The following is a 72,089-nucleotide window of genomic DNA, read 5'->3' on the forward strand; positions in this document are numbered from 1 at the left end:
TATATAATGAAAGTATAAAAAAATAAAAAGAAAAAAAAAGGTTGACATGAGCATGTGGCAACAAGTGCTCCCTCACCGCCTTTTGTTGTTCTAGGCGAGGTCTCACACCCTCTACAAACTACAAAGTTCAAACGGACCATCGAGACAGGAAATACCAAAATTGCCCCTACATTTGCCCCTAAATTTAGTTCATACGCGTGGCCTTTTGTTGTTCTACAAGCTCTATTCACCTGTTAAAATTCCCAAATTACCCCTCGATTTAATAACACGATTCTTTTCAGCCCTAAATCGTTCTTCCTCACCAACTTCGAAGGACTTTCCGCTTCCGGTGCTTTTCCGGCCACCGTTTCTTGCTCCTCCGAGGTTAGTAATCAATTAATTTTTCTTTTTAGGTTTTTGCCTTCTTTACTCGCTCCAATCTATTTCATCTTACATTTCTGAATGTGATTGTTTTTTTGTCTGGTTTTCTTTTTCTTTCGGTTCTGATTTCTGGCTTATTGAACTATGTGTGGATCGACTGTATGTTTCTGTATTCCTTGATTTGCAAGTTATTTTAGAGTTTTATCGTTGGATCTTTCCGTTTCTCTCTCTTTTTTTCCTTAGCGTTTTTTTAAAAGAACTTGATTCCTCTTCCGTCGGTGTGAGATCAGTTGATTCTGTTCATCGACTATAGATTCCTTGTTACTATGGAGGTCTTCTTACATATTATTCTGTTAATTGATTTATCAATTAATTTTTGGATTTTGTTTTCCTTTTTGAATTTGAATCCGCCCTTTATTTCAAAATTTCTAATCAGATTAGACAATGTTTGAGGGAAATTAGTGACAGTTCAAGCTTCTAAATTCTATTTTCAGTCGTCTTCTTAGCTCTACACGACTTAATTTCGATATCTCTTCTAAATTTTCCAGTGATTATGCATGTTTCTTTTCCATACTCCAAGTCCATCGACTTCAAGATCGTTATATTAAAATAGAATACATTTACTGCCACTTCTAATCACAGCACTTACACTTCTCCTTCACTTTTTCTCTCACCAACATAATCGCCATGAAACCTCAGACAATCACACTGTCGCAGTAAATCAAGTTCTAAAGTTTTTCGATACTAAAAAATGTAAAGATCCCCCTGAGCTCAAAATGTTCAGATGACCCTTTGTTTTTTCTTTTCTAAATAATCACCGCCTAGATATTTTTTAGTTTTCGTTTTGAAGAAAACCACAAGCATCAAGCAATGGATATGGGCATGTGGAAAACACTTGATTGAGATCATCACCGTCCAACCAACAAAGAGAGCAAACCGAAGGCATGAGATGGTTGGATGGAATCATACTTTGAATAACATCAGAAGTAGACTACCGTTTGGCATATTCCATAAGAGGATATTGATTCTCTTTGGACTTTTGGACTTCCATAAAGCTGCAGAAAGCTCCTTATGCAAAGGGAAAGAAGCAAGCAAGCCTTTTGATTGGGATTTCACAAAAAAAGCCAGAAGAATCTAGAGAAAAGATCGTGTATGGTCAATTGTGACAGGTTGTAGAACGCACAGTTTCTTTGTCGCAGTTTCTTTGTTTGAGAGTAGATATTTGAGGGTGTTCAGTAGCATCCTTCTGATGGAAGATAGGAAGCTAAGAAATTTTAGCTTTGTTAGTGGCTATTTCAAGACCCAAATATAACTATATAAGTTAGTCTCACCTTGCATTCTGATCTCTCCTTAGACTTTGTGCTCTTACATGTGATGATCAAAATAGAGTATTTACTTCTTCTAAGTGATATTTGGGTGGATAAAAATTGAAGTTCAAACTACACTGATCAGGTTTTAAAAAAAGTTTTCCATATTAATAAAATCTTAAATAATTCAAAAAGTTGGAAAAGTGATTGTTTTAGTGCATGTTAAATTTCGGTACTTAGTATGCATAAAGTGGCTGTTGTAAGTAGGTAGGTGCTTAAGTTCAATTGATGGGAAATCCACTCCTGAATGTGCTGATTACCAAGCGAGAATTTAGAATAGAGGAGATAATGGCACATGCTTTAGTAATCCTCGTGGCTCCTTCGCTCTCCATCATTTGCAATGGTTGGATCTCTGATCCTCTCTCTAACATCCTCTCCTTCCCTATTTCAAATCCGCAGTTAAATTTTCTCTACTTAGGACCACAACTATGGAGTTTGTTTCTTCAAATTTACCCTCTTGACTTGTTTGTTACTTGGTTTCTACAATTTTCATTTTGTAATTTCCTTGTGTCTAATTTCCTTGTATCTTTTTGCATCTGGAGTGGTTTATACCTAATTATATGGTTTGTGTTTTTAATTCTCTTCTCTTGATTTCAGATTGTTCTACGAACATTTTTCAATTGTGTCTGAAGTTATTTCCATATTTCCATATTTACACATGGGAGAAGACGATGAACAGGTACAATTTTGAGTAGTTTATTTGCTGATAAACAAATTTATGTTTTTTCTTTTGAAAATTGTTTTAAGAATTATAGTTGAATGACTTGAAAATTTAAAATCACCAGTTACAACTTGATCTAAAATAAATTCCATGATCTTTGAAGGGAAAACTAATTTTACATCAAATACAAAATTGAAAAAGAAAACAAGGGAAACAAAATTCTACAAATACTTGAAACATAATTTTCTAAAAGGGCCCTCCTTTTGTATATCTTTGGATTATTTCATTCATTAATGAAATCATTTTTTATCAAAAAAAGAAAATGAAAACAAAATTTTCTTATTGAAAGCAATTCTTCAAAACAATTTCCTAACTGGTATTCCATTTTTTATACAGGATAGACAGATCACAAATCTTCATATAAGATCGGAAATGATTAGTCTGGGCCATCCACAGATGGCAAACCAGCCTCATGTAATCAATCAGTCTCAAGTTATGAACCAGCCCCAGTCTCAAGTTATGAACCAGCCACAGGTGATTAATCAACCTCAATTTCTGAACCAAGGCCAGCTAATGAACCATTCTCAGATAATGTCTCAGTCACAGACCCTCAACCAGGCAAATCTTCTGCCGCAACCTCAGGCCATGCAGCAGTCCCAGATGATCATGAGTCACTCTCTGCCGCCTATGATGAGTAGCAACTATAAAGTATGGGCACATCCGCAAGCCCCTTTGGACCCTAACAAGAAGTACCGCAACTTTCCAAAGCCTAACTATGGAAATATGAAACAGTCAAGATCAGGGCGAGGCAATTGGAAGGGAAAAGGCGTTAGTGACAAAAGGATAAACAATAGGAGAATGGAAAAACCATTACCGGTTTCCATAAGTGGTCCAAATAATGCTGTAGGGTATCAACCTCCAAGTCTTCATGAGCTGCAGTCTCAAAATCGTTTAAGGGCTCGAAAGTTTTATTCTAAAAAGAAGTTTGGCAATAGATTTGCACCTTATGCACCTCGGAATACCACGTCTTTTATAATTCGTGCAAAGAAGTCTGGTGGGATTGCTTCACTTGTATCCCCTAGTCCCGTAACACCCGCTGTGCTTCCTACTCCAATGTTTTCCCCTTCAAGGGAGGCGTTGGGTGATATGGCGAAGGAGGAATGGGGTGTTGATGGTTATGGATCAATGAAAGGGTTGATAAGGCTTCGAGGGTCTGAGAATAAGGCAGAAGTGCAGGATGAGGAAGAAGAGGAAGTTGGCGGTGGTTCGAGTGACAGTGATGTAGAGGAACATCTGGAGGTAGAACGTAGATTGGACCATGACTTGAGCCGATTTGAAATGATATACCAGAACTATGGAGTAGAGTATAATAACTGTTTGGAAAATAGGGTCGATGATCAGGATAGCCATATAGCTCAGTTGGAGGAGGAGAACTTGACGCTGAAGGAGAGACTTTTTCTTATGGAGAGAGAGCTTGTTGACTTGAGGAGGAAGTTGCAACTTCTCGAGGGGCAAAACCCAGCTATTGACGATGTGAATGAGGAGGTAGTGGAGAACGTATCTGAGAATGAGAGTGATGGAGGGTTGGAGATGGAGTATGTATCTGAAATTAGACAAAACCAAGATGTTGATGTTGATTCCAAGGAGGAAGATGAAGAAGTCTTGGAGATTGAGGGTGGGGAAAAATGTGTCGGGGAAGATTTCAAGAGAGAAAAAGTGGTGGAAGAGAAATCCATAGTGAATGATGAAATGGTGAAGGAATCAGATGAACAGATTCCGGAAGACGGTGTGGCAAAAGATGAAGAGTCAAAGGGTGAACTTATTCTGGAGAAGGTAAATGAATGCGACAATATGGATGAGAACTTGGGTAATATTTTGCACGCCGATTTAGGGATTGGAGATGAAGCCATGGTCAATGATGAAGCAGAGCAGAATAGAGTTGTACCTGTAAAAATAGCTGTAGATGTAAAGGAAGGGTGTGAAGAAACAACGGAGGATTCTGTATCGGGAAATGACTGTTGTTAAGGATAGGCCTACTTGGAGAGAAGTTCTTGCATAAGTGATTAATTTTGTGTAAATGTAAGCCACTTCCTCGAAGAGGCATTTCCTTGGAATTCTATTGTCACTGTTGCAGCTTCTTGTTACATATTTCTGATTGATATTTTCTTTAGAATATCTCTCGTTGGAAACGGCTGATGTTTCTTAATCAAGTCTGCCTCTTGTCTAGCTTAACTCTCAAGGCTTTTGTGTTAGATTTATAAATCTATATTTTAGCCTTTTTATTGTCCGTTTATCAAAGAATCAGTGCGGTTTGGGGGTGTGCATACAATTTTCTTAACGTATTTATCATATATATTCTTTATCTGTTCTGTAATCATCTGAATCAAATGCTTGTTTTGAACGAATTATAGGGTGTCTTGTTTTTGGGTGGTTTACATAATTATTATGCGCTTATCTTCTCATAGTTTTGCTTGCTATTATTTGTGGTTTCCACTCTATTATTCATAAACTAAGGGGGTTGCAATTATTAGGTTAAGCAGTGTTCAATTATGGAAATCATATGCAGGTAGTGATTGAAGTAAAGCTAGTTTCTCCTATCATTTTAGCCTCCACTCCACTTAACTTCTAATGCTAGTTTCTACTATCATTTTGCTGACTTCCTTTGCTGCCATTGCTATGTTTGCGACGTATCTTTATTTCCTTGCAGTTAATGCAAGTCTGAGCTGGTGAGCATCAATAGTTTTCTTTTTGAAGGTGGCAGTATTTCCGTAAGCATAAGTAAATCAAGTTCTGTATCCTTTGTATGAGCTTCCTTTAGTGTGGATCCCAAGAAGAATGATGGATGATATGAACTGTTTGTGCCTTTCCGACTTCAATTATCTGATACTCACCTTTATCATTTGTATGAGCAGAGTCATGGTTCTTCTAGTAAAGATTTTGGACATAATTATTTCCTTGCATTGGCCTTCCTACGACCTCGAGAGTCTGAGGTTTTTTTTTTTTCTTTTTGATGTTGTTGTTGTTGCCATCTCAATTTGTTGATGTTGCTAAAATTGGTACTAACAGTTCTTGTGCCAGTGGCTGAACAGAGCACTTGGAAAGAATGGTTGAAAGGTATAAGATGCAAGAATTTGCTTGCATGATTCGTTGGCCATCTGGGAAATGGTCTGCAGCTGTAAGTTTACTTCTGATGTAGTTGCTTCGTTGGAAAGGCTCTAATGGAAGCACTTGTGACCTTTTTCTTAACGATCTTAGATTATAATTGGTAACCTATATTCTCCATAGCTTTTGATGTTTTTCGGTTGTTCTCATTTTGAACTTAGGCTTTGCCAGCTGCAGGTGAAAGGCGCGCTTAGGTGGTTTTCTCACCTGGTTTTGACGAGCCCTACAATGTTCTTCTGTAGTGCATGGATTTAAAATTTGGTCGGTGCCTCGATATGCCATGGATGTTAAGCCTTCCATCAGGTACCTGTTACTGTAAGTTGTAACGAACGGCAACTTTTCATTTGATTTTTTTCCCTTATGTAGCAACTAGCAAGTACATAAAACTCTGTAATTCTTTTTATGCTTCATTGATTTGTAATTATTATTTAATAAAAAAGTTGCATTCTCTCCCTTTTCCTTACAAGCGCATTATTTCTCCAATTTTTTGCTTTACTCCCACCCAATTGTGAAGAATGAACCAATATTGAGAGGGGAGGGGAAGGACTACCCTTTATTACTATCATCGGAGGAATGTATGAGATTCACAAATTGAAGATTTTCTCCTTAACTACTGAATATAACTTGAGAAAAATAAAGTCTTTATTGCTTCTGGGATTAACTTTTGAGAGCCATTCTGGGGGAAAGGAAAAAAATAGAGCAAGCTGAGTTATGTCCCACATTTTTGGTTGTCTTTATTGGTCAGAGGAGAGAATTCGAGTTGAAATCTTGTCCCAAAAATCAACCCAAAAATACTTTGTGCTAAAATTAATCCCTCAAATATATATATTAAAGAATAAATCAGAACATATCCAAGGGTTATCAAGAGGCAGAATACCGATTCAATTTTTTAACATAGTTAGTAATCAGCCTTTTCTACTATCTAGTTTGATGCTTGTGATTCTAATTTGGAGAGGCCGAAAACCAGAGAGGCCGGCAGGTTTTCTCATGTAATTTTTTTAAGAGGAATACTTGGATGCATCCTAAAATATGTCCATTTTTTATGTATTCTATTCTCATCATACATAAAAAAAGAATTAAACTTTACCACGTATCCAATTATGATCCGATAATTTTCTTCTCTTAAACCATCAAGCAAGTAATAGTAACATATGCCAAAGCATATCCTTATAATATAAGTATATGCATGCTCTGCATGTGCCACCATAGGCTTCATGGGCGCTGATCAGTGTCCACTAAGCATGCACCAAACCATAAACTAAAACAAGCAAAAAGTAAAAGAAACCTTTTGCATTTGGCAACTTGACATTAACAGATACGTATTCATCTCTCTAAACTCATTTCACATACCTCCAAATCTTTTAGCCTAAAATAAGTCTGTAATGGGCGATATGGCTTATTTTGTATTGATAATGCATGCGCTTAAATTTTTATGCCCAAACATCCTTTACCCACTGCCACCCAACTCTTAATGTTCATGCACAAATGAAACTAATTAATCTTATTCCACCATCCTTGATCTTCTAAAGTTGTCACCAACAATATTATATATATATCAATAACAATTTTCCTATTCTTTTCGATAATTTTGTCAATCCTTAGTGCAGTTTATCGGCCGCCATGCATCACCCACAACTAAAATTAATTAAAGTTAATGCCCTGTTTCTCAGGCTATAAATTAAGGCCTTCATCAGATTAGGAATCATACTTGGTTTCTGTAAATTAAAGTCGTGTGATTGTAGTAATAGGAGCCATGGAAATCTCGAGCTGCAGATTAAAGGGGCGTTTTTCTTTGCTTATGATCATGATCATTTTTTTCATGATGTGTGGTTCCACAAGGTCGCAATTAACTGTGGATTTCTATAAGACTTCATGTCCAAATGTTCTCAAAATCGTGAGGAGAGAAGTCATGATTGCTATTAAGAACGAGATGCGAATGGCTGCTTCCCTTCTTCGCCTTCACTTCCACGACTGCTTTGTTAATGTATTGAGTTTAAGCTTAGTTACATATATTCTTATAAACAATATGTGATTTTTTATATGTTTAATTAATTTTCAAACAAACAGGGTTGTGACGGATCCGTGCTGTTGGATGGAAGCGATGGGGAGAAATTTGCACTTCCCAACATCAATTCTCTTAGAGGGCTTGAAGTTGTGGATAGAATCAAAGCCGCATTGGAGAATTCATGCCCCGGAGTTGTATCATGTGCAGATTTATTAACCATAGCTGCCAGAGATTCTGTCCTCTTGGTAATCACCAACTTAAATAATTAAGAAAAAACACTTTATATCATTTTTTTTCTTTATGGGATTTTTATAATCATGGTTGAAAATTGATTTGTAGAGTGGAGGACCGTCATGGAAGGTGTTATTGGGGAGAAGAGATGGATTGGTAGCGAACAAAACAGGAGCCGATCAGGGACTTCCCTCTCCATTTGAAAGCCTTGATGATATAATCAACAAGTTCGTTGCTGTTGGCCTTAACATCACTGACGTCGTCGCTTTATCTGGTGTGTATATTTTTATGAAGAAAATTTGATTACTACGACCTGCACCTAGTCATTGCCCTATTTTTATATATTTAATCGAATCACGTTCACAATTTTCAAAATATGATATCTGTTGGAAACCCCTCACTTTTATCTAAAATTATTTTTTAAAAAAAGACCTTAAAAAAAAAAGACTTTAAACTTTATACTTTGTGTGAAAATATATTTGAACTTTAAAAAATTTCAAAAATATCCTTAAGCTTTAAAAATGGTTCAAGAATACCTTAATATTAGTTTTTTAGGGAAATCATTAATGTTTTGCTTCATACCCTTAAAACTTAAAAAAAAGTTAAAAAATATTCTTATTGTTAATATATAAATAGAAACCATTAAAATGTCGTTACAAAAATGTGTCTAAACTTTAAAAAATATTCTTACCGTTGACTTCTTCATTCCACTATCTCTCTCCCTTGCTGAAATTTATTTTACTCTCCTTGTTAACTATTTGACATTTGTTTATCTCATAAAAAAAAAGTTGTCTATTTAATCAAGATATGTTGTTTATAACAAAAAGAAAAAGAATAATAGAACCATTAGAGGGATCCAAGCACTTAAATGTTTTAACAAGGTTGTACATTAGTAGTTGAGTGTGTTATTTATCGATTTGGTAAGTTTTAAGGGGATGTTTTGATTTTGGAATTTTTGAGAATTTTGGTGAGATTTTATGCTTTAACTTGAAGTTTTGGTTTATATTTTGTTGTGAGAAAATTGATTTAAGAATTAGACAAATGGGAGGAAATGTGAGTATCTATCTAATTTGTTTTGATATTGGTGCTTTTCGAAGTCAAGAAAGCTTCAAACAAATTGATCAATATATTATCATTCATTTAATGAAAAGTTTCGGTTCCCTTTTCAAAAAAAAAAAAAAAAAGTGATCACTATATTAATGGTAGGAGCATCTTTACTAGGTGTATTAATGCAATATTTAAAAGTTCAGAGATATTTCTTAAATGAATGTTAAAGGTTTGTGTTCATATAATGATAACAAATTTTTTTTTAGTGTTTTTTTTTGTTTAAAGGTATTTTTGAAATTTTTGAAAATTTATAGATATTTTTGAAACAAAACATTATCAATTTCCATACAAAACTAATGGTACAGGAATATTTTTTACTATTTTTGAAAGTTAAAAGGGTATTTTTGACACATACAAAATTAAGATTTGTTTTTTTGGTATAATTTAGCCTATTCATTGACATGTTAGAGACAATTTCATTAATATTTTCATATATATTTATACAAAAAAATGAATAAATCAATATTTCTATTATATTGTTAAACAAATCAACGAAACATAAGGAAAAAGTAACATAATGTTATGTAGATAATTTTGGGAAAATTCTCTCACTTCTACTAGAGGAATAAACAGAAAAATAAGAGAGAAATTAAAAGGAAGCGATAAAACGAAGAACACAAGAATTAAAATTGAAAAACTCCAAATCGGGGAAAACCACGAGCAGAAAATTTTAATTTCTCTCTTATTACAATCACACATAAATCGTCCTCGATCTCAATTATAGAAGCACTCTCTCAATGCATGTACCATACCACTCACATAAGTAATCTAGTATACCTAGTTAAAGTACTTCAAATTATGATGATTTGAAAAAAAAAACAAACTTTTTATAGTACTTAGAGTTCATCATTTTCTTGAACCTTTTAAATGTGAGATAACCGTTCTTTTAATATTTTACTAAAATCCAAAATATATAATATAAATGATAAGAATTTTAACAAAATGTTCGTTTATATGATATATTTAATGCTTATTTTCTTAACTTTTAGTTTTGATTAATTTTTTTTCTAGAAATATTAATCGACATTTTATAAAGTTACTTATTGGTTAACTGGTTTATAACATATATGGATTGAGTCGTGGAATCAGTCGATGGCTAACCCAAACATGAAACAATATTGGTTGCAGGAGCTCATACAATTGGACTTGCAAGATGTGCGTTGTTCAACAATAGGCTGTTCAACTTCTCAGGAACTGGTTCTCCAGACCCAACCATGGAGTCCTCAATGGTATCTGATCTTCAAGCTTTGTGTCCTCTCACCGACGACGGCAACAAGACCACCGTTCTCGACAGAAACTCCACCGATTTATTCGACAATCATTACTACAAAAACTTGCTAAATCAAAAGGGCCTCTTGGGCTCCGACCAAATTCTTTTCTCAGGCGATGAAGCTCAAACCACCGCCACAAAAGACTTGGTCCAAGCTTATAGCTCTAACACCACGCATTTCTTCGCGGATTTTGTCAAAGCCATGATCAAGATGGGGAACATAAGCCCAATCACTGGCTCCGCTGGTCAGATCCGAAACAACTGCAGAATCCTTAATTCCTCCTAATCACAATTAATTCTCTACATTATTGTATCTTGCAAATCAATATATTATCGAATTAATCACCCACACCTACAACAAAGATTAATCCCTTTAATTTTACCTACTGCGCTGGTTAAGAACAATATATATTTGTATTAAAAATATATATAGTCTTAGTCTTAATTTACTCTTTCAAATTGTAACGCTCTATAATTTCATTTCAGTCTTTCTTACGTCTCCACTCTTAGCTTCTGTCGTTTTGGTTCGGACTGACCCATTGTCAATAATAAATCAAAATTGTTGGGAAAACTCTTGCACGTGGACTTTGAGTGCTCTCTTTCGATCTACTCCTCTAGTTCGGACGCATCGCTAGAACCAACCTACGTGAGTGTATTCGCATCAGTGTGATGCAGAATCGAGTACATTCCAATGTCCAAGTTAATATTGGGAGTATTTAGCTACACAGAGAGAGCCAGAGTATCTCACTCGGAGTTACTTGGCTTGATTGTCCTTGATGCTATCAAAATAAGGTTATTTATAAAATTCTTTTTCTAATACGCACTTGGGGTTACATGTAACGTTGCAGTGTCAAGATGAGTGTGCATTCGAGTTCACAGAATGTTAATTATGAGCTCGGCTTGATTATTTCTCTTATGGTGAAACTCTACCGACTCGGTTAAAGTCATATTTTGGATAGTTAGAGGGTAATTGGGGAAGAATACACCACACAACTATATACAATTTCAAAATTTTAGACATTTTTCAAAACAATATTAAAATAAACCTTTTTTTCAAAACAACTTCCCATTTTAGACATTTCTTACAGTCTCTCGAAATAAAATTGGTTTCCATTAACCTTAATGGTATTTACTCCACATAAAATCAACTAATACCTAGAATAAGAACAAAGTTGTTTAGAATTAAAAACAAAGGATTGAAGAAAAAAAGCCAATTTCAAATGTTTGATTTTAATTAGCGAAGCAGTTCCATGTATTCATCCAAATGTTTCATTTGATTTAATATTTTGGTATGTGGATGGATGTGTGATTCGATTTCTTTAATAGAACAGACAAATTTAGGTTAGGTATTAATGTATTCATCCTTCTGTAATTTAATTCAGCCATCTTTAATAAATTAATGAATCAAAAGTTTACACCAACCCGGTATTTGTGTTTTTTCTATTAAACTCATTTTTTATTTAACATTAATATGCGCATGTTTAGTTTGTCATTGTTAGGCCAAAATGAGAATAATCTAACTGACATAATCTTGTATTAGTAAAGTCAGTATTAGAGGTTTGATTTCTCCGCTCCATATATTATATATATATTTTTGTCACTTTTAATATAATAATATATGAAAAGAAGAATTTGGACTTTTCGAAGATTAATTATCGTTGAATTATATTTATTTAATTAATCAATGTTAATGATCTATATAGCTTTGAATAAGTTTGATTAGTATGATGGAAATTGTTAAGATAATTGTGGGACTAAATGTTAGACAATTGGGTGGATACCACATGTCATTATCAAATGAAGCAATTTTTATTTTTCTATGCAAATGATTCTTTTAGAGGGATAATTTAGGAAAGTCAAGTAATTAAGCCTAGAAGACAGCGGCCATTAATTTAATACTATTATTCTGTCAAGGACACGTAATTCATTTTTGGTAACTTTAAAATTTATTCTATTTTAATTTCTGTAATTTTAAATTGTCTTTGTTAAAGATAAAAATTAAAAGGATAAAACACGAAACAACTATAATAAAACATCATGAGTCATGAGCAAAGAAAACTATTCGTGATAGGAATATAAAGAATGAAAGATTCCTATTTCTCAAAAGCTTTACGTATAATAGAATGCATCAATACATTTTAAAATGTCTATTTTGATCCTAAACTTTTTAGATTATTTCAATTTGATTCCTATAAAATAATGATATTCATAATGATAATGTACATATTTATTTAGAGATTAGAGAGAACAAAAGAAAAAAAAAAAGATAAGTGCCAAAATGGCTAAGTTTGAAAATTTAATAATTAAAATAAATGTTTTAAAATTTATATATCAAAATAGAATAGATTTACGAGTATAAAGGTCTTAATAGACATGGTAAAAATTTAGGAACCAAAATGAATTTTCAAACTTTAATTATTAACCAACTTTTATTATATAAAACTTAACATGCATTTTTGAAAAATTATTTTCATTTTTACAAGTATAACACATAAATTTGAATTTTATTATTGTGCATGTTATATATTTGAATATGTTGTAGACTTTGATTATGTTATATTATGTTAGAACTTAATTTTTTTCCAGTTAAAATATTGTTACGGAGTAAATTTGATTCTAATAAAATAAATTAAAGATTTGAAAAAGAACAGAAAAGATAAATTCTGTAGTATCAGTGGCAACTCTTGAGGGGATGAGTAGAGTTTATTTAAATTAATGAAAACTTTTTACTAATGTAGATCCAATTAAGTAAATGAATATACTTTATATTAGCAAATAATTTAAACAAGATTTTTATACAAATACATTAACTTTAAAATAATGAATAAATTAATATAAACTAATTGAATAACAAATTATAACAATTAATTTTATGTAATGAAATATATTAACAAATTAATTGCACAATTAAATAGAAGATGGATAGATAAATTGAAATGGGTAATTTTTTTAATGGTTCGATCAAACTCGACCTACATCCACTTTTCCAAGCGTCTCATGGGATTTTGAATAAGGTTCTCACCAACTCTTTTCACGGATTAGAATCCAACCGCTACACCACTCTTTTTGCAAGTTCAAGAGAAAACATAATTGTTTCCATGGATAATGATCAAACCGCCACAACTGCTCTTTTTCAGAATCAAGAGCAACTCTTACAAAATGTTTGGAAAAATTAAAGAACGCATTTGGGAAACTCTCTAAAAGAATAGATTTATAAGTTGTAGCACACAACAAATCAATTCCCACAACATAAAATCTCTCTTAAAAAAGAAGATGAAAAGAAGAAAATTAAAGCTTGGAGAGAGTAACAATTGAGGCTTTGTGTGTTTTTTTTTCTTTTCTTTTGAGAAGATTGAACATTATGAAAATTTGTGTTATAAAAAGTTGGAGAAGAAGATGAGTTTAAAAAGAGGGGGAAGATGTTGGAAACCACATTCAATTCGAACCATTAGATCTTTGTATAATAAAATTCAAAGGTTTAGATTAAAAGTAAAAATAAATAATAGGTTTAAATACTATTTTAGTCTCTATATTTTTGGTTTTGGTCCATTTTGGTTCTTATACTTTCAAATTGTTCATTTTAGTTCCTATACTTTAAAAATGTTCATTTTAATCATTGTACTTTTAATTTTGGTTCCTTTATTTTCACTTTTAAAGGATTAAAGTAGTCACTTTTTTTGACATTTCAAAGATCAAAATGAACCAAAATTAAAAGTACAAGGACTAAAATGAACATTTTTAAAGTATATGAACCAAAATGAATAAAAATTGAAAGATTAGGAATCAAAATAATTATTTTAAAAGTAGAAAACCCAAAATAAATAAAAACCAAAAGTATAAAGATCAAAGTAGTATATAAAGTAATATTTAAACGTAAATAATAAATATATATAAAGATTTTTTTAACACATTTCAAGAGTCCAACGGTCACCTGCAGGAAAATGAGATCAGTTTTTTGTTTTTTAATTTTCAAAAGTAACCGTTAGGCACATATATAAATATTTATAATTTTTTAAAAATCCATTTTGTTTTCAAAATAAAACCAAAAGCCCACATGTGTCACTTGTCTATTACTCCACTTTCTCTCTTTAGTTACTCCAATTTGATTAATTTGGTCGCCATGTCACCACATTGGGTGGTATTTTTTCGTTAAACTTGTTTCTACTACACCTTCTCCGTTTGAACTCTAATTTGAGAATTCAAATTTTGTTGGAATCATTGTTCATAACTCCATGCAATGAACATTTCAAAATACTAAAATTGTCAGTAATATATCCCAAAATTTCAAGTAATTTTTGTTTAATCATTTGAGGTTTATTTTTGGTTTTTGAGGTTGGAATTTAATAAGTGAATTGAGATCATTTTAATGGAAACAAATGAGTGAGAATAAAATTTTTGGAATTTGATTTGGAGGTTTTGGAAGTTGAAATAGGAAAAGAATATAAAATATTCTTTGTTTTTGTTATTTTTGGAATTAGGGTTTAAAGGAGGAGGAAAAATATATAAATATGGGTCATTATCTCCTTGTATCGAGTTCAAAGAAAAAAGAAAGGAAACAAAATTTCTTCTTCTCCTTTGCGTTTGCATTGAAAGCATGATTATGTGTTGATGGGTTCAATTGCTATGACTTATTAGGGTTAGCTGTTGAGAGTATTATGGAGACCCATGTTTACGTGACGAAAAATATGATCTTATGTAAATGTTTCCTACGTTTGATTGATGGATGAATTTAGAGATTATTTTGAAATCTTTTAAGTATGAACTAAGACTATGCATGTATGCTTATGATCATGTTAGACTGACCGTGGCTATTAGCACTTTTATCGGACTACGTACATCGCATGTTGTGAGTTTCACACCTTATGCCTATGTTATAGTGTTCCCTTGGGATCACCATTTATGCTTATGACTGTGCCTTCTGGCGTCACTACTTATGAAAGTGTGTCTTTGGGTTCGCCCCTTATACTTATGCCTATGACTATGCCTAGGATGCATAACATGAACCTAGCCCCGATAGGAAGTCTAATAGTTCACTCAATGGGTCTAGTAATGGGTCGCTTACTGGGTATATTTGTATAGTCATTATTTTCCTTTCGTGTTTTTTAGGTAAAGATAAAGATAGACTAGCGAATGACAAGAGGGATCCATGACCCAACCATTTGGACATGTTATCGCTTCTGCCCTTAGGTCATTTGATAGGGTCTGATTTAGGAGTCTAACATTTTAAATTCCATGATTATTTCATTTATTAATTTGTTAATTTGTTTAATTGCTATTTATTCTAAATTTGGGTCAGGGGTACCCCGAACGTGTTTTCAGGACTTTATATTTGAGCTTTATTTAAGAAAATAAAAGTTTTATTTCTTTTATTTAGTTTTCCCTTGAGGAATTTATTGTTAAGCCTATGCAAGCACATAGTAGTGTCCTAGAAACATAATAGAAATTTTGGTCATTACAGTTGGTATCAGAGTCTAGGTTTTAGGTTCTGTAGACTGACTTACAGCGTGAGTCCAAAATGTTCCTTATGGCCCACAAACGGATCTTTCGTCATCGTCAGGTATGTCCTTAAAAGAAATTTCTCTAGGAATTTATGCATGAAACTTTACCTAAATTATAGTCATAATTGGCGAGAATTCTTGTAAGTGTTTTGTTAAGGCTTTCCATGTGGTTATCAAGATAAGGCACCACAAACTAGAAGAAAGGGCAGTCGAGGTAAGAATGTTATTAGAAAGTAGGACCCTGATGTATAGGACCTTGAGGTGCAAAGCCTAGAGATGTGGGACCCATCGACTCTTGACCCTTTTGGGTCAACCTGGAAAAGGGTTAGGATAAGAAGCAGGCCTCGAAATTCGGTCGTGCCCCCGCCAGGACTGCCACCCTATGAGATTCCGGTAGAGTACACTGCCATGGTTGCAGCGGGAATGTTGTCATGAAGGCTGTGGTAGGGCAACTAAGGGACATTGTGACCGAGCAAATAGTTCAGCATGCACAGTCGTAGCTGTTGGGAATGTCCTAGAACTCACAGTTCGTGTTAAACATTCTATTTATCAATAAAATATTATTGAGTAATTTATTCAATAAAGTTGTTGATTTTGCATTCTATTATGAAAATCCAATAAACATATCCATGGCTATAGTCTGAATACTTTAACTTTATGTAGTAACATAAACAGGATCAAGTTAATAGTATATAGCCTAAATGGTCTACTAAGTATACGTATCTCATTGTGGTAATATTAGTGGATGCAGTCCATTTTGTAGGCAATATAAATGATGTGATCCACAGATCATTCATGTAGAGACATATGATTAGGGGCATCCTATGCAATGAGTTTGCATATAGACTGGATCACGAAAATAGTCATTTTTCTTTATAACGACCGTTTACTGTTAAAATTGACTATTTCATTATTAAGTAACCTAGGATAACTCGATCTTAATTCTGAGCTAGCTATGAACTTCTGTTTGTTCGAGATTATCGTTTAATCTGCATGGGTGAGAGTAGTCCAACAACACTACTCAATAAGCCTTCTATTTTGAGGATAAGATCAGATGAATAGCTGGGGACAAGCTCTACAAGATGAATTCACTCCTACCCGATTTAGGGTTAGCAGATAGGTTGTTTTCTTAAGTACTGATTTCAGGTCTTGAACAATCGGGGCCCTACCTTCTCATGATAAAAGAAAGAACTTGATTCATAAGTATTATGAATCAAAATTGTTCATTAGAGGGTCAGTAGGAACTTAAGAAACAAGATGTATTCACAGGGGTAAAACGGTGATCTTGACCCAGTTGTAATTATGAACGATATGTGAAGGATTGACTTACTGATCATGGTTATATCAAGTGGACATAATATATCTACAGTGAGGGGAGTTCAACACGGGTTTTAGTGGAGTGACCCATAGGTTAACGAATGGTGTTTAATTCGGTATAATGAGTTTAGCCAATTAATCTCGGATCGTTGGAGCTCATGATTGTAGATCTGCAAGGTCCCCTTACTAGCTCGTAAATGGATTAGCTTTAGAGTAGTATGATAAGTTAATTTGAAATGTTCAAATTAGAATTAAACGGAATAGGAGAATTTATATTTAAATATGATTTAAATATATGAAGGTGGATTTGTGTAAAAATTAATTTAATATTTAATATTAAATTAATTATAATTATTTATTAATTTTATTATAAAATTAATTTATGAAATTAATTTTACAAAATTAATAATATTTTCAATTTTAAAAAAAATCAAATTGATTTTTGAAATCATTTGATGAAAAATTGGAAAATTTACACAAAATGGTAAGATGGATTTTTCCATTAACCCTTCAACTAGCTCACACAAAATTCATTTACATTTGCTTCAATAACTCCAAGCATGAGCTGCATCTCATGTATCCATCTTCTTTGCATGATAGTCTGCAATAAATAAAGAAGATTGGAGTGGAATTGAGTTATGCATTAAAAGAATTTTTACAGAAAATTCGGGCAGGAAAAACTGTTCTTCAAGTGGTTATAGCAGTGAGCTTCTCTCTAAGTTTCCTTTCATTCAAGCTGTTCTCGAGTCCCACAAATCATTCTAAAGCTCCAAGAGTATAGTAGGGAAGATCTTGAGGTGGTTCATAGCAAGTTTCAGAGAAGATAACAACTGAGAATCAAGATCTTGAAGAGTTCTACAAAGGTATGACTTCAAACCCTCTTGTAATAGTTGAACATGCTTTGGTTTCTACCAAAATTAATTAATTAGATTGTTTATTGATCCTTGTTGCTTCCGCTGCATGCTGATACATTCTTACAATAGCAGATGCCACCCCCACTAGCCCCATCACCTCAAGTTAAGAACTAAGTCATGGTACCGAATCAAGCTGTGGCAAGCCTTTCCTTGGAGGCCAAATATCTATAGAACTTCAGGAAGTATGATCCTTCCACATTTAATGGGTCCTTGAAAGACCCCATTAAAGCAGAGTTGTGGTTGTCTACCGTGGAAAGGGTTTTTTCAGTACATGAAGTGCTCTGAAGAGCAAAAATTGTAATGTGCGGCCTTTGTTCTCGTCCATAATACCAAGCGCTGGTGGCGCTTAGTTGAAACAATGATAGAAGCTAATGAAGACCAGGCAACGTGGGACCAATTTAAAGAGTAATTCTACAATAAGTACTTGCCCACGTGAGGTACAATAATCATGCCGAGTTTATGAACCTGAAGTAGGGGACCATGATAATGGAAGAGTATGAGGAGAAGTTTGATAAGCTATCTTGCTTCGCCCCTAACTTGGTATACACTGAAGAGAAGAGAGTTGAAAGATTTGTTAAGGGGCTTTGAGACGGGGTGCGAGGTATTGTGCAAGCATTTAAGCCTACCACCTATGCAGCAACGTTCCAAGCGGTGGCACGAATGGGCTGTCCCTCGGGGCTAGAGTTCCTGAAGTCCTTGACAATAAAACCCGCCACGGGGAAAAAGAGGAAAGTTGAGCAAAAAACACCAGAGCCCCTACAGAAGGTTCAGAACACGAACAGATTGTTGAGGCACATCAACCAGCATGCTGCTAATTCAAAAGAAGTCTAGAGAGAAAGGCTGGTGTGTAAGTTGTGTTGGAAGCGTCATTAGGGACGTTGTCTGATTGGTTCAGGGACTTGCTTCAAGTGTAAGCAGGCAGGGCATACGACCAGCTAATGCCCTAAAAGTGGTTCTAGAAGTGCAGGGCCAGCCCTCGAATTCACATCAGGGAAGTTCAAACCGACAACAACAGCAAGGTCGAGTTTACGCCACGACTCAGTATGAGGAAGAAAAGTCAAACTCAGTGGTGACATGTACATTCCCTATTCTGGGACATTATTCTTATGTATTGTTTAACTTTGTTCGATGCATTCATTCATATCATCTACGTTTGTGAAGTATGCTAGTATAGAGTTAGAGTTGATTCACTATGTATTGTAATTTTCTACTCCATCTGGAGATGTTATTCATGTGGCTCAGAGAGTAAAAGCATGTCAGCTTTTAAAAGCAGAACGTATGTTAGATGTGACCTTATTGGTCTTGGATATGACAAATTTTGATGTGATTTTGGGCATGGATTGGTTGGTTGCTTACCATGCTATCATAGATTGTTTCCGTAAAGAAGTTGTGTTTAGACCGGCTGCAGAAGCTAGCTTTAAGTTAAGAGGAGCTAAGACTGAGGCTTTACCTAAGGTAGTCTCAGCTTTGAAAGTTAGGAAGATGGTTAGTCAGGGTGCTTGGGGCCTTTTGGCTAGTGTGGTGGATGTTAGTGAAGGAACTTGTATTCAAGGAGATCCTTGAGCGGAAGCGGATCGTCCAAATTCCATTAATTATTGAAAATGAAATTTACAATAAACATACAAGATATGTATTAAAAAAAATTATAGCATGCTTGATAGAAGAAAAGAGTTCAAGATACATTATCTTTGAAGACCTTCTCTTTTCACGTAACTCCCTCGAACAGTCACGAACACAGCAACTCTTGAAGTCCTTCTTCAAGAACTTCTCGAACCAAACAAAGACATAACCACAACGAGCCTTTGGTATTCTTAGGGTGAGTACCCAAAAGTGGTGGGCTCTGACTATTTTGGTTAGGAAGGATTTTTGAGTTTGGAGGAAGAAGAAGATTGAAGCCCACAGAACGTCTCTGTAATTCAATCGTTCAATAACACACAAAGTAAACCATATGTTTGTTAGAGAGAAGAAACTAATTTTTCTTTTATTCCTTTTTGCAACAAAACCAATAACCACCCACTAAGATGGTTGGAGAGAAAAGAGAAAGTTATTATTCAAAATAATAAAATAATATAAATAAATATGATTACTAACTTATCATATTATATTTATATTAAACTATATGTTATATCAAATATAATATACAACCTATAGTTTTTAATATTGTATCATATACAATATAAACTATAGTTTCTTTTCTTCATTTTATGGAATTTAATATAAATCATATTTATATTAAATTTAACAACTAAGAATCACATTCATAGAAAATGCATTTGAATCTCATTCAAATATTTATTTCCTCTAATTAAACTAGAATGTATCAAATACATTATAACAATTATATCATATATAATTGAATCAATTTAATTCTATCATATATAATTAAATTCCTCTTATTAATTTGAACAATTCAAATTAACCCAAAAATTGATTCTCAACTAAATCCTTTTGAGCTACCAGGGAGACCTTATGGATCTGTAGCTTGAAGCTCCAACGGTACATGAATAATTAATTAAACTCTTTAATTACATTATCCACCATTCGTTAATTGTCTGGTACTCCACTAAAGACCGATAGCTGCACTTTTCGCACTACAGATATATTTTTGTGTCCATTGGATATAACCAATCAACAGTACGATGACCCTTCACAAATTGCTCCTAAGTACAACTAGGCTAAATTAACATTTTGCCTCTATAGTTATATCTAACTTCTCGAGTATCACTTATCCCTCAAATGAACAATAGATCATAGTCCTACTATGACTAAACCCCTCTCGGGCCAGGAGAGGGAGTGGCGCCACATTGTTCAAGACCCGGAATCAACCCTTAATGGAATAATTTATCTACTTATCCTTACTTCGGGGAAAGAGTGAATTCCATCTTGTGTAGCTTTGTTTCTAGCTCCCCAATCAGATGAATCCCCAAAATGGTAGGCTTGTTGAGTCGACGATCTGATCACTCTCACCCATATAAATCAAAGAACTGCCCTCATAGACAGAAGTTCACAACTTACTCAGGATTCAGGTCATGTTTCCTGATAACTTGTAAAATACAAGTTATCTTTGGTCTTAAGTTAGAATAATTAGGGTTTTTAATGATAAACTCTCCTCATTTTTAATAAAAACGCATGGATTTACTTAAGCAATAGCAATTTCATGTAAAAGAAGTTTATCACTAAAAATCGCGGTGCTAACGCACTACTTTGCAGGATTTCAACGCAAGAGCTGACAATAACGCATTAGACAAGTGCCACAGGAAACGCGCTAACACATGAGCCATGCGTCGGAGGGAATTCAATGCATAAAAGATTCATTGCTTCGGGCTTATTGTGTCACATCACCACTTGCAAGCATAGGCACCTGCAATAGGTGGCGTCTAAAAAGCTTCTAGAGGTCAGGCGGCCAACCAGGACATGGAGTTTAATGCTGACCAGGGCATGGACTTAAATGCAGCCCATTCTCCAAGTGGACGAGACCAACGCTTATAAATACTTAAAGACCCTCCAAAATTAAGAGTTCAAAGAATTAGAAGCTCCATACTCTTTGTAAATTTGTAGACTTAGTTTTAGTTTGTACAAGCCGTGCCAAGGTGTAAGACGATCGAAGGAGCAGAGAACCACCACCACCATTGGCTAGGGAGTGGAGAAAGTTATTCTTGATAAAGATACTCTATCCTTTGCTCTTTAGAGTGATTGTACACAACAAGATTGAGCCAAAGAACTACAAGAGATTGTATTCTTTGGCTTGACTCAGTTTCTCTCTTAATATCATTTCCATTTCATTTTGATTGAATACAGTTCTTTGTAAAGACTCATTGATCCTTTATAAATATCATATATTTGATCATCACTTTTGCTATTGTTTATCTTCTGTTTATGTTGAAAGCATTAGTACTTCATGCATAATTCTGTTCCAACGCCTAAACCAACTTGACAACTTGGTGAAAGCTTCTTTACTTAGTTGTTCGAAAGAATAGCTAAGTCGCATTAAGTAGAATGCCTAGTATAGCTAGAGATAGACTTACTGGTGTTTCTTGCATTCTAAGTTAGACATATGCACCATAGAGATAGGCTTTTATGTTATTCGCATTGAGAAGTGTTGAATGATGTCTAACGCATGAACAGAAAGATAAGCAACCCATCCCATTTCATCCACATTACATCAATTGTGTGCAATTCTTTAACCGGCACGTCCACTTACTTAAATTCCATTTTCACATGATCCTTTATTTTTCACCCAACTCTTTTGTATTGTCTTGCACAAGCATAGCATGTTAGTGTAAATAGTACATCTTTCACATTTATTTAGGAAAAACCTCCTACTGCAAGTACAACGCATAATATGTGTTAGTGAAACTGAATCCCTGTGATCGACCCTAGACTTGCCAGGAACCTAGATTAGATTTATACTTGGGTTTAATCTAGGAAAACTTGAACGTTATTATAAGGAGTTGTGTGCCTTCTGTGCATATACTAACGCCTCAACGCGTTGCATTCATTTAAATGCACAAGGCAGAACGCAACACTTAGACTTTATTCTTCCAATCTGTTTTACTTTATACACTCTTAAAGCATCTCATGATCGCAAGCGAACAAGTTTTTGGTGCCGTTGCTGGGGATTCAGCAACAAGAGCTAACAAGAAATTCCGTTTGTATTTGTTGTAGGGACACTTCAATTAAGGGAAGTATTACAAGCTACGCCTAGGCTTGTGAACGTGTATGAACAGGGAGAACACTCCTGAGTTCAGATACGACCCTGAGATTGAACTGACCTTCTGGCGTAGGAAGCGATCCAACTGTCGTCGAAGGTTGAGGCAACAGTTACTCAGACAATAAGAAAGGGAAAGAGCAATTGCGGAAGAACAACAAAATCAACAACTAGCTCAGCAACTGGCTCATGCTGCATAGAACCCAATCCTAATGGCAAACAATAGCACGCATCCTATGAGAGAATACGCGTCCCCTATGCTATATGATTTCTCTCCAGGAATCATATATCCGATGCTTGATGGAACCAGGTTTGAAATAAAATCTATTATGCTTCAAATGCTCCAGACTGCTGGGCAATTTGGGGGTAGCCGTGGCGAAGATCCTCATACCTATATGAAGCATTTCCTGGAAACGTGCAATTCCTTTGTAATCCCTGGAATCACACCAGAGGCAATTAGGTTCTCCTTGTTTCCCTATTCTTTGCGAGACGACGCAAAGCAATGGGTGAGTTTATGGGAAAAGTTGGTGGAAAAGTTTATGCAGAAATACTTCCTACCTACCACCACCACAAGGAGGCATCAGGAAATCATGAACTTTGAACAGGAAGACACTGAGACCTTGATCGCTGCATGGGAGCGTTTCAAGGGTTTGGTCAAGAACTGCCCGAACCACATACTACCTTTGACTATTCAGATGGAGATGTTTTATGGTAGACTAAACAGGGCGTCACAGATGGCAGCAGCAGCCAAAGGACTGATTGACAAATCCTATATTGAAGCTAAAGAAATATTAGACCACATTGCCAAACATAACATGGAGTGGGTAGATAACACATACGATGGAAGAAATGACAGGAGAAAAAGATCTCAAAACATTAACTCTGTTGATGCCAACGCGATAGCCACGCTCTCCGCTCAAGTGGCTACCATGACCAGCCTTCTACAGAACATAACGCACCAAACCAACAGAAGGTGAATCAAGTGGAGGCGTTTGGGCAACCCATGGTAACCTGTGTGGGATGCGGAGATTTTCACTCATATACTGAGTGTCCTCAAAACCCTCAGTCAATATGTTTCATCAAGAATAACCCATTTTCTAATACTTATAACCCTGGATGTAGAAACCATCCAAACTTTTCTTGGACAGGAGGAAATCAGCAAGAGCACTACCTAGGCGCGAGCCATCAGTAAAGGAATGGACTGCTGCCTGTCTTTCAACAAACGCATCAACAACATCAACAACCTTTCAATAGAGGTGGCCATGCATTGAGTTCTGGAACTCTGCTAGTAAACCTATTGAAGGAATACATAGCCCAGAACGACGCAATGCTGAAGAGCCTGGCGTCATCAATCAGAAACCTAGAAATTCAGGTGGGGCAGATTGCAAGCGAGTTGAAAAGCAGGCAGCCAGGCATTCTACCTAGCAATACAGAGACACCTAGGGATAATAACGAGAAAGAGCAATGTCACACAATGATGTTGTGGAGTGGAAGAGCCCTTGCAGAAAGAAAGATCAATCCAAGAAACAATAAACCTTCGAAAGAACGCATTACATGTTCGACGGATTAGGAAGAGAGAACGCTAGAAAATACAAGCCATTCGGAAACCAGCACGTCTAACGTGGGAAAGCTGGAGGTGCCTCTGAACGCACCATTCCCCAGGCGTCTGATGAAGAAGAATGATGAACATCAGTTCAAGCACTTTCTCGAGCTTCTAAAGCAGCTGCACATCAACATTCCACTCATAGAAGACTTGGAGCAGATGCTAACATACGTGAAGTTTTTGAAGGACATTTTGATGAAAAAGAGAAAAGTCAATGAGAAAGAAGTAATAGCACTAACGTAGGAATGCAACGCGCTAGTAAGCAACAAGCTGCCACAGAAGCAGAAGGACCAGGGAGCTTCACAGTTCCTTATTCAATTGGAGGATTAGATGTGGGTCATGCATTGTGCGACCTAGGAGTGAGCATCAATCTTATGCCCCTTTCAGTTTTTAAGAAATTGAGGATTGACGAGGCACAACCTACTTCTGTCACCCTTCAACTCGCTGACAGGACAATTAAGTACCCCGAAGGGAAGATTGAAGATGTTTTGGTGAAGGTTGCCAACTTATATTCCCAGCAGACTTCATTATTCTGGATTATGAAGCAGATAGGGAGGTTCCAATCATCTTTGGACGCCCTTTCTTGGCTACTGGGAAAGTTCTGATTGACGTGCATAAAGGTGAGCTAACCATGTGCGAGGATAATGAAGAGGTGAAATTTAATGTGATCAACGCATTAAAATTCCCAAACAGTGATGATTGTCAGCTAAACAATATTGAATTGAATGAAGAAGAGACTCGAGTTTGTGAAGTTCTCGCATTGGAGGGAACCCTGAAGGAATCCGAGCTGCCAAGTCTGAGTGAGCGGCAGATAAAACCAATGCGTCCTTCACTCGAACAACCACATGAAATCGAATTAAAATAGTTACTCGGAAATTTGAAATACGCTTTTCTTGGAATAATAATACATTGCCTGTTATCATTTCTGCTAATCTCACAAAGCCTAATGAAGAGTCACTCTTGCAGATGTTGAAGAAACATAAACGCGCAATAGGGTGGACACTTGCAGATATTCGTGGAATAAGTCCATCCTATTGTATGCACAAAATTAGGCTGGAGGAAGGGAAGACGGGGTCAATCGAGCCTTAAAGAAGGCTTAACCCCATTATGAAAGAAGTGGTCAAAAAGGAGATTCTAAAAGGCTGGACGCGGGAGTTATTTATCTGATATCCGACAACAGTTGGATTAGTCCAGTTCAAAGCGTTCCCAAGAAAGGGAAGACGAACATGATAGTAAACAACAACAATGAACTCATTCCTTCAAGAACTGTCACAGGCTGGCGAATTTGTATGGATTATCGGAAACTCAACGCAGCAACTAAAAAGGACCACTTTCCTCTTCCTTTCATCGATCAGATGCTTGATAGACTTACAGGTAAAGAGTTTTATTGTTTTCTTGATGGTTACTTTGGTTGCAACCAGATTTTAATAGATCCGGAAGATCAAGAGAAGACCACGTTCACTTGTCCCTTTGGCATTTTCGCATTCAGACGCATGCCCTTTGGGCTTTGCAACACACCAAGGACATTTCAATGCTGTATGATGGCCATTTCTTTGACTTCCTGGAAAAGACCATGGAAGTCTTCATGGACAACTTTTCAGTCTTTGGAGACTCATTCCAGTCATGCCTTGCTAACTTAGAAGCCATCCTCGCTCGGTGCGAGGAAACAAACTGAGTACTAAATTGGGAAAAATGTCACTTTATGGTGACAAAAGGAATTGTTTTGGGGCATAAATTATCCAAGGCTGGCTTAGAAGTGGATGGAGCCAAGATTGATGTAATAGCAAAACTTCCACCACTAGCGATTGTCAAAACGCCAAGAAGTTTTCTAGGACATGCCGGCTTCTATAGACGGTTCGTTAGAAGCTTTTCTCAGATTGCGCGACCTCTGAGCGCATTATTGGAGGTGAACCGGCCCTATGTTTTTAACAAAGACTGCACTAACACGTTTGAAACCTTGAAGTATGCGTTCACAACAGCCCTAGTGTTAATAGTACCGGACTCGACGCAGCGTTTCATTGTTATATGTGATGCGAGTAATGTCGCAATGGGAACTATGTTAGGGTAGAAGAAGGGAATCTTGATACATCCCATCTCCTACGCATCCAAAACATTAAACGACTCTCAGGAACACTATACAACTACTGAGAAAGAGATATTGGCTGTAGTATTCGGTATTGAAAAATTTCGTTCTTACTTAGTTGGTGCATCAGCTACCATACACACCAATCACTCAAACATTAAGTTCCTGATGAGCAAGAAGGACGCAAAGCCGAGATTTAAAAGATGGGTTCTATTACTACAAGAATTTGACATTGACATCTAAGACAGAAAGGTAACAGAAAATCAGATGGCTGACCACCTGTCCAGGCTTGAAAATCAAGAAATGCAAGTCTAGGAAAACGACATCAAGGACGCATTCCCTGATGAGAGTCTGTTTAGAATGCAAGGCAGGGAACCTTGGTATGCTGATATAGTTAATTACTTGACCACCAAGCAGTTCCCTAAAAACTTCAATTCCCAGCAGAAGAAATGGCTAGTCCATGATAGTAAGTTTTATTTATGGGACGAACCGTTTCTATACAAACAAGGCCCAGACTCTATACTGCGTCGATGCGTCCCAGAGGAGGAGACACAACGCATCCTGGCCCAGTGTCATAATTCTTCTTATGGTGGGAATTTTGGTGGGCAAAGGACCACAGCAAAAGTCCTTCAATGCGGTTACTTTTAGCCCACCCTTTTTAAGGACGCACGAGAGTTTGTTCAAAATTGTGACCCCTGCCAACGCATAGGGAATATTTCTTCAAGGGATGCAATGCCCTTAAATAATATTCTTAAAGTGGAGTTGTTTGATGTCTGGGGCATAGATTTTATGGGCCCGTTCCCTCTGTCTTGTGGTTAGCAATATATCCTGTTGGCTGTAGACTATGTATCTAAGTGGGTAGAGGCAGTAGCTTGTGCCAGAAACGACGTGTCTACTGTATCTAAATTTCTTATCAGGAATATTTTCACACGCTATGGAACACCGAGAGCTCTGATAAGCGATGAAGGTACGCATTTTATCATTCGCATCGTTTCAAAATTACTCGTAAAATATAATGTCAGGCACAAGATTGCTACCACCCACCACCCTCAGACGAATGGTCAGGCAGAAATTTCAAATCGAGAAATCAAATCAATTCTGGAAAAAGTCGTCAGCACAATGCGGAAAGATTGGGCGCAGAGGCTGGATGAAGCACTTTGGGCCTACAGGACTGCATACAAAATGCCTATAGGTATGTCTTCTAACTCACTTGTATTTGGTAAAGCATGTCATCTTCCTGTAGAGTTGGAGCATAAGGAATTTTGGGAGTAAAGAAGTTGAACATGAATCCGGATGCGGCGGGCATTCAACGCAAACTTCAGCTCAACAAGCTCGAAGAATGACGAATGAACGCATATGAAAACAACCAGATCTACAAGGGAAAGACAAATTGTTGGCACGACCAATGCATCAGCAAGAAGGTACTTGTTGTGGGTCAGAAAGTTTTATTGTTCAGCTCACGCTTGCGTCTGTTTCTAGGGAAATTGAAATCTAGATGGTCCGGGCCCTTCATAATTAAAATGATCTTTCCCTACGATACTGTGGAATTAATGCGAGAAGATGGCTCTGATGCGTTCAAAGTAAACGGCGAAAGGGTTAAGCCGTACTTTGAAGACGAAGTGGAAAGTCAAAAGTCATCTTTTGCACTATGCGAGAAAAGTTGAAGCTCGCGTCGAGGCATCTCTGTGGTTGTAACGCCACAACTTCCAGGGACGCCTCTCTCAACCTTATTCTTTTGCATTCTGTATTTTAAGTTATGTTTGAATTTGTTAGTTTAGTTATTTGAAGGTTTTAAGTTGATTGTTTTGCCTTTACAAAATTTGGAAATTTGATTGGTTTTCTTTTAGAAAAGTTGTGTATGATTAAAACTGAAACATTGGACGCGTTAGACATAAGTCTAACGCAGGGGGCAGTTGAAGGGACACGTCTCGAAAACACAAAACACTCGAGTGTTTTGGCTAAACGAGGCGACCCTTCCACTTTACATTAATTGCGTGCCTGACGTCAGCCACGATCATCCTCACCCTCTACAAAAACCTCACTTGAACCAAACCGTTTCTTCTTCTCCTTCACTGCACCTAGGAACCTCAATTTCTTCAGAAACTCTAGAACCTCAAATTCACTAAACCTCTTGTTTCCTCTCTCGCTCAGCATCTTCGATGAACAATGTCGTCCAGCTCAGATTCTCAGAACCAAAGCTACAGCCTAGGCAACGATTAGTCGGTAAGTTCCTTCTTCCCTTCTTCATTTACGAGTTCACCACCACCTAGCCCTAGGAAATCAACCTCCATCCCTACCAATTCGAAAGCCTCTTACGGCGGCGCTACCTCTGGTCAGCGTCTGGCCGGCCCTACACCTCTTTCCACCTCCATGAAAGCTTTGGCCAAGAGCTCCAAGAAACCTATAAACCCTCCGGCCAAAACTTCTCTGCCTAGGGCTAAAACCCCACAAAAACCGAAGTCTGCCCCTAAACCAAGGGTAAAGACACCAACCAAGACCAGGAAGCGTCCGTCATCTATGGCCACGTCGAAACCATATACCAAGCCTACCCTACCACCATTTATCCCGAACATAACCTTGGTGGGTGCAACGCATGAACCCCTTCCAACCTATGCCCATACCGCACCATCTTCAGCGGTGCGTCCACCTCCCCCTCTATCCATTGAACCCTTAGCCTCAATTTACCCGGTGGAATCAGACATGTTTAACCAGCCATCACCTTCACCCATTCTAATATCCTCTCTGGGGATGCCTCACACCCTTTTAGGCACCCTGTCATTCACTCCACCTATCCTAGCCTTTGACAGTCCTGCGTTAGAGCATAACCTTGAAGACATGGAAGAATTAGAAAGACGTGATGAAGAGGATGTATTTGGAGCTATTCTAGCATCGCTCAACCAAGAGCAAGAAGCAACTCAAGTGATGCGTTTAGATCCATCAAACGCATCACTCGAGTTGGATGAAAAAGAAAGATATACAGCGATGCTAGAAGAAGAGATGGAAAATGAAGAAAGGGAAGAAAATGAAGGAAGAGAAGAAAAAAGTAGAGAAAGGAGAGTTGGCCCAATGCGTCGCAGCCACGCCCATCTGACATTGATGAAGGGCCTACATTATCAAAGAGAGTATCAAGAAAGATAAGGTTGATATTGGAGGAAGAAAAAGAAGAAGAAGAAGAAGAAGAAGAAGAAGTTGCACCCGGACCTGAGGGTGCAATGCGTAAAAAAAGGCACAACGCATTAGAAAATGAATTGGAAGAATATGCACTGGCGAGACAAGAGCGAAGGAAAACCAATCTCCAAAAGGAGTTGGAAAATGAGTTAAGAGAGTTGGCTAAAGAGGTAAGAGAACACGCGACAAGGAAACGCGAGGTAACGGAGGCGTTACCTAAGAGAACCAGGGGAAGGAAGCGTCAGTTTAGTGACATATTAGTAGAGAAAGGCTTCTTGCCACCCATTGCTAGTCTATATCACAGAAACCATCATCGCACTAGGGTGGAATCATCTCTGCGTTGGGCACAATCGCATCTGGCCCAGCCTTGTCCGCGCGTTCTACAACAGCGAATTCGACATAGAAAAGAACACTGCCTTTGTGGAAGGGGTGTTAGTGCGCTTCTCGATAGACAAGATCAATGAAGTGTTCAACTTAAATAGTAATCCTGACGTAGAAGGAAACCGTATCTTAGAGCAACTAATGCCTGGTCAATTGGAAGATGCGTTGAAGACAGTGGCCAAACCTTGAAGTAAGTGGCAGACATCAAGGAATGGATCAAATATGTTTGTTTCCAGAAATCTGAACCCAGACGCTAACATGTGGTATTATTTAATCAAACGCAGCATCATGCCTACAACGCCTGATGAAACGTTATCCAGAGAACTCGTTCTAGCCACTTACTGCATAATACAATGCATTCTGTTGGATATTGGGAGGATTATACGGGACCAGATCAAGGCCATCAAGAACAAGCCTCGAGGGCAACTATATTTTCCTTGGCTGATCTGCGCGTTATGCAAACGCGGAGGCATCTATCTGGTTGATGAATATGAAGAAGTCGATGGTCTGATAGACATAAAGGCAATAAGGCGTCTCCTTCGAGGATCACAACATCAACCAGCCTTACCTGCCAAATAAGTGGCACGTAGACCTCGACCAACAAAACGCACCCCCAAGAAAAGATGCGTCATGGTAGTTGAGCACAACAATGAAGCTTCAGAGAATGAAGAATGTGAAGCTGAGCCAGAAGCTTTGGCTGAAGAAGCGCAGCCTGCACTTGAATTTTTCCATGACTCACTAATAGCCCAGCCAGAAGGGAGTCCTGAGCAGACCCATCAAGAACCCATATTCATAGATCAGGACCTCCCTCACTCAATTCCTTCGCCCCAACAAAGTCCAATCCAAAATTTTGTGCCAACACTAGTGATCTTTGAGCCAACTGGGTTAGGGCCCAGTAACGAAATAGCATTTGAAGACCCAGTTGGACGAGAAGAACCAGTACCCCAACGCAGCATAGACTCTGAGGAGTTGAAAACATTCATCAGTGATCAACTCTGACCGTTGGCCGCATCAATTGAAGATCTTCAACAAAAAAACCGGGTATTAAGGGATTACTTGAGGCAACAGACAAGAAGCATGCAAGACCAATTTGTCTACACAATGCAGTATATCAATCAGGTCTTGGTGGGTATGTTTGCCTTGCCTCCGTTACCAGCCCATCTCAGAAATCCCTTGCGCTTCATGGATGAGAACTTTGAAGAAGAACGATGCACCTGCACAGTAGAACCTTGGGGTGTTGGGTTAAAATTATTTTGTAATTTTGGTTTAATTGTCGTTTTGTATCTTTTTACTATGTTTATGCAATGTATGTTAAAATATGAAAAATGAATGGGAAGTTATTATCACTTTGATCCTTGCGTTTGTCCTTAGCATATTTTATTTTTGTTCTTTGATTGTTTTCTAAGTCTTGTGCTTAACTTAACCTCGATGATATCAACTATATGAGCTCATAAGCATAAGATAGGCGTTAGGAAAATAGACAAGGCTTGAACTTCTCTTAAAAAGATTAAGTTTACTTTCTAACGCATGCAAGCTTGAAGTCTTAAACTCCTTTCAATTTCTTAAAGCCTTTTAAAACTTTGTTTCTCTGTTAGAAATGAGGATATAGTTCATCTCCAAATTTGGGGGTGAAGGAAATCCGAGCGTAGACGCATCAATGTATACATCATAAAGAAAAAGGGAAACAAAATAAGAAGAATTTTGAACGCAGCTCCTCTGTCATTACTTCAAAAGAAAGAAATTTCAAATAACATGAGCTTAACTGGAACAGGCACTTAGCTGTAGTTGGATGCCCGCATGACACCCATGGGGTAAGACAAAACAAAGTTAAGTATCCTGGACCAATGCGTCTTATAAAACTTCTCTATCTAGTCTGAAGAAAAAAAAACTATACTTTGAAAAAGGAATGAATATTAAATATGAGTTTAGTTGTAAAGGGTTCTCACCCGTAGTTGGATGCTCGCATGACACCCGTGGGGGTAAGCCAAAACGAAGGTGGGATACCTGGAGCAACGCATGGGTAAACAAGTACACAATCGTTTTCTTTTTATCCAGCAATTGTTTTTCAAAAGAAATAGCATCTAACGCATTGCTGGTTTAGAAAAGATTGAAATGTTTTGAGAAATGAAAGGAGTTGCGATGAGAAGCCTGCCGCATCGAAAACTAAATATTAGTCCTTTTAAGAAAAGCATCAATCTAAGTTATATTTTCCCAACTCTTATTTTAGCTTTGAGACTAATATGATGCGAGGTGAAATTTGCACATCTAAGGTAGAGGAGATAGCAAACAATTATTTTAGAATTCTTGAGGACAAGCATTGTACAAATTTGGGGGTGGTTGATAACTTATAAAAATACAAGTTATCTTTGCTCTTAAGTTAGAAGAATTAGGGTTTTTAATGATAAACTCTCCTCATTTTTAATAGAAACGCATGGATTTACTTAAACAATAGCAATTTCTTGTAAAAGAAGTTTATCACTAAAAATCGCGTCGGTAACACACTACTTTGCAGGATTTCAACGCAAGAATTGATAATAACGCATTAGACGAGTGCCGCAAGAAACGTGCTAACACATGAGCCATGCGTCGGAGGGAATTGAACGCGTAGAAGATTCATTGCTCCAGGCTGATTGTGTCACATCACCACTTGCAAGTATGGGCACCTGCAATAGGCGATGTCTGAAAAGCTTCCAGCAGCAAGCGGCATCTGAAAAGCTTCTAGAGGTCAGGCAGCCAACCAGGACATGGAGTTTAATGCTGACCAGGGCATGGACTTAAATGCAGCCCATCCTCCAAGTGGACGAGACCAACACCTATAAATACTTGAAAACCCTTTAGAATTAAGAGTTCAGAGAATTAGAAGCTCCATACTCTCTGTAAATTTGTAGACTTAGTTTTAGTTTGTACAAGCCGTGCCAAGGTGTAAGACGATCGAAGGAGCAGAGAACCACCACCACCATCGGCTAGGGAGTAGAGAAAGTTATTCTTGATAAAGATACTCTATCCTTTGCTCTTTAGAGTGATTGTACACAACAAGATTGAGCCAAAGAACTACAAGAGATTGTATTCTTTGGCTTGACTCAGTTTCTCTCTTAATATCATTTCCATTTCATTTTGATTTAATATAGTTCTTTGTAAAGACTCATTGATCCTTTATAAATATCATATATTTGATCATCACTTTTGCTATTGTTTATCTTCTATTTATGTTGAAAGCATTAGTACTTCATGCATAATTCTGTTCCAACGCCTAAACCAACTTGACAACTTGGTGAAAGCTTCTTTACTTAGTTGTTCGAAAGAATAGGTAAGCCGCATTAAGTAGAACGTCTAGTATAGCTAGAGATAGACTTACTGGTGTTTTAGTTACAAATGTAACCTTGGATGTTAGTTTATTGGTTTGTGGTTAATGTAACTAAAATATCACATATTTTATAGAAAAAATGAATAAAATATCATATATTATTGATCACATAAAGAGTTTGTTCATGCAATGTTTACAAACTATAGGACCCTATGAGATTTAGGGCATCAACTCAAACAGTTAGAGACCCTGAGGTTACCTTGTCATCAGAGCCAGTGTTGAAGAAGTACCCGGATGTTTTTCCAGAGGATCTTCCAAGGTTGCCACCCTATAAGGAAATAGATTTCACCATTGAGTTGGAACCGCGCACTACCCCAATCTCTTAGGCTCCTTATAGAATGGCTCCAGCAGAACTGAAAGAACTAAAGATCCAGTTGCAAGAGCAGCTGGACAAGGGTTTCATACGCCCGAGTGTGTCACCATGGGGTGCACAACTGTTATTTATGAAGAAAAAAGATGGATCATTACGCTTATGCATAGACTACAGGGAGTTAAACAAAGTAACCATCAAGAAAAAATATCCGCTCCCTAGAATTGATGATTTGTTTGATCAGTTACAAGGAGCTACCGTATTCTCCAAGATTGACCTACGGTCAGGTTACCACCAACTGAGGATAAAGGATAATGATATCTCCAAGATTGCATTCCAATCTAGATACAACATTATGAGTTCATTGTAATGTCGTTTGGCTTGACCAATGCTTTAACGGTGTTCATGGACTTGATGAACAGAGTGTTCATGGATTTCCTTGACTCCTTTTTAATAATTTATATTGATGATATCTTGGTATATTCCAAGAAAGAGGTGGAACACCAGGAGCATCTTTGGAAAGTCCTAGGAACTCTGAGGGAGTATAAGCTGTATGCAAAATTTTCAAAGTGTGAATTCTGGCTATGTAAGGTGTCCTTTCTTGGGCACGTGGTGTCGAAGGACGAAGTTTCTCTAGACCCCACAAAAACTGAGGTCATTACGAATTGACCCCACCCCACGACAGTCAGCAAGGTGCACAATTTCCTGGGGTTTGTTGGATATTATTGTAGGTTTGTAGAGAATTTCTCTAGCATAGCCACCCGATCGAGCTAGTTAATTAGAAAGGGAGCTTCATTTGGTTGGAGCAAAGCTTGTGAGGATAGTTTCCAGAACCTCAAAAGGAAGCTGGTTTCAGCACCGGTTCTTACAGTACCTGATGGCTTCAAATGTTTTGTGGTCTATAGTGATGCTTCTAAGAAAAGTTTGGGTTGTGTGCTTATGCGACACGGTAAAGTGGTTGTTTATGCCTCCCGTTAGTTAAAGAATCATGAACGAAACTATCCTACTCATTACTTGGAACTGGTAGCGGTTTTTGCCCTAAAGATTTGAAGACCCTTTCAATATGAGGAGAAGATTCAGATTTTCACCGACCATAAGAGTTTGAAATACTTCTTCATTCTGAAGGAGTTAAACATGAGACAACACAAGTGGCTCGAGTTAGTGAAGGATTACGACTGTGAGGTTCTTTACCATCCAGGCAAGGCAAATATGGTGGTCGATGCTCTTAGTAGGAAGATAGGACATTCAGCTGCCTTGATCACTAAGCAGGTTTAGTTGTGTAATGATCTAGAGCGGGCAAAAATCGCAGTGGCAGTGGAGGAAGTAACCTCACAACTAGCCTAGTTGACGGTAGAACCGACCTTGAGGTAGAAGATCATTGATGGGCAGTAGGGCGGTTCATACCTTATTCTAAAATTTCATCAGGTAGAGTTAGGCCAAGTCAGTGGATTTCTCTTATCTGTGAACCAGGGTCTTCTGTATTAGGGACGATTATGCATATCACCAGATAATAGCCTTAAGGGCGAATTATTGACAGAAGCTCACAACTCCCCATCCTCAATAGATCCGGGCAGTACCAAGATGTATCAAGACTCAAAGTGGTATTATTGGTGGTCTGATATGAAAAAAGAGATAGTTGATTATGTTAGAAAATGTTTAGTCTATTAGCAGGTGAAAGGCCCCAAAGTAGAAGCCAACGGGCTTACTACAACCATTGAATGTGCCATAATGGAAATGGGAGAGCGTGTCCATGGACTTTATTATGGGTTTGCTCAGGACAGTGAAAGACTTTTCGGTGATATGGGTTGTAGTGGACAGGCTCACTAAGGTGGCACATTCCATTCCAGGGAAGCCCATGTATTCGGTGAGTAAGTGGGCCCGTACATGAAAGAGATAGTAAGATTGCATGGTGTGCCAGCTTCAGAGTTCTGCAACTCGGCCTTATTTACTTCTTTCGTCACTTACAACTTAATTTCAACTCTAATGACTCAAAATAAATTACAGACTCTTGAGCACACATATAAGCTCATCAATCAAGAGCCAATTACAAATATAACAAGGGAATCAAAGAGAATTTAAATGTCAGAACTCAGAAAACTATATCAGTGCACAATTTTCATATAACTCATGAAAAAAACACCCACCAAGCCAAAATTTAACCAAATTGAATGCTTAAATGATGCTATGATACCAATTGTTAGAGTTAGAAAACATACAATGGAAGTAAAACGGATCATTAAGCATTCTAATTCATTAATTTTGGCTTTACACACATTAAAGGTTGGGCTATAAGTCTATTGATCTTTTTTGTTTGGATGTAGATTTGAGGTCTTGAAGGAAAAATCAATTATTTGTCCAGTAGGTTCAGGGTCTATTCCAGTGAGATTTGGGTAGGTCAATTGGAGGTTTTGAGATTAGTTATGGTGATCAAAGTTAGATGCTAAATTTTGGAATTTAAAATTGGCTAATTTTAGGGATTAATTCAAGGTTTCTACTCAGAACAAAGTGGGTTTGGATTGCTTTTTTGCTTGGGCTTAAATTTGAGGTAAGTGATGTTGGGGATGATGCCCTGAAATCTCGTTGGGTCCTATAGTTTGTAAACACCTGTATTGAAAAAATGCTTGTGATGTAATAATATGAGATATTTTCTTCACTATTTTCTATGAAACATGAGATGTTTTATTTGCTTTACCATAAACCAATAAGCTAAGATACCTAGTTTTCGTTATAACTTAAGCATGTATATGGAGACATACAAGTAGATCATGCCTTAAGTGGTAACTAAAATGGTCTGTAGTATATAGATATAGGAGGGAAACCTTATCCCGGTGATACTATGGCTGCGACCCACTTTGTAGATAGTTACAATTGTTGTGACGTGCTACAGATGGTCTGATCCTTATCATTCATGTAGAGACATGCGAGCGGGGATGTCCTATATAAAGGAGTTTGTATAAGACCGGACCACGAACTGTATTGTCTCGTTATATAACATCGTTCATGACAGAGACTTCATTGCACTGGGATGACCATAGGTTGAACTTAATCCTGAATGAGTTGGGAACTCTGGCCTTTGAGGGCAATCCTTTGATTTGCATGGGTGTGAGTGGCCAGATTGCCGACTCAAACCTACCACTTTGGGGATTTTTCTGATTTGGGTATTGGGAACTCAGCTACATAAGATGAAATTCACTTCATCCTTGAAGCAGGGGTAAGTAGATAGATTGCTCCCTTAAGGGTTGATTCTGGGGCTTGAACGATGTGGCATCACACACCTTCTCATGGCCCGAGAGGTGTCTACTCATAGTAGGGCTATGAGATATTGTTCATTAGCGGGAAAGATGGTATTTAAGGAGTTAGAAAGTGGGGGGTTGTATTCAGTTTTCATAACTGAAGGATAAAATGAAAATTGTTTTCATTTTTGGAAAATGATCGAAGTATTGCTTCATTGGTTGTACACTACCTATCGTTTAGCTCACGAGACCCTACACGACAGCTCAAAGTGTTTTCCTAAACGATCGTGTACACACACATTTGTCTAAACGATCCTATTGTTTTACTAAATAATCGCGTGCCTGAGCGAGATTCACTAAACGATCAAGCTACTTTTCCTAAATGATTGTGTACCTTTTCTAAATGATCAAGCACAAGTCTATATGATATACAATATTCACAAACCTATCCCATTTTCTTGGTCGTTGAATACGATTGTTCTTTCCTCCTTTCCTCTATCAAATCTAACAGAGCCCACACCTCTTGGATTCTCACTCCGAGAATACCAAGGTCACTGAGTGGTGGTGTCCCAGTTACTGCTTGTTCGTGGAGAAGACTATTCGTTTGCTGAGCGATAGCGAGAGATTGGGGTAGACATTCACAATGACAACGAGAGGTGCTGAACCAAACGAGAGTGAGAGAAAGACAGAAGAAGAGTTCTTCAAAGGTGAGTCTCTCATTCCTTTGTAGAAAGCATGCCGTAATTTGTTCAGAAATGCATAACTTGTTTGTATGTTTGTGAATGCTTATAATTTTGTCACAATTAGTTTGGAACGATCTTGTTTCCACTCATAGGTTCTCTTTGATAAGAGTTCCTTCAATTGGTATCAGAGTTAGGTTCTGATATTCCAAATCCATTGGTGTATTGAATAACATTTACATTCTTGGTGGGTGAAGCATGTCTACATTCTGTTTAAGTGTTAAACATGTGTTTGTGGATGTGGATTAATGGAGTTTTTTGGGATGGTTGCCTCTGGTTGTTGAATTCTTTTACATTTAAAGTTATTTTAAGGGCCCCTGTGTTTTTGGGCATTTTAATTTTCTATCGAGTCTGTAAATTGAAAGTGTTTGAGTTAGTGTGAGTCACTTGTGATGAAGCTTCAAGGCAAGAAGTTGCATTGTGCTTCGAGAAAGAAGAAGACCAAGCGTTGGTAAGATCGTGTAAACGATGGGGTAAGCGATCGTTGAGTATGGGATACTCGGCAACATGGTTGACTCGCACGCACTGAACGATTGTGTAGCTCAACAAGCTTCATCGCTTAGTCACTGACTACACAATCGCAAAGTAAAATGTTACTTAACCGCTTGCTCTATGATGTTTAAATGATCGTGTTTCACAGCAACTTCGTCATTTAAGCGATCGTTTAGACTTGTGCATGTAATGTTAGTGCGCTAAACGATTGAGTGCCTCATGCTTCATCGCATTGTAAATGGTACTCGATCGTAGCTAAGTGATCGTGGATACTCGACCAGTTTACTAAACAATTAGGGAAGCTTCGCTCGGGTGGTTCAAGACCCGGTTTACCTGTGAACTGGTTTGCTCGATGGATCTATGTAATAGATAGAATTTTAATTTCTAAATTTTTAGGCTAAATCATCCTGGTCCATTATGTTGGGATTGATGTCCTAACTCTCTCGGAGTGTTGTAGTTTGTAATCTGTAAACATATTATGAATAAAATAAGAGTTATTTTATCTGGCATTTACTAACATCCAATAAACAAAGCTCCCTGGTTATTGTATGTAAACTTAAGCATGTATATGAGATATACAAGTGGATCATGCCTTAAGTGGTAACCTAAATATGTCTGTAATATAAGAATTAAGGAGGGATACCTGATCCTTGTGACACTACGGATACAACTCACTTTGTAGAGGTTTGCAATTGTTGTGAACTACTACAAATGTGGAGACATGTGAGCGGGGGTGTCCTATACAAAGAGTTTGTATGAGATTGGATCACGAGATGACTAGTCTATGTATATAACACCGTTGATACTTGAAACTTACATCTCACCTAAACTACCATAGGTGACATGACCTTAATCCTGAGTGTTTTAGGAACTCCTGCCTACCTTTTTGGGGATTTATCTGATTTGAGAGTTGGGAACCCAATTACACAAGATGGAATTCATTCCTTCCTCGAAGCAGGGGTAAGTATATAGATTGCTCCCTTAAGGGCTGATTCTGGGTCTTGAACAAGGTGGCCACAACTTCTTTTTGGAAGAGAGCACTCAGTCATAGTCAGATGTAAGGAGTTAGATGTAACTGCAGGACTATGACTTATGTTCATTAGAGAGATCAGTGGTACTTAAGAAGTTAGATGAAACTACAGGGGCATAACGATTATTAGCCCAACTGTACTTACGAGCGATTTGTGAAGGGTGATCACACTATTGATTGATTGATATGGACACATAATATATTTGTGGCAACAAGAGTTTAGCTATCGGTCTTTAGTGGAGTGCCTGACATTTAACGGATGATGGATCCCGTGACTAAAGAGTTCAGTCAGTTATTCAAGTACTGTTGGAGCTTCAAGCTACAGGTCCATAAGGTCCCCTTGGTAGCTCAATGGATTCAAGTTGAGAATCAGTTCTTGGTGTTGATTTGAAATGTTCAAATTGACAAGAGGAAAGTTGATTGTATATGATATGATCGGTGTGATGTATGAGATACATCAAGTGGATGATTAATGTAAATGAGATTTACATTAAGTACCATGAAATAGAAAAAGAACTATGGTTTATATATTTTATGAGATGAAATATTAAAACTATAGTTTATAAATATAGTATGGTAAGGTTTTTATCATATATATTTATAATAATATTAATTATTGGATAATTAAATCCTTTTCTCTACTAACCAATTGAGTGGGAGGTTGGTGGTTTCATGGTAACCGTGAGATCAAAAGAAAAATGTTTTCCTAAATTTACAATGATTAAGATTTGGGATTTTCTATTCTTGGAAACTCACTCATGGTTTGTTGTCAAGTGAATAGGATTCACTTAGCGATAGCTGAAGAGAGACTAAACGATCGTGGAGTGAGACTACACGATAGTTCACTCAGCTGGCCATTAGCTAAACGATCGTGAAGCTTTTGCTAAACGATCGTAGAGCATTTGTTAAACGATTGGGCATCATCTATACAATAGACATTTGCCATCTTCTACTTGCTGAATCATTTACATGATTGTTCTTCCTCCGGTCTCGTCCTCTAACCAAGTCCACTCAGAGCTCATACTTTTGGATTCTCACACCGAGAATACCAAGGTAGCCATTATGGTGGTGTCTTACTCAACTTGACTAAGTCGAGGTTTGTAGAGGCCGTTCGTTGAGTTCACGATGTTTGTGTGGTGGTCACTGTGATTGTGCTATATTCGAGCGTTCGTGTGTTGCAGCCTTTGAGATTGAACGAGCGTTCGTGATCGAGGGTGTTTCACGATGAGTCTTTAAAGGTATGATAATCTTTCCCTTGATCTTTGTAAAGCATGCTGTAATTTCATATTGTGCATGACCGGTTAGTTTTCGTTTCTTGACTGTAATCGTGTATGTTCAAATACGAATAGAATTTGGAACGATCATTCCGCTACTCATGGAAAACCTCATGTCTGATTTCCTTCACATTAGTCTTTGGTGAATGTACATAAGATGTATGTTTGATTATATGTCATATGGTATGCCATATAGTTGAAATCCCACATTAGGTTATGCATTGGTCATGCATCATCTCTATGTTGTAAGTATTATGATATAGTAGTTTGCATGATTTAAATTGCATAAGAGCATGCTCATGCATCATATAATATAAGGGTTATATTTATGCATGCATTAAGCATAGACATGCATCATCTTTATATTATAGTATAAGGGTGTATGGAAGCATGTTTTCTTTGTTAATTACTAAGTATATAAGAGTTATATATTGTAATGAATGGACATTGCATGAAGCATGACACATAGGTTAAATTTATAAGAGTTATAAATACCTAGTTGTGCATGCAATGTGTATGAGTTTTGGTTGTTTCTTTTATAAGTTTTATTAAGCAAAATTAGAACTAAAATCAATAAGAAAGACATGCATACAAACTTAGGCTTGAATCATGGTTTTAAAAGAGTTTTAAAACTTGGTGGAGATAGACCTAAGATCACGGTTCTAATGAGATTAGAAACCTAAGGTTTAATTTTTTTAATCATTTTAATAGGATTAAATTGACTAATAAAAGATTAAATATATAGCAAATCTATCTATAAGGGACCTTTTGTCTAAGGCGGTTCTATCTAGGCTTGGGCACTTAAGCTGACACAAACGAAACACCCATACCTGGGAACTTACCTGGAAATGTGAATTAGATAGATTTGATGCATGCATGCAAATTTGAGGATAGTCCATTAAAAATTTTAATGAGACTACTTGAACTTGTTTATCTTCAAAGACAAGAGCTGTTTTTGAACAAATTTAACTGACTTAGATAAAATTAGTAGCCTGATGGTCTAAGTTAATGAACCCCTAGGTAGAACATTCAGTGGGAGGTACTTGGGGTATATGATACTTCATTTAAAACTCTTCGCGTTTCTCCCTTTATGTCACACTGTGAGATCTATCCTCAATCTCGTGGAACCCTAAGAGTGTCCCCCTAAAGGATGATGTTTAGGTAGGTCAATACCAAGGTGAATGGAGAGAATGTTCGAAGTAAGTGGGAACGAGACGTGCGACAACATGTCCCAAATTCTCTCTCATTAGGTCGGATAACGTTTCTGTGCATCTCTTCGAGGCACCCTGGGAGTGTCTTCTATAGGATGGTAATTTTGCACGACTCTTTATCTGATATCCTATATAGGATAAGGTTGTGTTAGTCTCTTGTCCTAATCTGCCTTTTCCCTACAGTGGATGCATTAGGGCGGGACTCTAGGGCCAACAATGAGCGGTTACACTTACATGGAATTGTTAAAGTTTAACAGTTCTCGACCGAAAAATGTGACTGTGAGGGTTAGTTACAAGAGTTGTTTCTACCTAATGGTTGACAGTGTGTCATCCCAGTGAAAGAGCATCTGATCACCCCACCGGTTACGTTTGTCCTGCCTCGCTGGGGCATCACTGCGAAATAGATGTCTTTTTCACTTAGGGTACATGGAAACTATTTTGCTAAAACTAAAATTGGTGTTAAAAAGTGGTATTGCATAGGTTCATTAAGTTTGTTTGTTTTTCAGCATCGTAAATATGGCTATAGACATATTAGCTTTTTTAAATACCGATAAATTGACTAGCGAGAACTACACCAGTTAGAATCACACGATCACAACCATTTTAATCATCAATGACCTGAAGTTCATCCTTACATAGGAGTGTCCTCCTATTCCACCTCAGAACGCCACTCAAAATGTTCAGAAGGCCTATGAGCATTGGACATGGGCGATCGAGAAGGCCTGAGCTTACATCTTTTCCAGTCTAAATGACATTTTGGCCGAGAAGCATGAGCCTATGGTCTCAGCGTGTGAGATTATGGAGTCCCAACGGGGAATGTTCGAACAACCGTCTGGACAGCTCAAGCATGAAGCTCTGAAATGCATATTCAACTCCAAAATGGAGGAAGGCACCTCTATTCGTGAACATGTGCTGAATATGATGGTCCACTTTAATATGGTGGAGATGAATGGGTCACGCATCGATGAGGGCAACCAGGTTAGCATAATTCTGCGCTCGTTGCCAGATAGCTTATTCACTTGGTCAGTAACACGATACTAAACAAAGTTGACTATACCCTTACAACTCTTCTCAATGAGTTGTAAACATTCCAATCCTTGCTGAAAAGTAAGGGGAAGAAGGTTGGTGAGGCAAATTTTTCCTCGTCATCAAAGAAGTTGCATAAAGGTTCAACCTCAGGAACGAAACCTGCACCTTCTACTTCTAACACTTACAAGAGGAAGAAGAAGAAAGGTGGTAAGAGGAAGGGGAAGGCACTTGCTAACACACAGCCTGTCGCTCAGTGGAGAAGGCGATCACTGCCCGTTAACAAAGGAAAAGGTTTCCATTGTAACCAGAATGGGCATTGAATGCGGAATTGTCCACGTTGGATCAAAGAGAAGAAGAAGGCTAAGGCCAAGGCAAAACAAGGTAAATATGATTTACTAGTTTTGGAAACTTGTTTAGTGGAGAATGATGATTCTGCCTGGATTATTGACTCTGGGACCAATAATCATGTTTCTTCTTCTTTTCAGGGGATTAGATCCTAGCGGAAGCTTCAGACTAGAGAGATGACGATGCGAGTAGGCACCGGGCACGTTGTCCTAACTGCGGCAGTGGGAGGGCTCCAGTTGACTTTACAGAACAAGTTTATCATTTTGAATGATGTTTATGTAGTTCCCGAGTTAAAACGGAAATTGATTTCTATAAAGTGTATGATCCAGTGTAAATATACTCTTAATTTTGATTTGAATAAAGTGTTTATTCATAAAGATGGAGTTGAGATATGTTCAGCAAAATTGGCAAACAACTTGTATGTGTTAAGGCCGTTAGCAACGAGTTCTCTCCATAACATAGAGATGCTTAAAACTACCGTAACTCAAAATAAACGACAAAAGGTTTCTCCAAAGGAAAATGCCCAACTTTGGTACCTTCGATTACGGCACATCAATCTCAATAGGATTGAGAGGTTAGTGAAGAATGGAATTCTAAGTGAGTTAGAGGAAAATTCTTTACCAGTGTGCGCATCTTGCCTTGAAGGCAAGATGACTAAAAGACCTTTTTCTAGAAAACGTTATCGAACCAAAGAGCCTCTAGAGTTAGTGCATTCAGACCTTTATGGTCCAATGAATGTGCGAGCCAAGGGAGGCTATGATTATTTCATCACTTTTACTGATGATTACTCTCGGTATGGGTATGTTTATTTGATACAACAGAAGTCTAAATCCTTTGAAAAGTTTAGAGAGTTCAAAGATGAACTTGAAAACACATTGGATAGACGGATTAAAACACTTCAATCAGATCGGGGTGGAAAGTTTTTGGATTCGAAGTTCCAGAACTATATGATAGATCATGGAATCGTTTCCCAACTCTTAGCGTTAGTTACACCTCAGCAGAATAGTGTAGCGAAGAGGAGAAACAGAACCTTGTTGGACATTGTTCGGTCGATGATGAGTTACGCTTCCTTACCAAACTCGTTTTCGGGTTTTGTAGTGGAGACTGCAATTTATATCTTCAACTGTGTTCCTTCTAAGAGTGTTGCGAGAACACCTTTGGAGTTGTGGAACGGGCATAAAGCTAGTTTGCATCACTTCCACATATGATGTTGCCCAGCACATGTGCTTGAGGCTAATCAATAGAAATTGGAACCACATTCGAGATTGTGCCTTTTTGTAGACTACACCAAAGGTACACGAGGGGGTTACTTTTATGATCCTAAGGAAAACAGAGTGTTTCTGTCTACGAACGCTACTTTCCTGGAGGAGGATCATATGAGGGAGCACAGTCCACGTAGTAAGATCGTGTTGCGTATACTTTCCAACGAAACTACTGAAACTTCAGCAAGAGTTGTTGAAGGGCCTACTCCATTGACAAGAGTTATTGATGGAAGTGTTGGGGTTGATGCCCTAAAGTCTTGTGTCTTGTAGTTTGTAAACAGTTTGTACGAATGCTTGTGATGTATAATATATGATATTTTACTTCACTTTTTGATTTTGCTCAGTTAATTGTTTTATTTGCTTTACCACAAACCAATAAACATAAAATCCCTTGTTATTTGGATGTAACTTAAGCATGTATGTGATGAAATACAAGTGGTTCATGTCTTAAGTGATAACCAAAATGGTCTGTAGTATATGGATATAAGAGGGAAATCTTATCCTGGTAACGCTACGGATGACACCTGCTTTGTGGAATGGTCACAAGTGTTGTGACTTGTCACAGATGGTCTGATCCTGATCATTCGTGTAGGGGACATGCGACCGGGGGTGTCCTATACAAAGAGTTTGTATAAGACCTGACCAAGAAGTATTAATGTTTCGTGTTATAACACCATTCATGACAGAGACTTCATTTCACTATGATGACCATAGGTAACATGACTTCAATCCTGAGTGAGTTAGGAACTCCTACCATTGAGGGTGATCCTTTGATTGGTATTGGTGCGAGTGGTCAGGTCTCCGACTTAAACCTACCACTTTGGGGATTTGTCTGATTTTAGAGCTGGGAACTCAGCTACATAAGATGGAATTCACTCTTTTCTCAATACAGGAGCAAGTAGATAGATAGCTCCTTTAAAGGCTTGAACGATATGGTGCCACACACCTTCTCTTGGCCTGAGAGTTGTTCACACATAGTTGGACTATATTGTATTGCTCCTTAAAGGACTTAGTGGTACTTAAGGAGTGAGATGTAACTACAGGGGAAAAACGGTAAATTGGCCCAGTTGTACTTATGAGCATCTGTGAAGGGTCATCGTGCTCATGATTGGTTATATCCGATGGACACAAAAATATATCTGTGGTAAGAAGAGTTCAGTTATTGGTCTTTATTGGAATGTCTGGCAGTTAATGGATGGTGGATATCGGGGCTAAGGAGTTTAGACAGCTATTCATGTACCGTTGGAGCTTCGAGCCACAGGTTCATAAGGCCCCCTTGGTAGCTTGGATAAAGTTGAGAATCAGTTTTTGGGTCAGTTTTAAATGTTCAAATTGACAAGAGGGAGTTCAATTATATAAATATGACTTATATCAAGTAGAGGAGAAATTACTATAGTAGATATGTGATATCAAACTATAGGTTAAGAATATAATATGACTATATTCATTATTTAATTAAATAGGCAGTTATGAGATAGTTGGCCAAGAACTTCTCCTGAATCGTGTGAAAGTGGGAAGATCAAATTCGGTTATTGTAACTGAAGAATAAAATGAAAATTGTCTTCATTTTGTAAAGAGTTCAAAAATTCGCCCCCGGTGTGAAAACTTTACGATCACTTAACATTGAGAGCCTATACGATAGTGCCCATCGTCCTAAATGATCGCACACCCGCGCACTAAACAATCGCAGGCGATTTCTAAACGATCGCTTACATTTTCTAAATGATTGCTTAACGTGCCGAGTAGATCTAAACGATCACTTACCTTTTACTAGACGATCGTTTATTAAAACCTACACGATCGTGTAGCTTTCTTTAAACAACAAGCATCCAACTATACGATAGTCATTTACTATCTCCCACTTGCTTGTTTATTCTACATGATCGTCTTTTCCTCCTCCCTCTACCAATTCCATCAAAGTACACTCTTTGAATTCTCACTCCAGAATACCGAAGGCTTCGAGTGGTGGTGTCGTACCCGGTTGCTGTTGGTTCGTGCCGTTCATGCAGACGATCGTGGTGCTGCTAGGCGACTGATTGCTGGACGATAAGAAGTGTAGAGGAGCTTGTTTCCATTGGACTGAGTTCGAGTGAATATTGTCTTGAACTGGTATGTTTACTCAGTTTTTAGTATTTTAATTGCTAAAGCATGCCTATAATTAGTGTTACAATGCATATCTGTTTGTTAGAATGTATGTATGATAATTCGGTCACAATGAAATCAGAAAGATTCGAACCCGCTCATGGATACTCTTATTCAAGAGTTCCTTCAACTGGTATCAAAGCCAGATTGTTGATATTCCAATTTCATTGATGCAAATAATTGCATATACATTCGCGGTGGGTGCATATATGCTCTTTGTTTAATTGTTTAATTGTTTGTGGATGTGGGATTAATAGAGTTTTCTGGGATATAACCTTGGTTTGATTAATTCTTTTGCATTTTTGGTTAATTGTTATCGGGTTTGTAATTCAAAATCAGTTTAAGCCTTGAGTCATTCGTGAAGAAGTCGGACAAATGGTTGCTATTTTTTTAGGAAGAAGACGATCAAGAGTTGATCAGGGCGTGTAGACGATGGGGTAAGCGATCGTTGAGTATCGGATGCTCGGGTGTCATTCAACGCGTGCCCGCACTAGACGATCGTTTAGTTCAACAAGATTCATCACTTATTACTGACTAAACAATCACGGAGCAAATCGTATGGTAAATCGTTTACCTTTTGCCGCGTTAATGAATCGCCTAGACGATCAGGCTTCGTAGCCTTGTTGTCGTCTAAGCGATTGTTTAGCATTTCGCGCTATCGTCTAGTGTGTGCTAAGCGATCGTTTACCTGCAGTGTTTACTAAACGTTGAAGTTTCTCCTGGTGCTTCAAGACCCGGTTCGCCTGTGAACCAGTTTGCTCGATGGAAAATGTAATAGATAGAGTTATTTCATTCTGGTTTTATAACGGTTCTTCCCGATCCATTAATCCTTGGTTTATTACATGAGATGTATGGCTATTTATATGTCATATGTTATGCACATATAGTAAATCCCACCTTAGGTTATGCATTGGTCGTGCATCATCTCTTTATTGTAAATGTTATAATTTAGAGAAGCATGATTTAATTATGTAAGAGCATGCCCATGCATCATATAATTTAAGAGTTATATTTATGCATGCATAAAAAACATTGACATGCATCATCTTTATATTATAACTGTTACTATGAACATTTTCTAAAGGTTAAAGAGAAATTAGAACTAAAAACAATAAAAAAGACATGCATGCTCACTTAGGTTTAATTCATGGTTTTAAAATGTTTAAAACCTGGATGACATAGACTTAAGATCACAGTTCTAATATGATTAGCAACCCTTAGGCTTTTGTCTAAGGCGGGTTATGTCTAGGCTGGGGTATTTAAGTTGACGGAAACGTAATACCCCTACCTGGGAACTTACCTGGAAAGGTGAATTAGATAGATTTGATACATGCATCCAAGTTAAAGACAGTCCATTAAAGTGTTTAAATTTGACTACTTGAACTTGTTTATATTTTATAGACAAAAGCTATTTATGAGTAGAGTTAAAAAGATGACTTAGACTAAAATCAGTAGCTGGATTGTCTAGGTTAATGAACCCCTCGGTGGAACATTAAGTGGGAGGTACTTGGGGCATATGATGCTTCATTTAAACCTTTCATGTTTCTTTTATATAGTCCACACCATGAGATCTACCCTCTACCTTGTGGCACATTGGGAGTGTCTCCCTAAAGGATGGTGTTTGGGTAGGTCAATATCAAGGTGGATGGAGAAAGTGTTCATAGTAAGTGGGAGCGGGAAGTGCAACAACATATCCCACAGTCTCCATTGTTGGATTGAACGTTTCTTTAATTGATCTCCTGTAAGAGGATAAGGTTACTTAGTCTATTATTCTAATATTCTTCTTCCCTACGGTGGGCTCATTAGGGTGGGACTCTGGCACCGAAAGAGAAGGGTCACACTTACGCGAAATTGTTAAAGGTTAACAGTTCTGGACCAAATAAATGGTGGCTATTAGGTTCAGTTCCAAGAGTTGGTTCTGCCTAATGGTGAGAAGGTCTCATCCCAGTGAAGAGGCATTTGATCACCCCACCGGTGAAATTTGTCCTGCCTCGTTGGGATATCATTGCAAAATAGAAGTCTTACATTTAAGGTACTTGAAACTATTTTGCAAAATTAATTGGTTAAAATGTGGTTTAGTAAAATCTAATAAAAATTTTGTTCGTTTTTCAGCAACAAGTTTTTGAAAAATAGCCACAGCCATAATTGCTTTACTTAGCGGCGAGAAATTAACTGGCGATAACTTTTCGACATGGAAACACATGATCACGACGATACTGATCATCGAGGATCTCATGTTTGCCCTTACAGAGGTCTGTCCTCCTATTCCAGCTCTCAATGCCGCTCGAAATGTTCGGGAGGCATACGAGCGATGGACACATGCGAATGAGAAGGTCCGAGCCTATATCCTGGCAAGTCTTAATGACGTCTTGGTCAAGAAGCATGAGCCCATGGTCTCAGCGCGTGAGATCATGGAATCCCTACAGGGGATGTTTGGACAACCGTCTGAACAGCTCAAGCACGAGGCTCTTAAGTATATATTCGACTCTAGAATGGAAGAAGGCACCTATGTTCGAGAACATGTGCTTAACATGATGGTCCATTTCAATGTGGCGGCGTTGAATGAGTCTACCATGAACGAGGGCAGCCAAGTTAGCATAATCCTGCATTTATTGTTGGAGAACTTCATGCACTTTGTTAGCAATGTGATTCTTAACAAAGTGAAATACACCCTTACAACTCTCCTCAACGAGTTGCAGACCTACCAATCTTTACTAAAAAGTAAGGGGAGGAAGAAGGCTGAGGAAAATGTTGCTTCATCTTCTCAGACTTTCCAAAGAGGTTTGACCTCAGGAACGAAGTCTGTACCTTCTACTTCTAACTCTGCAAAGGGGAAAAAGAAGAAGGGTGGTGAGGGAAAGAGAAGGCGCTTGCTAACCTGTTGTCTGTCGCCTCGAGAAGGTGTCTGCTGCTGGTTGAAAAGGGAAAGTGTTTCCATTGCAACCAGGATGGACATTGGAAGAGGAACTGTCCTCCTTGGCTGAAGGAAACGAAGGCCGCTAAGGCTAAGGCCAAGGCAGATAAAGGTAAATATAATTTACTTGTACTTGAAACTTGTTTAGTGGAGAATGATGATTCTGCTTTGATAATTGATTTAGGCGCCACTAATCACGTTTGTTCTTCTTTTCAGGGGATTAGATCCTGGCGACAGCTAGAGGCTGGTGAGATGACGATGCGAGTAGGCATCGGGCATGTCGTCTCAGCTGTGGAAATGGGAGGGATCCAGTTCACTTTATAGCATAGGTTTCTTATTTTAAATGCTGTATATATTGTTCTTGAACTTAAGAGGAACCTCATATCTGTAAAGTGCTTGCCACAATATAGATACACTATTTCATTTAAACTGGATAAAGTGTTTATTCATAAAGATGGTGTTAATATTTATACGGTGTATCTGGAAAGTAACTTGTATGTGCTAAGACCGTTAACCACTAGTTCCCTCCATAACACAAAGTTGTTTAAAATTGTTGTAACTCAATCTAAATGTTAATTAATTTCTCCAAAAGAAAATGCCCAACTTTGGCACCTTCAATTAGGGCACATCAATCTGAATAGGATTGAGAGATTGGTAAAGAATGGACTTCTAAGTGAGTTAGAAGAAAAATCTTCACCGGTGTGCGAATCTTGCCTTGAGCTAAGATGACTAAAGACCTTTTACTGGAAAAGGTTATCGAGCCAAAGAGCCTCTTGAGCTAGTACATTCTGACCTTTGGGTCTTATGAATGTGCGAGCCCGAGGTGGCTATGAGTATTTTATCAGTTTTACTGATGATTACTCTAGGTATGGGTATGTTTATCTTATGCAACGAAAACCTGTATCCTTTAAAAGTTCATAGAGTTCAAGGCTGAAGTTAAAAACACATTGGATAAAGGATTAAAACACCTCGATCGGATCGAGGTAGAGAGTTTTTGGACTCGACATTCCAGGACTATTTAATAGAACATGGAATCGTTTCCCAACTCTCAGCACTGGGTACACCTCAGCAAAATGGTATAGCGAAAAGGAGAAATAGAACCTTGTTGGACATGGTTCGTTCGATGATGAGTTACGCTTCCTTACCGAACTCGTTTTGGGGTTTCACATTGGAGACTATGATTTACATACTCAATTGTGTTCCTTCCAAGAGTGTTGCGAGAACACCTTTGGAGTTGTGGAACGAGCGTAAAGCTAGTTTACGTCACTTCCACATTTGAAATTGCCCTGCACATGTGCTTGAGGAAAATCCCAAGAAGTTGGAACCACGGTCGAGGTTATGCCTCTTTGTAGGCTACCCCAAAGGTACAAGAGGGGGGTTATTTTTATGATCCCTCGAAAAATAGGGTGTTTGTTTCCATGAACGCTACTTTCCTTGAGGATAATCATATTAGAGAGCACAGTACACGAAGTAAAGTCGTATTGCGTGAGCTTTCCAATGAGACTACTGAAACTTCAACAAGAGTTGTTGAAAGGCCTACTTCATCAGCAAGAGTTGTTAATGGTAGTTCATCTAGTAGGTCTATTCCACCTCAATACTTGAGGGAACCTCTACGTAGTGGGAGGGTTGTAAACCCGCCAATTTGCTATCTTGGTTTCACGAAAATCCTTACTATGGTAGTAGATGGCGACGTTGAGGATCCGTTGTCTTATCAGAAGGCAATGGAGGATGTTGACCGGGATGAATGGGTACAAGCCATGGATCTCGAGATGGAATCGATGTACTTCAACTCAGTATGGCATCTTGTAGATCAGCCTGATAAGGTAAGACCTATAGGTAGAGGAAGTCGACTATGAGGATAATTTCTAACCTGTTGCCATGTTAAAGTCGATCAGCATCCTCCTGTCCATTGCAGCATATTATAGTTATGAGATATGGAAAATGGACGTCAATACAGCCTTTCTGAATGGAAATCTTGAGGAGACCATTTACATTGTGCGACCCGAGGGATTTATAGCCCAAGGTCAAGAGCAAAATGTTTGCAAACTGAATCGGTCCATTTATGGGTTGAAATAGGTGTCTAGATCTTGGAACATACGGTTTAATACTACGATTAAGACGTATGGCTTTGACCAGAACGTTGATGAACTTTGTGTCTACAAGAAGATCATCAACGCTTTCGTAGTATTCTTAGTGTTATATGTAGACAATATACTACTTATTGGGAATGATGTAGGTCTATTGACTGTAGTTAAGAACTGGCTAGCGACCCTATTCCTAATGAAAGATTTGAGAGAGGCTCCGGGTATACAGATCTTTTGAGACCGTAAGAACAAATTCCTAGCACTGTCTCAGGCATCATACATTGACAAGATGTTGCTCAAGTACTCGATGCGGGACTCCAAGAAGGGCCTACTGCTGTTCAGGCATGGAGTCACTTTGTCTATAGACATGTGTTCTAAGGCGCCTCAAAAGATTGAGGATATGAAACGGTCCTATATGTGTTTGCTGTTGGCAGTTTGATGTAAGCGATGCTCTGTACTTGTCCAGACATTTGCTACTTTAGGGCATAGTCAGTAGATATCAGTCTAACCCAGACCAGAGTTACTGGACCGCAGTGAAGAACATCCTCAAGTATCTTATGAGAACGAGAGACTACATGCTTCTGTATGGATCTAGGGATTTGATCCTTACTGGATACATGGATTCTGAATTTCATACTGATAAGGACTCTCGAAAGTCCACGTTAGGGTCATTATTTACTCTTAACGGAGGAGCTGTAGTGTGGCGAAGCACTAAGCAGGGCTACATCGCCGACTCCACTATGAAGGCAGAGTATGTAGCGACTTGTGAAGCTACTAAAGAGGTCGTCTGGCTCAGGAAGTTCTTGATAGAACTGAAAGTTGTTCCAGATATGTCTAGGCCCATTACCCTCTATTGTGATAATAGTGCGGAAGTGGCAAACTCTAAGGAGCCTAGGAGTCACAGGCGCGACAAACACATAGAGTGGAAATATCACCTGATCCGCGAGATAGTGCATCGAGGGGACGTGATCGTCACAAAGATCGCTTCGGAGCATAATGTTGCTGACCTATTTATGAAGGCTCTCATGGCTACAGTGTTTGAGGGTCATCTTCAGAGCATGGGTCTATAGGATCGCCCGCAGCTAAACTAGGGCAAGTGGGAGAATTTCTCATATTGGGCCTTTATGCCCTAGTCTTTTGTTTTGTACTAGTTTTTATACACCCCACTTCGCTTTAGAATAAGTGGGAGATTATTGGGGTTGATGCCCTAAAGTATCATGTCCTATAGTTTGTAAACAGTTTGTACGAATGCTTGTGATGTATAATATATGATATTTTAATTCACATTTTGATTTTGCTCAGTTAATTGTTTTATTTGCTTTATCACAAACCAATAAACCTAAAATCCCTTGTTATTTGGATGTATCTTAAGCATGTACGTGATGACATACAAGTGGATCATGTCTTAAGTGATAACCAAAATGGTCTGTAGTATATGGATATAGGAGGGAAACCTTATCCTTATAACGCTACGTATGCGGCCCGCTTTTTGGAATGGTCACAAATGTTGTGACTTGTCACAGATGGTCCGATCCTAATCATTCGTGTAGGGGACATGCAAGCGGGGGCATCCTATATAAAGAGTTTGTATAAGACCTGACCATGAAATGGTAACGTGTCATTATATAACACCGTTCATGACAGAGACCTCATTTCACTAGGATGACCATAGATAACATGACCTCAATCCTGAATGAGTTAGGAACTTTTGGCAATGAAGGAAATCGAACACGAGGATTTGCATGAGCAGCGGAAAGATCATTCCAAATTACAATCATGTATGAACATTACAATTACAGTAAAAAAATGGAACAAACGGTTACGCATTCAATATAGAAATTACAGCATGATTATACAAAGAATCAAGGAAGTCCAAGCACGTTGGTAGACTCATCGCCAATGCTCTTTGATCACGACCGTTTGAACACAGCAACCTCGAATGCTCGTCGAACACGATCGCTCCACTGTACGAACACCGCGCACTCAAACTTAGCGATTGCCTCGGTCATGCACTCCCCAACAGCATGAACGGCCTCCACAGAACCTGGACGATGTCGAGTTGAGTATGACACCACCAAGAAGGCTACCTTGGTATTCTCGGTGTGAGAATCCAGAGGGTGGGCTCTGTGTGGACTTGGTTTGAGGCAGAAGACGGAGGATTCAACAATCGTGTATTGAGCAAGTGGGAGAAGATTGAACCTATTGTATAGGTTGATGCCCAATCGTTTAACAAAAGCTAAGTAATCGTCTAGCAAAAGCTAAGCAATCGTTTAGCTAATCGCTTAGTTTCGTGTCTATTGTCTACAAACACTACACGATCGTTTACCATGTGTAGACACAATCCCATGTTCTATCGTAGTGTTCTTATCTTCTTACCTAACAAGTTTTCAACTTCACCCTTATACTCTTTGAATTTGTCAAGGGCTTCAGACTTACATTGAATTAGGTAGAGATACCCAAACTTTAAATAATCATCTATGAAAGAGATGAAATATTCATACCCACCCTAAGCTATAACATTCATCGACCACAGAGTTCTGAATGTATAAGCTCTAAGGTTTCCTTGGCTCTATAACCTTTTCCAGTAAAAGGTTGTTTGGTCATCTTGCCTTCAAGCCATGATTCACATACCAACAAGGAGTTTTCTTTTAAACTCTTTAGAAGTCCACTTTTCACAAACTTCTCAATCCTATTGAGGTTAATGCGACCAAACCTTAGACGCCAAAGATGGTCGTTTTAGCTGTTGTTGTCGTACAGAACATTTCAGTGTTAAACAAGGCTTTTATGACTAACGACTTTAGTACATATAAGTTATTCTCCATGCCATTCTTGAAAAAAAAAATACTTTATTCTCAGAAAATGAGACGATATAGCCTTGTTCAATGAGACAAGAAACCGAGATTAAGTACCTCTTAAGATGAGGAACTACAAAAACATTATCCAGTAATAGATAAAATTTCTTGTCAACAAACAACTTCAGCCTGCCTACAGCAACAGATGAAACAACCTCACTAGTATCGTCTTGTAGAGTCATCTCTCCCTGTACAACGTTTGCCAAGAACTGAATCCTTGGTAAGAAGAACTAACATGATTGGTAGCACCTGAATCAAGGATCCAGGTAGAGTCATCATTCTCTACCAGACACGTCTTCAAAACCAATAAATCAGATTTACTGTTTTGTCTCCTCTTTTGGAGAGTAGTGGGCTTGAGGTCGTTTGCCACGAAATACGTTTCACACGATTCTTTCCACTGTAAATAGTCGGTCATATTAAAAGCACTAAACGGAAATACTAACGAGTTGCTGAAAAGAAAAACACATTGACCTACGTTAGGTTTTAATCAAATACCCGTTGTAAAACAAAACAACATCCAATAAGGTTTTAGCAAAACTAATATGAACCCCGTGTGACATCTAGTTTCGCAATGACGATTCAAAGGTTTAGGACAAAAGCCACCGAAGGGAGGTCAATTATCCCTGAATTGAGAAGTTCTCAATCAGTCATTAATACCAGAACAACACTTGCTCCTATAACGACTAACCATCATTGATTTGGCCAAGAGATCATTATCTTAATTAAGAATCTCCCGTAAGTGTAACCCGCCATTTTAGGCCCTAGAGGTCCGCCCCAAAAAGCCAATCTGAAGGGAAAAAATCCGATTGGGGAAAAACCTAAAGCGACTTTATCCATTTCTGGAGTTCATCTTGCTTTTGACCAACTTCACAAAACCCATCCGAAGGGGGATGCTTCCAGGGCGCCACGAGGGAGTATAGAATGATCTCACGATGTGAACCAATGACAGAGACCATAAGACATGTTGACACACACACTTTACCCACATACTATAAACACTCTCTCTGTCCACCTTGATATTGACTCATGCAAACACCATCTGAAGGGGGATGCTCCCACGACACCATGAGGCCAAGCATGAATCTCATGGTGTGAACATATATGGAGAAATGTGAGTGGAATAATAAACATATCAGATACATCTCTTCCTCCCACTAATTATTTTATAACCTAGGGTTTAGCTTACTTAGAAAAAACACGGCTAAAGATTTTAACTAAGTGACTTTTAGGTTTGTCCAAGAGTAACTTTTACCTTGGATAGTTAAACAACTTTTTTAACATCATCCATTAAACTCTTTAACGGAGTCTTTGACCAAATCGTCGCATGCTTGTTGAAAATCTATCTAATTCACCATTCCAGGTAGGTTTCCAGGTAGGGGTGTTATGTTTCTGTCAACTTAAGAATCCAAGCCTAGCCAGAACCCGCCTTAGACAAAAAGTCCCTTATAAATAGATTTGAAACAAATTTAATCTTTTAGTCCAACCGATTTAATCCTATTAAACCGATTTTAAAAGATTAATCTAGGTTACTAAACTCTTTAGAACCACTTGAACTTAGGTCTATCTCAATCTAATTTTAAAACCCTTTTAAAAAAACATGAGTTCACCCTAAGTCCTCTTGCAACTCTTTCTTATTGATTTATCTCTAATTTCCTTTATAACACTTATAAACGGAAATCATAACCACAATGCTAAGCTAACACATGCAAGGCATTCATAACGCTTATAAATAGCCTAAGTGTCATGCTCATTGCATTGTCCATTCATTGCTACTTCTTTTATATAACACTTATAATAAGAAGATTATGCATGATAATGCTCACTGCATGCAAAATATAACTCTTATATTTCAGGATGCATGTGCATGCTTTAAAATAATTTCTTCATGCTCGATTATGACATTTATAATACATGATGCATGAATAATTGCACAACCTAAGGTGGGTTTTATACTATATGTCAAAAAAATTGGCATATAAGTACCATACATCACATGTATAAAAAAATAAATGTTGATGAATCGGGTAAAATTTCCTTAAAACCACAAAAGGAAAGCTAACAATTACAAAGATAAGGAGTCTCTGATTCAAACAGGCGAACCGGGTCTTGAACCACTCAGGCAAAGCATCGCTCTCTAACCATCGTGTACTAAACTCCCTGCGATCACCTACACGATAAAACAAACACTTTGCTCTATCGTTTACCAATGCTCTCAGAGCTAAATGATCGTTTAGCAAATACTACACAATCATGTACCTATTACTAAGCGATGAAGCCTGAGGTACACGATCGCTTAGTGCGCTCCGCACAACGCCCACCTTCCACGATTGTTTAAACGACTACAATGCCGCAAAATACCATCGCCTAAGTGATCACTTAGTTAGCGCCTCCGTATCGCATATGCACGATCGTATAGGTAGTAACTAAGCGATGAGGCTTGCTGACTACACGATCGTCTAGCGCACGTCTTTTACTAAACGATGAGCATCATATGCTTCCATTCGATTGTCTATCTCCAGCGCTTACATGATCGAGCAACCAATGCTACGCGATTGAGTAAACGATTTACCTCATCACTTAGCATTAGCTAAACTAGTAAATACTACACGTTCGTCTAGAAAAATCTAAACGAGCGCCTAGTTAAATCCCAATGATCGTTTACCTTAGGCTACACTATACGATCAACGCTTGGTATTCTTCTTTGTTGAGAAACGCATCTCCATGCTTCGAAGCTTCATCACGAATGACTCGACTAACTCATACTCTTTGAATTACAAACTCGATTGCAAGTTAATTACGCCCAAAAACACAAAGGCCCTTACAAATTAACACTTTGTAATTAAAGAAAGCTTTAACTAAAGGCAATTAAACCCGAAACATTCATCAACTCCATCCACAAATGCACTTAACGATTAAACACAAATGCAGAAACCCACCGCGATTGTAAAAGGACGTTCAAAATAGACCTATAATTTGGAATATCAGGAAAACCTAGCTTTGATACCAATTGAAAGAAATCGAAAACGAGGATTTCCATGAGCAATGGAAAGAGCATTCCAAATTACAATCATGTATGAACATTACAATTACAGTAAAAAAACGGAACAAACGGTTACGCATTCAATATAGAAATTACAACATGATTATACAAAGAATCAAGGAGAAAGTCCAAGCATGTTGGTAGACTCATCGCCAATGCTCTTTGATCACGACCGCTTGAACACAGCAACCTCGAATGCTCGTCCAACACGATTGCTCCACTATACGAACACCGCGCACTCAAACTTATCGATTGCCTCGGTCACGCACTACCCAACAGCATGAACGGCCTCCACAGAACCTGGATGATGTCGAGTTGAGTATGACACCACCAAGAAGGCTACCTTGGTATTCTCGGTGTGAGAATCCAGAGGGTGGGCACTGTGTGGACTTGGTTTAAGGCAAAAGACAGAGGATTCAATAATCGTGTAAACGATTGAGCAAGTGGGAGACGACTGAACCTATCGTATAGGTCGATGCCCAATCTTTTATCAAAAGCTAAGTGATAGTCTAGCAAAAGTTACACAATCGTTTAGCTCATCGCTTAGCTGTGTGTCTGTTGCCTACAAACACTACACAATCGTTTACCTTTGTCAAGCCGTCACTTAGTAAATCCTATTTACTTGACAACTTCCGCGAGATTCTTTTTTTCGAAAGAAAAAAATTCAAATTCACTTTTGCAAAATTTACTAAAATTGGGGGGAGGGGGGGGGGAATTATTTCTTTTATCTCACAATTACCATGAAACCACCAATAATCTCCCACTAAATTGGTTATTAGAGAAAAAAATTTAATTATCCAATAATTAATATTATTATAAATATAATTGATAACCAACTTATCATACTATATTTATAACCTATAGTTTAAATATTTCATCTCATGAAACATATAAACCATAGCTCTTTTTCTATTCCATGGTACTTAATTAAAATCTCATTTACATTAATCCTCCACTAAAAGTATCTCATACATCAAACCGATCATATCATATATAATCGAATTACCTCTAGTCAATTTGAACATTTCAAATCAACACCAAGAACTGATCCTCAACTGAATCCATTGAGCTACCAAGGGGACCTTATGGACTTGTAGCTCGAAGCTCCAACGGTACGTGAATAATTGACTAAACTCTTTAGTCACGGGATCCACCATCCGTTAATTACCAGGTACTCCACTAAAGACCGACAGCTGAACTCTCCATACCACAGATATATTATGTATCCATCTTAACCAATCAACAGTGCGACAACCCTTCACAGATCGCTCATAAATATAGCTTGGCCAATAACTGTTATGCCCCTGTAGTTACATCTAACTCCTTAAGTACCCCTGATCCCTCTAATGAACATAAGTCATAGTCCTACTATGACTGAATCCACTCCTCCAAAGAGAAGTTGTGGCCACTATGTTCAAGCCCCGGAATCAGCCCTTAAGAAATTGTGGCCACTTTGCCACAAGTCTAGTCTTAAAGGTTTGCATCTTCCTATCAGCATCCTGTTTCCTCTTGTAGATTCATTTGCAACCTATAGGTTTTACCCCAACAGGTTGATCTACAAGATCCCATAGTAAGTTGAAGTACAACGACTCCATCTCGAGATCCATGGCTTTGACCCATTCATCCCGATCAATATCTTCCATTGCCTTCTAACAAGACAACAGATCCTCAACCTCGCCATCGGCTACCATAGCCAGGATTATACAAACTCTTTGTATAGGACACCCCTGCTCGCACGTCTACACATGAATGGTCATGATTTACCATCTGTAGTAGTTTAAAACACTTGCAAACCTCTACAAAGCGGGCCGTATTCGTAGTGTCACCAGGATCAGGTATCCCACCATAATCCTTATACTACAGACCGATTTAGGTTATCATTTAAGGCATGATCCACTTGTATATTACATATACATGCTTAAGTTTACATAAGAGAACCATGGCGCTTTGTTTATTGGATGCTAGTAAATGTCATAATGAAATAACAATTATTTTATTCATCAAACAATGTGTATCTTTACAAACAACGAGACTCTAGGAGAATTAGGACATCAATCCTAACACTGAATCGATCCATTTATGGGCTAAATCAGGTATCTCGATCTTAGAACATTCGGTTTGATATTGCAATTAAATCATACGGCTTTGACCAAAACGTTGATGAGTCTTGTGTCTACAAGAAAATCATCGACAGTTCAGTAGTTTTTCTAATGTTGTATGTAGACGATATCCTACTCATTAGGAATGATGTAGGTCTACTGACATCAGTTAAGAACGGGCTAGCGACCCAATTCCAAATGAAAGATTTGGGTGAGGATCAGTTTGTTCTTGGTATTCAGATCTTTCGGGATTGGAAGAATAAAGTGCTAGCTCTGTCTCAGGCATCGTACATTGACAAGATGTTGCTCAAGTACTCGATGCAGAACTCCAAAAGGGGCCTATTGCCTTTCAGGCATGGAGTTACATTGTCTAAGGAAATGTTTCCTAAGACACCTCAAGAGGTTGAAAAGATGAGACAGGTCCTCTATGCATCTGCCGTTGGCAGTTTTATGTATGCGATGCTGTGTACCAGATCGGACATCTGCTATGCTGTAGGGATAGTCAGTAGGAACCCATCTAATCCAGGATAGGGTCACTAGACTACAGTCTAGAACATCCTCAAGTATCTTCAGAGAACGAGGGACTTCATGCTCGTATATGGATTTAAGGATTTGATCCTTACTGGATACATGAACTTTGACTTTCAGGCTGATAAGGATTCTAGGAAATCTATTTCAGGGTCAGTGTTCACTCTTAATGGGGGAGCTGTAGTGTGAGGAAGCACTAAGCAGGGGTGCATCACCGAATCCACGATGGAAGCCGCATATGTAGTGAAGCTGCTAAGGAGACCGTTTGGCTCGAGAAGTTCCTGACTAATCTGGAAGTTGTTCTAGATATGTCTAGGCTCATCACCCTCTATTGTGATAATAGTGGTACTGTGGCGAACTCCAGGGAGCCCAGGAGTCACAAGCATGACAAACATATAGAGCGGAAGTATCATCTCATCCGCGAGATAATGCATCGAGGGGACGTGATAGTCACGAAGATCACTTCGGAGCAATACGTTACTGACCCGTTTATGAAGGCTCTCACGACTACAGTTTTTTAGGATCACCTTCAGAGCATGGATGTACTGGACTGCCCGCGGTTGGACTACAACAAATTGAAGACTTTTGTATTGGGCCTTAGAGCCCTAGTTTATTGTTTTGTACACCCCACTTGCTTTAGAACATGACAGAAACTGGAGTGTATTGTCCAAATCCTGAATGAATTGGGAACTCTTGCCTTTAATGGTGGTCCTTTGATTTGCATGGGTGCGAGTGGCCAGATTTTCGACTCAAACCTACCACTTTGGGGATTCGTCTGATTTGGGAGCTGGGAACTCAACTACACAAGATAGAATTCACTTCTTCCTCAAATTAGGGGTGAGTAGATAGATTGCTCCCTTAAGGGCTGATTTCAGGGTTTGAACGATGTGGCGCCACACACCTTCTCATGGCCCGATGGGTATCCACTCATAGTAGAACTATGAGATATTATTCATTAGAGGGATCAGTGGTACTTAAGAAGTTAGATGTAACTACAGGGGCAAAACATAAATTGGTCCAACTGTACTTATGAGTATCTCTGAAGGGTTATCATACTGTTGATTGGATATATCCGATGGACACAAAAATATATATGTGGTGACAAGAGTGCAGTTGTCGGTCTTTAGTGGATTGTCCATCAGTTAACGGATGGTGGATTTCGTGGCTAAAGAGTTTAGTCAGCTATTCACGTACCGTTAGAGCTTCAAGCTATAGGTCCATCAGGCCCCATTGGTAGCTCAATGGATTCAAGTTAAGAATCAGTTTTTGGGTCAGTTTGAAGTTTTCAAATTGACAAGAGGGAGTTTGATTATATATATTATGATTAAACTGGTTCAATTATATATGATATAGTTGACATGATGTATGAGATACATTAATTGGAGGAAAATGATGTAAATATGACTTATATCAAGTAAAGGAGAAAATTACTATAGTTTAAATGTTGCATATGATGTGATAATAAAGCTATAGGTTATAAATATAATATGATAAGTTAGTTATTATATTTATTTATATTTAAAACAATTATTAGATAATTGTTGGTGGTTTCTCCATAACCGTGTGTGAAAGTGGGAGGGTGTATTCAGTTTTCATAACTGAAGGATAAAATAAAAATTGTTTTCATTTTTGGAAAAGGATCGAAGTATCGCTTCATTGGTTGTACACTGCCTATCGTTTAGCTCAATCGTGTTGTTTTACTAAATGATCACGTGTCTGAGTGAGATTCACTAAACGATTGTGTAAATGATCAAGCTGTTTTTCCTAAACGACCGTGTACCTTTTCTAAATGATCAAACACAAGTCTATACAATATATGAGACACAAACCTATCCCATTTTCTTGGTCGTTTAATACGATTGTTCTTTCCTCCTTTCCTCTATCAAATCCAACAGAGCCCACACCTCCTGGATTCTCACTCCGAGAATACCAAGGTCACTAAGTGGTGGTATACTAGTTGCTGCTTGTTCGTGGAGAAGACTATTTGTTTGGTGAGCGACAACGAGAGATTGGGGTAGACGTTCGCAGCGACAGCGAGAGGTGCTGATCCAAACGAGAGTGAGAGAAAGATAGAAGAAGTGTTCTTCAAAGGTGAGTCTCTCATTCCTTTGTATTTATTTATTGAAATCATGCCGTAATTTGTTCTAAAATGCATACTTATTTGTATGTTTGTGTATGCTTGTAATTCCATCATAATGAATTTGGAACAATCTTGCTTCTACTCATAGGGTCTCTTGGATAAGAGTTTCTTTAAGTGATGTACTACCGGTTTGCCCCCGAACCCCAATTGATATGAGATTGTGTTTGCACTGAAAGCATGATTATGTGTTGATGGGTTCAATTGGTATGACTTATTAGGGTTGGCTATTGAAAGTGTTGTGGAGACCCGTGTTTTAGATGGTGGAAATTATTATATTATGTGAATGTTTGCTACGTTTAATTGATGGATGGATTTAGAGACTGTTTTGATATCTTTTAAGCACGAATTAAAACTATGATTGTACGCTTATGATTATGTTGGACTGACTGTGACTGTTAGCACTCTTAGTGGGCTATGCACATCGCATGTTGTAAGCCTTCGGGTTCACACCTTATGCCTATGTTACAGTGTTCCCTTAGGATCACCGTTTATGCTGATGACTGTGCCCTCCGGGGTCACTACTTATGAAAGCATGTCTTCGGGTTCGCTCCTTATGCTTATGCCTATGACTATGCCTACGATGCGTAACGTTTACCTAGCCCCGATAGGAAGTCTAATAGTTCACTCAGTGAGCCCAATAATGGGTCGCTTACTGGGTATGTTTATATACTCATCCTTTTCCTTTCATGTTTTTTAGATAAAGGTAAAGATAGACCCGCGAATGACAAGAGGGATCCGTGACTCGGCCATTTGAACATGCTATCGCTTCCACACTTAGGTTTCATTTGCTAAGGTTTTATTTAGAAGTCTAGCATTTTAAAATCCATGATTATTTCATTTATTAATTTGTTAATTTGTTTAATTACTATTTATTCTAAATTTGGGTCAGGGGTACACCGAACGTATTTTTTGGACTTTATTATTTGAGCTTTATTTAAGGAAATAAAAGTTCTATTTCTTTTATTTAATTTTCCCTCGATGAATTTATTGTTAAGCCTATGCATGCACATAGTAGCATCTTAGAAACATAATAGAAATTTTGGTCTTTACAAGTAAAGTAAAAAAAATTTGTTATCATCAAAACATTAATTAATTTGAGATTAAGACCAAAAAGCCAACAAATTTAAGGTAAAGTGGATTCAGGATAAAATAAGTCTAGGTTCGAACTAATCATTTATCCAATTAAATCTAAATCTAATCTATGTAGGATAAGTAAAGATTTACCTCATCTTAATCCTAAGAGAAAAATGTAAATTCAGTCATTTTCTCTATAAACACATCCTGAATTAATTGATGAATGGACGGTGGCTTTTAAGCATGAATTAAAACTATAAAATGGATCTTAATCTTGAACTTGAATTTGAATTTGAAACTTAAATTTCAGGTTTCTTCTCATTTTATAGTTCTTTATCTTTGATTTTGGCATAGAAGTGATTTTTGTTTTGCATAGATGCTCTTCTGCGAATTATCATTGTTGTCAGTACATGCAAATTGGGTGCAATGTTTCTGTTTAGATTTCGTCATATATATATATATATATCTAATTTTATTCATCTCCATCTCCAAGACGGCACAATCAAATTCCGATCGAGAAGGATATATATTGATCATATTATGGTTGACTCATACCCTAAAACATTATTGATGCCCAAGACTAAGTTGTAAAAAAAATGTAATATTAAATAAGTTAAATTACATCCCTTAGCTTATCAAGGTAACTAAATTATATTACATTTTTTAGGTTTGAAGTTCAAATCTTTCCACAAAATTTATTGTACTAAAAAAATCACATCATTAAATAATCTTCCAATAGTACTTAGGCTACCAGTGTTGTTTAACCTAACCATTCATCATTTCATATTTTATTTAATTTAATGACAAAACATAGATAACTAATTCTTAGTCGTTGATATATATATATAGCTTTCTTCGACTAATCTCTATCTCACCGAATATGCTCTAAACATTATACTTGAGTCTTACTTATAAAATAACGTTTAAAATACACCAAGACAAACTTTATCCTATTTTTAATTTCTTTATTTATTTTCTTTAATTTTTTTGTTCTTTTTCTTCAATTGAATAGGTTATGGGTACATTTTTATATATGCAAATAAATTAAAAGGACCCGGACCAATAAACTAGGACCAGCAAATTTTTATTTTTTTGATGAAAATGGTTATTTAACAATAACGACGCCAATTGCCAACTATCCAAATAATAGTTAAATAAAAAATTATAAGAAACAAAAATAGTGAAGACGAATAATTGACCAACAGAGTTGAACGTCGACATTATAATAATTTTGTCAATTAGCCATCGTTTTGGAAGAGTCAGATAAATTAGCCGTTGATCAACAAATACCAATTTTTAAAATAAAATTATATCATTCTATTATATCGTAGAAAAATTATAAAATATAAAAAATAAATAACAAGAAATGTAAATATAAAATAAATAATATACCTTTTAAAAGTATATAAATAATATACATTTTAATTTATTTAAAATTTAAAACGTTTATTACTAATTTAAATTTAAATTTTAAATTTTTCCATAAATATTTAGAAGTTTTATCAATATTTCGTACAATTAACATCTTGAAATTTCGTAGAGAATGATATTTTAAACATTGGTTAATTTACATTTGATGCTTGTTAATTATATTTTCGAAAAGAGGTTCATTATTCTCTCTCTTTTAATCAAGGGTAGTTATTAAAATACGACAAGTCAATGAAATTCTTAAATAATTAATTGTAGTTGCATTTAAAAATTAGTAGAGCATAACAATAATTAAATAAAGATTTTGAATTTAATGTGTGTCGTATTCATATAATGTAGAAAGTAATGATAAATAAAAGGAAAATTTTAAAAGGCTGAAAAAGACTGTATGAATATATTTATTTAATTATTGTAAATTACTAAGGAAATTGAAGTTAGAAAATGGTAGTTGAACACTCCATTAATTTTTGGAGCCTCCAACTCCAAGTACATACATAAACAAAGATGTGAGTCCTTCCATTTGTGTGTATAAAAGGGAAGGTTGGATTTATAGTTTCTCCCATCCAATTTTGATTATAATTCAGACCAAAATTAAAACATGTCGCCCTTTAAAGTTGGAGCTTTAGTGTTCTTCTTGTGTATGATGTTGATGGGGTCTTCGGCCCAACTCAGCCCTACCTTCTACGACCAATCTTGCCCTAATCTAACTGCCATAGTCAGAGATACAATAAGCCAGGCATTGCAGAGTGATGTTCGAGCCGGAGCCAAGCTCATTCGCTTTCACTTCCACGATTGCTTCGTCAATGTAAGACCCTCATCCATTATTCTCTTTCAATTTAAAGCCAAGTCAGTTCTGGTTAAGAATCTAGTGAGAAAAATACTTCGTTGCATGTCGAACAGCAGTTATTTTGTGCTGAATGAGTGAATTTGCATGCAGGGTTGTGATGGGTCAGTTCTACTAGAGAATCAAGATGGAGTAGAAAGCGAGTTGGATGCTCCAGGGAACCAAGGAATACAAGGCTTCGACATTGTGGACAACATAAAAGCTGCTATCGAAGCTGCGTGCCCAAACACCGTGTCTTGTGCTGACATCTTAGCCATTTCAGCTCGTGAATCTGTCATCTTGGTAAATTAAGTAAATTAAAATTTTAATATGTTTGGAAACATAGGGTATGAAAATATGAAGTTTGAATCGGATGATGCAGACAGGAGGGCCAAGTTGGGTAGTCCAATTGGGAAGAAGAGATAGTACAAATGCAAACAGAACGGGAGCAGAAAACAATCTCCCAAGCCCGTTTGAAACACTTGATCAACTTCGGGCAAAATTTAATGCAGTTGGCCTCGATTCTACCGATCTCGTGGCTTTATCCGGTAAGACGTAACAATTTTATTATAAAACTAATTGGGTAATTAGAAAATAAAAAGAATTGAACTTACAGTAGTGGTTAATTAATTAGGAGCACATACTTTCGGAAGGTCAAGATGCGTATTCTTCAGCGGGCGGCTAAGCAATTTCAGCGGTACCGGAAGTCCAGACCCCACTCTTGACCCTACATTGCGGGATGCGCTTGTCATCGCTTGTCCGACCGGAGACGGAAACAACCGCATCGCACTTGACGTGGCGACGCCGGAGGACTTTGACAATGCATATTACACCAATTTGGTAAACAACCGTGGGCTTCTCCAATCGGATCAAGAGCTGTTCTCAACGGAAGGGGCGGAGACCATAGCCACCGTGAACCGTTTTGCGGCGAACCAATCTGATTTTTTTGGTCAGTTCGGTCAGTCTATGATAAACATGGGGAACCTTCAACCATTACTTGCACCCAATGGAGAAATCAGGTCCAATTGTAGGCGCGTTAATCCTTCCAATATTACTACTGCTGCTATTGCTTTTATGTAACTAATCTATTTTTATTTTCTCCTTTCTCTGTCTTTTCTTTCTCTTTTTCTATTTCTCCAAAAACATATCATGCATGGGATAGAATTTCATCTCAATTTGGGCTGTTTAATAAAACATGTTTCCTCTCTCTTATGTTTTATAATTTCCCCATAATTTCAATTTAATTAACACAAAAAAGTGTTCATATGGTAACCAAGTCCCCCTCCCATAGTCTAAAAACAATAAAAATAAAAATAAGTCCCCCTCCCAAACCTATTATCTTGGGGGCAATTCTTGGTTGTCATTTTCCCTATAATACGGAGGGATATTAAATAATGCAAACAATATTTATGATGTAAGAATCAAATTGAAACCTAAGCCAAACATTAGGGTCTAAATTGTCACTCTTCAAATCGAAACTATATGTATGTCAACATAAACCAAATTTATAATCTCTATTATATTAAAAGAGGCTAGAGGGAGATAATTTTTCACTTCCCTCTTTGTCCTACCTTTTTTATTAATGTCCATTTTACCCTCACTCACACCCTTCCATTGTAAGCACGTGTCTTACACTCACACTCTTATCTCATGACAAAATCCTAATCATATAATAATATATTTTTCTTCTTTTAATTTTACATTCATGTTTAATCTAAAATTTTTGAAACCTTATATCTATTCATTTTGAAACCTTTGGAGAAAAAACTACTTCCTTATAAAAAGATCAATCATGAATCAAATTATTTTCAATAAAATAAACTTTTGAGTAAATCTACAAAGGAGCTATATTTCTTTTAATAATCAAGGTAATCACCAATTTTTGTATTTGTCTTCTTTTAGAAATTTTAATATTTTTGGTGCAACATCACATATTTTATGATGGTTACTTCTCAAATATGCTCTCTTTGCAACTATATGGAAAGGAGGCTTCAATTGTAGATCACACTTGAAAAAATAGATAATTAATCTAAGAAGCACTTTGTTAGACTTACTGTTACAAACAATAGAGCCAACATTGTAAAAGACAAAGAAGATAAATAACACACAAAATTGTTAACCCAATTTGGTGTAGTATTATCAACATCTAGGGTTTCAGAGCTCAATTGAAAAGGAGTTTCACTAAGATTCAAAGATTTACAAAGAAACAACTTATCTGATAGATGAACTATCGTGTGTTACAATAAACCAAAGACAAATGCTCTATTTAGGCTCCCCATAAATTTGATATTCCTTGTCTAAAGATCTTCTCACAATCCAAGTTCCCCTTGAAATCAAAGCCTCTTGTTTGTCAAATCTTGTTTGTTTAGGCTCCCCCTAAACTCACTATTCCTAAAAATCATACACATGTGGTCAACGTGCAAAATACTACACAGAGCTTTTCTTCTTATTTTATTTTCTCAATTGCGGCGTCAATCTCAAAAACCTAAAACGACACCTTTAGAGCCTTCAAAGAAACAAAACCAAAAAGATAAGAATAAAACCAAGATCTACCAATCTGTCACATTAGACCAATAAAGAAAAAACCCAAAAGCCAAAGAAGGTAATAAAGAGAAACTACCAAAATCACCAACATCCAAAACAGAATGTGAAACCAACAACTAATAAAGAAAAATTTACACGTCAACCAATTGCAATAACAATACTCAAAATATAGATGTTGGGATTGATATTGTTTACTATATTCGTTCACCCTTTTTGCTATTTTGATTGGTAAAGAGGCGAGGATTGAGAGTTGGAGGTACCGATTGTAAAATATGGAATACAATGTCGTCTATAAAGGGATAATATTATTTTCTTACGTAAACCAATTGTCAATAAGTTCTGGAGAACCCTTCATACACTTTCTCTATATTTGTATAAGTTTTCTCTCCCCTGTTTTTTATGTTTGATGTCTTCACTTTGATGGAAAGTATTTGTTATTCTAATCATATATGCCCATTTGAATTTTTTGGCATATACATATATATATACACTCCTCCAATCATAGTGACAAAAAAGGAAAAACAATGAAAAAATAGGGCAGAGAGATATGAACAAGATAATTTGGAGAAAGGGGTAAACATGTAGGGAGATTTTATTAAATTAATTTAATATTATGATTTTTCTTTTTTATGGACAAAATAAATCTGGGTGTATGGTCAACTAATACAAAGGTTGTTAATAGATCATTTCCCCCTTTTCTTAAATTAACAAAATAGAATAATTTTGTATTTTAATTCCATTTTAGCGTTCCCGTGAGATTTTTTAAAGGTGTTCTCTTAACAACAACGTAGTAAGCAAACTCAATTTTTTAAAAATAAGAATGGAAATCCACTTTAAAAAATAATATTTTTTAAATTATTCTATTTCAAGTCAAAGACATTCAAGACTTAAAATAAAAAAGAAAAAAATAAGGAAGATAGAGATATGAATGGGATAATTAAAGGAAAATTGAGATATGGAGAGAGGAGTTAGAAAATATTTATTGAGAGATTATTAATATTAATTTAATCTTTTTCTTTTTCAGAATCTAATTCTATAATATAAACTTTCTCCTATTTTTTCTTGACAGAATAAATTTATGGCGTCAATTAATGTCCTTTTTCCCTTTTTTTAATTAATAAACAATATAATTTTAAGATTATTCCCTAATACACGATATGTTTTTTTCATATTTTAATTATTCCCTTTTTTTAACGATTTTATGATAAAATGTAATTTTTATAAAAATAAATAAATAAATAACCAACAAATTTTTTCCCTTAAAAAAGGAGAGGTTCATTTAAAAAATTATATAAAAATTTTACTTTCATTTGTTTTTCCCCTCCTACCTTTGAAAAACTATAAAAGAATTACTCCATTAAATATAATAAAGATATGTTTTTATATCACTTCTATATCAATTTTATTTCACACATTATATTCGCATCATATTTTAATTTTATTCATCCATATATTTTTTATTTTTCTATTTTTCTATTTTTAAATTTCATACCAACTATTTAAATTTTAAATTTAGTTATAAGTATTCATTTAAAATTTTATTTTCCTTTAAAAATCGTCTCCAAATTTTCATTAACTTTAAAAATATCTCATATCCATTGTATATTCACTTGAAACAAAAATATATAGTTTTTTATACTATTTTTGAATGATTCATTTCATGTTAAATATTTACCAATAAAATTTAATAAAAGTTTAATCAAAATTTTATGTTAAAAAAAATTAAATCACAATTTAAAATTTAATGAATAAATTTATGTCAAAAAAATTTTAAGCCTCACATAGTTCAACTAAAAAGCATTATAAATGGAAAAAAGAAAAAAAAAACAATACAAGTAGTTAAGATAGATCATATATAGGCCACCGGTATCTAAATAATTTAATTTTGATTACTCGGTAAATTTCACATAATATTATAATAAAAAAAATAGATCACTGTTTAAGTAGTATTTTTTTTCTATCAACGATTAACTAGTTGTATAAAAGATTTCATATTTAAAATTGTTAATGGTAATAAGTTGAAAATTTTGTTGTCATTGTTAAATGAAAATTTTTGGACCAATCACAAATTGCCACGTCATTCATGAGGAAATTCAAAATCATCAAATTTGGGACCAATTAGAAGTTGGAATGTGTCCCAAATTGAAGTTTGAGACAAATTTCGATGATGTCACGTGGTTTTATCATGACTACGATTAATGTGACCTAATTTGTTATTATTATTTGGGTTAAAGTCTAACCAAGCAAAAAAATGGGCTGAATTTAACCCAAATGTCAAATCAAGCTAAAGTCCAACTAATCAGGCCCAAAGGCCGGGCCCATGGACCAACCAAGCTTACTTCCAACTAATTGGGCCCAAGGGCCAAACCTATGGACCAACCAAGCCCAAGCCCACGACGCCCGCCTGAGAATACTATAAATAGAGAAGTCTTCTTCATTTGTGGGAGGTCAAGAATTCTATACTCCAAAGCACCTAGAGAGAATTGTCCCAATAATCAGAAGACATCCAAACTCTTGAAGCTAACGACACTTGAAGACTGAAGTCCTTTGAAGATACAAGCATTCTGACAACACTTGAAGACTGAAGTCCTTTGAAGATACAAGCTTCCTTCCAAGACTCCAAGCTCAAGAACATCCATACGCTTTGCTTCTATACATCAAGCGTACACATTCAACTAAGAGAGAATCAGAAGTTCAAGTACTAAAGATCGAACCACATCACATCAAATCAACACCAACTCAAGTTCAACTCCACGAAAAAAGTTTCTCCGGAAGCTTCGTACGAGCACTAATCCTCCAATAAGATCATCAAGCCCAAAGACCGATAATCCAACAAGATCAACAAGCCCAAAAGCTGGTCATCAAAGAAGATCAACAAATCTAAAGGTTGATCATCCAGAAAATCAACAAGTCCAAAGACCGATCGTACAAGAAGATCGAAAAGCCTAAAGGCCGATCATTCAAGAAGGTCAACAATCCCAAAAGTCGATCATCTAAGAAGGTCAACAAGCCTAAAGACCGATCATCCAAGAAGATCAACTAGTTCAAATATTAAAGTTTATTTTGAATGCATCAAAGAATTATTATATTAGAGATTGCTATATTGAAATCAATACAAATACAAAGTTCAAATTCCACGAATTAAGTTTTCCCGAAAACCTCGTGCGGAAAAATTGATATGCCAAGTGGGTCCTCTCTACCTCCCATCTCTCTCTCATCAGCCAAGTTAATAAGTCGACAAATGACACCGAAGAAAGAGACAACTAAAGTAACTGTTGCAAGGGACGCTTACACGTGACTTGTCACCCGCAATCATTCAAAAGAGATCATGCAAGAATAAGAACAAGATCAAGGTTCTGTCCTCACAAAGAAAGTGAGAATAGTTGACAGAATCTCCTAAAGACGAGATCTTCATCAGAGAAAATCCCTTGTTTGACAATTCTACTCCAGCTTCTAATCGATCGGAGAAAGAAACACACTTTGATATAGTGTCTATCATGATGGCTAATGTAATAACTGAGTCGGCCATGGCAAAGATGGAGAGAAAGATAAATTTCCTAATGAAATCTATAGAGGAGCGAGACCATGAAATCGCTGCCTTAAGAGAAAAAATGTAGGCTCATGAAGATGCTGAGTCGAGTCAAACTCTTGCTGTTATGGCCAACAACAAAGCGAAGATCGTGTTCCAAGAAAACCAATCACAACAATCAAATTCTGTTACCTTATTGTCGGTCCAACAACTGCATTATATGAATATCAACTCTATCAGAGCTCAATATGGAGGCCGTCTCAGGCTTCTTTCATGTACTCCAAGCCATACACTAAAAGAATCAACAACCTGAGATTACTTGCTGGGTACCAACCTCTAAAGTTCCAACAGTTTGAAGGAAAGGACAATCTGAAACAACATATTGCTCACTTCATCGAAACCTATGAAAATGCAGGAACCAGATTTGAAGATGGAAAAGCATTGATGAAGCCTTTGAACATGAAGATGAAGGAGCATTAATGGAGCCTTTGAACTTAAAGATGGAAGATCATTGACGAAGCCTCTAAGCTTTGAATTTGATGAAGTCATGACAAATCCTTCAGACTTGAATTTTAAGAAGTATCGACAAAGCCTTCGAACCTGAATTAAAGAAGCATCGGCAAAGCCTTTGAACCTGAATTTAAAGAAGCATCGACAAAACTTCTGAACTGCATCTTAAAGAACATCTATAGCTGAAGATGAAGAGTCGAACTATAGATGAGTGATGTTTTGAACTTGAAGTAAGCAACGCCTAACACTGTTTCTTT

General features: G+C 37.1%; 4 protein-coding genes and 1 non-coding gene across 6 annotated transcripts; 4 read left to right on the forward strand and 1 right to left on the reverse strand.

The window, feature by feature from the left end:
- Window positions 1–202: 202 nt before the first annotated feature.
- Window positions 203–4,712, forward strand: LOC120088324 (uncharacterized). 2 transcript variants are annotated; one of them, XM_090305702.1, is made up of 3 exons: window positions 203–363; window positions 2,325–2,406; window positions 2,785–4,712. In XM_090305702.1, exons 2-3 carry the CDS (start codon window positions 2,386–2,388, stop codon window positions 4,411–4,413), a joined length of 1,650 nt encoding a protein of 549 aa, XP_090161828.1. In that variant the 5' UTR covers window positions 203–363; window positions 2,325–2,385; the 3' UTR covers window positions 4,414–4,712. The 2 variants fall into 2 exon arrangements, with proteins under 2 accessions (XP_090161828.1, XP_038901469.1); XM_039045541.2 differs by lacking the exon at window positions 203–363 and adding an exon at window positions 406–1,529.
- A 2,530-nt stretch (window positions 4,713–7,242) lies between these two features.
- LOC120088325 (Peroxidase superfamily protein) lies at window positions 7,243–10,666 on the forward strand. The gene is made up of 4 exons (XM_039045542.2): window positions 7,243–7,534; window positions 7,618–7,800; window positions 7,895–8,060; window positions 10,022–10,666. Exons 1-4 carry the CDS (start codon window positions 7,304–7,306, stop codon window positions 10,447–10,449), a joined length of 1,008 nt encoding a protein of 335 aa, XP_038901470.1. The 5' UTR covers window positions 7,243–7,303; the 3' UTR covers window positions 10,450–10,666.
- A 12,510-nt stretch (window positions 10,667–23,176) lies between these two features.
- On the reverse strand, window positions 23,177–23,279 carry LOC120089543 (small nucleolar RNA R71). Its single transcript, XR_005485220.1, has one exon. It is a non-coding gene; the product is annotated as a small nucleolar RNA R71 (small nucleolar RNA).
- Window positions 23,280–25,429: 2,150 nt separating this feature from the next.
- LOC150033085 (uncharacterized) lies at window positions 25,430–25,878 on the forward strand. Its single transcript, XM_090306275.1, has 2 exons — window positions 25,430–25,577; window positions 25,625–25,878. Exons 1-2 carry the CDS (start codon window positions 25,430–25,432, stop codon window positions 25,876–25,878), a joined length of 402 nt encoding a protein of 133 aa, XP_090162401.1.
- A 38,934-nt stretch (window positions 25,879–64,812) lies between these two features.
- Window positions 64,813–66,471, forward strand: LOC120089207 (peroxidase 2-like). The gene is made up of 4 exons (XM_039046618.2): window positions 64,813–65,231; window positions 65,364–65,552; window positions 65,632–65,797; window positions 65,884–66,471. Exons 1-4 carry the CDS (start codon window positions 65,025–65,027, stop codon window positions 66,327–66,329), a joined length of 1,008 nt encoding a protein of 335 aa, XP_038902546.2. The 5' UTR covers window positions 64,813–65,024; the 3' UTR covers window positions 66,330–66,471.
- The last annotated feature ends 5,618 nt before the right edge of the window (window positions 66,472–72,089 follow it).

Source organism: Benincasa hispida, chromosome 10 (genome assembly GCF_027475165.1).
Source record: "Benincasa hispida cultivar pf3 chromosome 10, pf3_genome.v1.1, whole genome shotgun sequence".
In the NCBI taxonomy this organism is placed as follows: Eukaryota; Viridiplantae; Streptophyta; class Magnoliopsida; order Cucurbitales; family Cucurbitaceae; genus Benincasa; species Benincasa hispida.

Excerpts from the sequence above, each read along its gene's own strand:
- LOC120088324 (XM_039045541.2), top strand. Across the intron at positions 2,407-2,784 it reads TGGGAGAAGACGATGAACAG|GATAGACAGATCACAAATCT; the intron begins GTACAATTTTGA and ends TTTTTTATACAG.
- LOC120088325 (XM_039045542.2), top strand. The coding sequence starts at position 7,304 with ATGGAAATCTCGAGCTGCAGATTAAAGGGGCGTTTTTCTTTGCTTATG. Across the intron at positions 7,535-7,617 it reads TCCACGACTGCTTTGTTAAT|GGTTGTGACGGATCCGTGCT; the intron begins GTATTGAGTTTA and ends TCAAACAAACAG. Across the intron at positions 7,801-7,894 it reads CCAGAGATTCTGTCCTCTTG|AGTGGAGGACCGTCATGGAA; the intron begins GTAATCACCAAC and ends ATTGATTTGTAG.
- LOC150033085 (XM_090306275.1), top strand. The coding sequence starts at position 25,430 with ATGATAGTAAACAACAACAATGAACTCATTCCTTCAAGAACTGTCACA. Across the intron at positions 25,578-25,624 it reads GATGCTTGATAGACTTACAG|ATTTTAATAGATCCGGAAGA; the intron begins GTAAAGAGTTTT and ends GGTTGCAACCAG.
- LOC120089207 (XM_039046618.2), top strand. The coding sequence starts at position 65,025 with ATGTCGCCCTTTAAAGTTGGAGCTTTAGTGTTCTTCTTGTGTATGATG. Across the intron at positions 65,232-65,363 it reads TCCACGATTGCTTCGTCAAT|GGTTGTGATGGGTCAGTTCT; the intron begins GTAAGACCCTCA and ends ATTTGCATGCAG. Across the intron at positions 65,553-65,631 it reads CTCGTGAATCTGTCATCTTG|ACAGGAGGGCCAAGTTGGGT; the intron begins GTAAATTAAGTA and ends CGGATGATGCAG.